This window comes from Heloderma suspectum, chromosome Z (assembly GCF_057233095.1).
Source record: "Heloderma suspectum isolate Gila_16-S chromosome Z, 16-S_ref, whole genome shotgun sequence".
In the NCBI taxonomy this organism is placed as follows: Eukaryota; Metazoa; Chordata; class Lepidosauria; order Squamata; family Helodermatidae; genus Heloderma; species Heloderma suspectum.
This window is the reverse complement of record NC_139476.1, coordinates 11,206,828-11,278,916: the sequence shown is the minus strand read 5'-3', so window position 1 is coordinate 11,278,916 and position 72,089 is coordinate 11,206,828.

Genomic DNA, 72,089 nt, shown 5'->3' with positions numbered 1-72,089 from the left:
CGTCCCTCCCCCTGAAATTCTGGACAGGGGGGAGGCGCTCCGTCCCTCCCCCCCCAAATCCTGGACGGCCTGGTGCGCAAAGGGCGGCGGCCGTAGCCACCGCCGCTTGCGTCCCTGCAGTCAGCAGTGACAGGCTACGTAAATGTTTACGTAGCCTATCACGGCTGAGTTAAAACAACAACAACAACAACGCGCATATGCAAATGATGCTACGTAGACGCTACGCTATTTGCGTTCCCCTTATTTTCACCGTCTTAGTCTACGTAAATGTTCACAACATGGGTGCCGCCATTTGCGTACGCACATTGTGTTTTTTTTTAACTCAGCCGTGATAGGCTACGTAAATATTTACGTGGCCTATCACAGTGTTTTTTTAAAATCTAGCCGTGATAGGCTACGTAAATCTTTACGTAGCCTATCACTTATTTTGTTTATTTGTTTTTTTTACCTCGAAATGGCGGCGGCGGAAGCCGGTCAGAAGACGGGCCGCTGTTGCACCGCCGCCGGATCCGCCCCCAGAGCCGCCGCTGCCAGGAAGATCCGCCAAAGGTAAGTCCCATCCCGGGGGGTGGGGGGCGGGGGCCGTTCCGCCACCGATTTTGGGGGGCCGAATGTGCTGGCATTCGGCCTCCCTGAGATCCGTGGCATTACTTTTGTACCCTAAGCTTTTAAAATTTTACTTTACACAGATAGCATTTTCTGTGTAACAATCATGTGAAGAGCGTATTTGAAAGCTCACAACAACCTTTTCTGTACTTTCTTTTTGTCAACTCATGTTGGCATCTCAGCCATGCTGCATGGCTTAAACTGGTCCTTGCATTGTGCAGAAAGGGTCTTCCTATTTGTATCTCTGGTGCTAAAGGAGTTGCACTGGCTACCAGTTGTTTTCCAGGCCAAATTCAAGGTGTTGTTTTTGACCTTTAAAACCCTATGCGGTTCTGGCCCAAGGAGCGCCTCCAGCAACACCAGACAGGCCACTCAGCAAGATGAGCCTCGGATGGCCTTCTCACAGCCCCATCAGCCAGGACAGCTAGACTGGTGGGGACGAGGGAGGCAGAGGGCCTTCTCAGTCATGGCCCCCACTCTGTGGAACTCCCTCCCTAAGGAACTCTGCCATGCCCCCTCTTTAATGAGCTTCCGCCACACACTGAAAACTTGGTTATTCAGGCAGGCATTTGGGGTGGGTTAGGGTATTTTTAAATAATGTTTTAATGTATAATTTTTACTGTTTTACAGTTGCACATCGCCCAGAGTGGCCGGGTGACCAGCCAGATGGGTGATTAAGAAATTTAATAAAATAAATAAATAAATAATACAGAGCATGTATGTAGGTGAAAAATTAATTCATGTCTTTGTTTTAAAATTCTATTCACCTGTTTATTGGGGGCAAAATGTGGCTAACTCTATGGGCTGCTCGACTTGACGCTAAAATCCTGCAACTTTACCAGGGCTTCTGCTTCCAGATTCCTTGTGGGATTATGATTGATGGCTCCCTTCCACATGTCCCCCGCCCCCGGTTGCATTATATTCAAGGCTTCTAGGGGTGAGGAACGCATTATGGGTCTCAGCAGTACTTTCATGGACTCCGTTTTATCTACTCAGAACGTGTCTGAGCAAAGAAAATGGCTGCCTCTATCAAATAAGGCCACACCTCTTCTGGCTGGCTGGTGGGCCTAAAACCCCCTATTTTCCTCTGGGGTGGGACATGACTGTACAGGGTCATGGTTCCCTGCTCAACCAACCTGGAGGGGGGCAGCTGGAAATGACCCCTGTGAGGTCATTTCAGGCACACATTTATGGCTGAAGCCTAAAACCTCTACCTGTTGACCCATGGTTTTCCTCTTGGGCCAAGCTGGGGAAGATGGTAGGAATTACCCCCTTATGGGGTCTTCCTGTCCAAGTTGGTCTGGGAGGGGGCTCTATAAACACATCCTATTGGTTTGTGGTAGCATGATGAATCCATAGAGGGGTCACACGTTACTGTCAGGCCAGTCTTGAGTGTGTGTGGGGTGTGTGTGTGTGTGTGTGTGTGTGTGCGCCCGAATGCTCCGTTGTTTTGATAACCTGAGATAGAGCAGTATTTTCCAATCTCCTCAAACTGTTTTGTCAGATATATCATAATGTGATTTGCATACAATGTGGCTTTTATGTCAGTGGTATTTATCCTGAGACAACACTGCCTTGACTGTTAACTGACATTCTAATGAGCGACGCTGAATGGCTTCATAGCTTTCCATAGCTTGAAACATTCCACCCGGTCAAATGCCTTTAATTGTCTTTTGAAGCAGAACGTAGATATGGTGGGCATGTCAGAAAACTGGAGAGAACCAGGGGGATATGGAAATAACTGGACATAAATTCGACACGGAAGTGTGTACTGGAGGAGGTATTTCTGTGGATGTCAAAGAGGGCATAGTGTCCAGCAGATTAGAAAAGCTAGAGAGGGCAGTCTCTTCAACAGAAGCACTTTGAATGACAATACTTGGCTCTGAAAGTAATTTAGTACTAGGCAAATCCTCCAGACCAGAGCGCTCAGGGTGATCTTGAGATGGAAAATGGAATAAGGGAGGCCACCAAACAAGGAAGCATTGTAATAATTGGTGACTTCAATTATCTGACATTGACTAGATAAAAGCATGTTCCAGTCATGACAAATAGGTCAAATTTCTTGGTGCCCTAAATGATTGTGCCACGGAACAGTTGGTCATGGAACTGACCAGAGGGGAGGTGACCCTGGATTTAATCCTAAGTGGTGCCGCCCAGGACCTAATGAGAAATATGAGGTTTAATAGCTAGGGAGGCAGTTGGATAAAAATGGACTTAAAGGAGTACTAAAGGAGAATAAAGGACTTATTTTTAGGGCCGTGCACCACTTCGGAGCTGAGTCCAAACCAAATCCTGAAGTGAATCGGGTCACTTCGTGCGGCCTCGGTCCACCTCTGAAGCGGGCCATGATCTTTCTGAAGCAGTCAGAAAGGAAGTGGGTCATTCTAAAGCATCTCGTACCACCTCGTCCTGAGTCTGAAACCCAGACAGCCAAATGTAGGTCTCAGGGTCTCTGCCTCTCCTCCTCCTCCTCCTCCTCCTCTACCATTACTGTTTTCACAAGTAATGTGTATTCCATTACTGTTTTCACAAGTAATGTGTATTCCATTCAGCTGAAGAGAGCCTGAGGTCATCCAGTGTGAAGCTGAATAGGAAAGTACTAGGGGACAGGGGTTATCTGCACTTCAAAAAAAACCCTACACCAGAGAGGAGGGATAATGACCTCCACCTAATCACCTCTAACACCCAACTTCTATCCCTGTGTTACCCTTGGTCTGAGTTTTTTGAAAAAAGCACATTTTACCTGTGCCGAGCACAAAAAATACTGGGCCAAACTCTCTGATATTTGGCAGGTTCAATCACTTCCACAGCATTTGCCAGTTCCCCACATTTCATCTATTTATCAGAAGAAATTTAAAAAGTTATGGTCATTTCTGTTTTCCAGTGCAAATCAATGGGAAAATGTAAAATCCAAATAATTCCGATTTCCGAATCTTGCTTCGGATTCAAATCCGAAGCTGGTCAGGTTGGTTCTGAATTGCTCTGAAGTGAAGCGGTCTTTGCAGTCAGAATCTTTAGGCTGCAAGAGCTCTCAGGAAAGTCCTTCAGATCAAACCATGACAAGATTGTAGTTTCCCATCACTTGAAACACACAAACAAACAGGACACAGTTCAACACCAGCAATATAAACATATGCAGCAATAATGGTCTCAATTGGATAGGTTTATTTAAAATAATAAAATTGGAATCCCAATGACTCCTGGAAATCCTGTAATGATAAATCTATAGTTCAGCATGGTGCATTTTGACAGGTGGACTAGAAAATGAGTTATCAGTGAATTTTCCAAGGTATCAAAATGAGAGATTCTTCCCCCTTACCAGATGATCTTTACAATTGAGATTGGGCCTCAGGAGAATAATGTAGCATTTGGGGAGGAAGATGCAACCCAGGAGACCAGCCCCAGAGGCCAAGATGGAGAAGATCTCTACGGCCACCATGGACTTCCCCTTGGTGCTCAGGTAGGTGGGCACAAAGGAGACCCACACACTGCAAAACACCAGCATGCTGAAGGTGATAAACTTGGCTTCGTTGAAGCTGTCAGGCAATTTCCTTGCTGGGAAAGCCACCATGAAGCTGAGGAGAGCCAGGAAACCCATGTAAGCCAGGACAGTGTAAAACAGGGTGACTGAGCCTTCCTTACATTCCACTATGATCTCTCCAGCCAGGGATTGGAAGTCCAAGTTTGGGAATGGGGGAGAGGTCAACAGCCAGACAGCACAGATAAATGCTTGGTTGAGGGGACAAGCCAGGACAATGGAGTTGGTCAGTTGTCTCCCCAAGAGTTTTCTTGCCATATTTCCTGGCTTGGTGGCCATGAAGGCCAGAACTACTGTGGCAGTCTTTGCCAAAATAGAAGAAATGGCAACAGAGAAGATAATGCCGAAAACAGCTTGTTGAAGAAGACAGGTGATTTTTGTTGGTCGACCAATGAACAGGAAGGAGCAGAGGAAACAGAGAATGAGGGAGATAAGGAGATAAGGAGGACGTAGGTGAGGTCTCGGTTGTTGGCTTTGACGATTGGTGTGTCACGATGTTTAATGAAAGTTGCCAGTACTAGAGATGTGATCAGAGAGAGGGAAAGAGCCAAAGAATCTAAAATGGACCCCAATGTCTCGTGATATGAAAGGAAGTGGATATATTTGGAGATACATTGGCCTTGGTTCCTGTTTGGGTGTTGATCTTCCGGACAAGAGGCACAGTGATCCGCATCTGGAATGAACAACAGCTACTGAACTATTTCAAACATGAAACAGAGGGTCATTGTGTTATGGCCATGTCATTGTATTCAGAATTAATTAATTAATTAATTAATTAATTAAATAAAGGCCATTTTCTTTGGACTCTCTCTTTAGGACATGTATCACTATGGATACATGTGGAGGCTGAGGAACTGGTTACAGAACTCTCTTTAGCAAAAAAAGACAGCATGATTAGGAATGGTCTGTATGTTAGAAGGAAGACTGATCTAGTAAAGCATCAGAAACATGGCACTGAAGTACTTTTTCTAAGGGGCCAGTTCAGCCCACAAAGACAGAGATGGAATTAACTGACCTCCATATTACTGTGCACCCCAGAGTGCAACTGCTTTTTGATTCCTCTCTCTTTCAGCTCTGGAAACCTATTTCTTAAGAACAGAGCCTGAAAAGGTAGAAACTGCTTTGAAAACAAACATGACATGGCCCTGTACCAAACCCATGTTCAGTATTCTACAAGCAGGGAAAAGTCCAAATGTTGTAGCTAGAGTGGACCAAGACCGCCAGTGCCCTCTGAATGAGCAAATAAATATCTGTCATTTTCTTTGTATTACGAACACTGCCCCCGCCCCCAGACAAGTGTCAGTGCAGAGGCTGAGGACCGGGTTACAGAGGACGTTATAGGAAGACTTGGAATATGTTTGGGACTGGGTTTGTGGCCTGAATGATACCCTGGATAGTGGCCTGATCAGTGTTCTGAACCTTCAGTCAAAACTGCCCCCAAAGCTGGATGGCAAACCAACTCACGTTGGAATCATGGGGTTGGATCCCGACTCAGTCATCCCCTTAGCACTGACCCACTGGAATCAGTGGGATTTGTTATTCATGACTAGCCTATGTTCCATTGATTTCAGAGGGTCCCAGACTTATATGTACTGGATCCAGTCTGGATCCTACTCATGGCCTTTAACTACAACAACAGAATGAAGACAAGTTGTGTCAACATGAACACTGAAGAAAACCAAACAGATATTGGAGTTTTCTTGCACGCAAGTGTTAATGACTTGCTTACTTGTTAATTCATCATAATAATATAGAACATTTCTTCAGAAAGCTATGGATACCTTGCAAATAAGTACACTTGCAGAGGTTTCCAAATGAAACCAGAATTTTATTCATAGAGCAAATGGCAGACCCTGCCTCTCATCTGTGAACTGCACCTTTCACTATCCCACTGTTGTATTGGTAGGATCTGCACTTTAATATGGCTCTGAAAGTTTCAGCTACCTGTCAGGTTAGAAAAGGTCCCTTCTGGACAACGGACACATTCATAGCAGCAAACCGGCTTCCCCTCTGGAAGTTTCCTTTGGTACCCTGGAGAGCACCTCTCCACACACCTTGCAGACGGCGGTCCCTGAAAGGGAAGGGAGAAACCATTGAGGTTTTCCATGTGATGGAACTTGCCCTAAAGAGGACTTGAAATTTGTCAACAGAGTTTCCTGTTGCATGCGGAATAGAATCACCACTTCAGAAGGCCAAATCACTTCTGGAAAATCTGCAGATATCATAATAGAGGCTCCTATAAAATGGAGGGATGTACGAAAGTCACTTACCTTTTCATGAAATGTGATTCGAGGTGGGGGGGAGGTGCTCCATCCCTCCCCCCAAAATTCTGGCCAGGGGGGAGGCGCTCCGTCCCTCCCCCTGAAATTCTGGACAGGGGGGAGGCGCTCCGTCCCTCCCCCCCAAATCCTGGACGGCCTGGTGCGCAAAGGGCGGCGGCCGTAGCCACCGCCGCTTGCGTCCCTGCAGTCAGCAGTGACAGGCTACGTAAATGTTTACGTAGCCTATCACGGCTGAGTTAAAACAACAACAACAACAACGCGCATATGCAAATGATGCTACGTAGACGCTACGCTATTTGCGTTCCCCTTATTTTCACCGTCTTAGTCTACGTAAATGTTCACGACATGGGTGCCGCCATTTGCGTACGCACATTGTGTTTTTTTTTAACTCAGCCGTGATAGGCTACGTAAATATTTACGTGGCCTATCACAGTGTTTTTTTAAAATCTAGCCGTGATAGGCTACGTAAATCTTTACGTAGCCTATCACTTATTTTGTTTATTTGTTTTTTTTACCTCGAAATGGCGGCGGCGGAAGCCGGTCGGAAGACGGGCCGCTGTTGCACCGCCGCCGGATCCGCCCCCAGAGCCGCCGCTGCCAGGAAGATCCGCCAAAGGTAAGTCCCATCCCGGGGGGTGGGGGGCGGGGGCCGTTCCGCCACCGATTTTGGGGGGCCGAATGTGCTGGCATTCGGCCTCCCTGAGATCCGTGGCATTACTTTTGTACCCTAAGCTTTTAAAATTTTACTTTACACAGATAGCATTTTCTGTGTAACAATCATGTGAAGAGCGTATTTGAAAGCTCACAACAACCTTTTCTGTACTTTCTTTTTGTCAACTCATGTTGGCATCTCAGCCATGCTGCATGGCTTAAACTGGTCCTTGCATTGTGCAGAAAGGGTCTTCCTATTTGTATCTCTGGTGCTAAAGGAGTTGCACTGGCTACCAGTTGTTTTCCAGGCCAAATTCAAGGTGTTGTTTTTGACCTTTAAAACCCTATGCGGTTCTGGCCCAAGGAGCGCCTCCAGCAACACCAGACAGGCCACTCAGCAAGATGAGCCTCGGATGGCCTTCTCACAGCCCCATCAGCCAGGACAGCTAGACTGGTGGGGACGAGGGAGGCAGAGGGCCTTCTCAGTCATGGCCCCCACTCTGTGGAACTCCCTCCCTAAGGAACTCTGCCATGCCCCCTCTTTAATGAGCTTCCGCCACACACTGAAAACTTGGTTATTCAGGCAGGCATTTGGGGTGGGTTAGGGTATTTTTAAATAATGTTTTAATGTATAATTTTTACTGTTTTACAGTTGCACATCGCCCAGAGTGGCCGGGTGACCAGCCAGATGGGTGATTAAGAAATTTAATAAAATAAATAAATAAATAATACAGAGCATGTATGTAGGTGAAAAATTAATTCATGTCTTTGTTTTAAAATTCTATTCACCTGTTTATTGGGGGCAAAATGTGGCTAACTCTATGGGCTGCTCGACTTGACGCTAAAATCCTGCAACTTTACCAGGGCTTCTGCTTCCAGATTCCTTGTGGGATTATGATTGATGGCTCCCTTCCACATGTCCCCCGCCCCCGGTTGCATTATATTCAAGGCTTCTAGGGGTGAGGAACGCATTATGGGTCTCAGCAGTACTTTCATGGACTCCGTTTTATCTACTCAGAACGTGTCTGAGCAAAGAAAATGGCTGCCTCTATCAAATAAGGCCACACCTCTTCTGGCTGGCTGGTGGGCCTAAAACCCCCTATTTTCCTCTGGGGTGGGACATGACTGTACAGGGTCATGGTTCCCTGCTCAACCAACCTGGAGGGGGGCAGCTGGAAATGACCCCTGTGAGGTCATTTCAGGCACACATTTATGGCTGAAGCCTAAAACCTCTACCTGTTGACCCATGGTTTTCCTCTTGGGCCAAGCTGGGGAAGATGGTAGGAATTACCCCCTTATGGGGTCTTCCTGTCCAAGTTGGTCTGGGAGGGGGCTCTATAAACACATCCTATTGGTTTGTGGTAGCATGATGAATCCATAGAGGGGTCACACGTTACTGTCAGGCCAGTCTTGAGTGTGTGTGGGGTGTGTGTGTGTGTGTGTGTGTGTGTGCGCCCGAATGCTCCGTTGTTTTGATAACCTGAGATAGAGCAGTATTTTCCAATCTCCTCAAACTGTTTTGTCAGATATATCATAATGTGATTTGCATACAATGTGGCTTTTATGTCAGTGGTATTTATCCTGAGACAACACTGCCTTGACTGTTAACTGACATTCTAATGAGCGACGCTGAATGGCTTCATAGCTTTCCATAGCTTGAAACATTCCACCCGGTCAAATGCCTTTAATTGTCTTTTGAAGCAGAACGTAGATATGGTGGGCATGTCAGAAAACTGGAGAGAACCAGGGGGATATGGAAATAACTGGACATAAATTCGACACGGAAGTGTGTACTGGAGGAGGTATTTCTGTGGATGTCAAAGAGGGCATAGTGTCCAGCAGATTAGAAAAGCTAGAGAGGGCAGTCTCTTCAACAGAAGCACTTTGAATGACAATACTTGGCTCTGAAAGTAATTTAGTACTAGGCAAATCCTCCAGACCAGAGCGCTCAGGGTGATCTTGAGATGGAAAATGGAATAAGGGAGGCCACCAAACAAGGAAGCATTGTAATAATTGGTGACTTCAATTATCTGACATTGACTAGATAAAAGCATGTTCCAGTCATGACAAATAGGTCAAATTTCTTGGTGCCCTAAATGATTGTGCCACGGAACAGTTGGTCATGGAACTGACCAGAGGGGAGGTGACCCTGGATTTAATCCTAAGTGGTGCCGCCCAGGACCTAATGAGAAATATGAGGTTTAATAGCTAGGGAGGCAGTTGGATAAAAATGGACTTAAAGGAGTACTAAAGGAGAATAAAGGACTTATTTTTAGGGCCGTGCACCACTTCGGAGCTGAGTCCAAACCAAATCCTGAAGTGAATCGGGTCACTTCGTGCGGCCTCGGTCCACCTCTGAAGCGGGCCATGATCTTTCTGAAGCAGTCAGAAAGGAAGTGGGTCATTCTAAAGCATCTCGTACCACCTCGTCCTGAGTCTGAAACCCAGACAGCCAAATGTAGGTCTCAGGGTCTCTGCCTCTCCTCCTCCTCCTCCTCCTCCTCTACCATTACTGTTTTCACAAGTAATGTGTATTCCATTACTGTTTTCACAAGTAATGTGTATTCCATTCAGCTGAAGAGAGCCTGAGGTCATCCAGTGTGAAGCTGAATAGGAAAGTACTAGGGGACAGGGGTTATCTGCACTTCAAAAAAAACCCTACACCAGAGAGGAGGGATAATGACCTCCACCTAATCACCTCTAACACCCAACTTCTATCCCTGTGTTACCCTTGGTCTGAGTTTTTTGAAAAAAGCACATTTTACCTGTGCCGAGCACAAAAAATACTGGGCCAAACTCTCTGATATTTGGCAGGTTCAATCACTTCCACAGCATTTGCCAGTTCCCCACATTTCATCTATTTATCAGAAGAAATTTAAAAAGTTATGGTCATTTCTGTTTTCCAGTGCAAATCAATGGGAAAATGTAAAATCCAAATAATTCCGATTTCCGAATCTTGCTTCGGATTCAAATCCGAAGCTGGTCAGGTTGGTTCTGAATTGCTCTGAAGTGAAGCGGTCTTTGCAGTCAGAATCTTTAGGCTGCAAGAGCTCTCAGGAAAGTCCTTCAGATCAAACCATGACAAGATTGTAGTTTCCCATCACTTGAAACACACAAACAAACAGGACACAGTTCAACACCAGCAATATAAACATATGCAGCAATAATGGTCTCAATTGGATAGGTTTATTTAAAATAATAAAATTGGAATCCCAATGACTCCTGGAAATCCTGTAATGATAAATCTATAGTTCAGCATGGTGCATTTTGACAGGTGGACTAGAAAATGAGTTATCAGTGAATTTTCCAAGGTATCAAAATGAGAGATTCTTCCCCCTTACCAGATGATCTTTACAATTGAGATTGGGCCTCAGGAGAATAATGTAGCATTTGGGGAGGAAGATGCAACCCAGGAGACCAGCCCCAGAGGCCAAGATGGAGAAGATCTCTACGGCCACCATGGACTTCCCCTTGGTGCTCAGGTAGGTGGGCACAAAGGAGACCCACACACTGCAAAACACCAGCATGCTGAAGGTGATAAACTTGGCTTCGTTGAAGCTGTCAGGCAATTTCCTTGCTGGGAAAGCCACCATGAAGCTGAGGAGAGCCAGGAAACCCATGTAAGCCAGGACAGTGTAAAACAGGGTGACTGAGCCTTCCTTACATTCCACTATGATCTCTCCAGCCAGGGATTGGAAGTCCAAGTTTGGGAATGGGGGAGAGGTCAACAGCCAGACAGCACAGATAAATGCTTGGTTGAGGGGACAAGCCAGGACAATGGAGTTGGTCAGTTGTCTCCCCAAGAGTTTTCTTGCCATATTTCCTGGCTTGGTGGCCATGAAGGCCAGAACTACTGTGGCAGTCTTTGCCAAAATAGAAGAAATGGCAACAGAGAAGATAATGCCGAAAACAGCTTGTTGAAGAAGACAGGTGATTTTTGTTGGTCGACCAATGAACAGGAAGGAGCAGAGGAAACAGAGAATGAGGGAGATAAGGAGATAAGGAGGACGTAGGTGAGGTCTCGGTTGTTGGCTTTGACGATTGGTGTGTCACGATGTTTAATGAAAGTTGCCAGTACTAGAGATGTGATCAGAGAGAGGGAAAGAGCCAAAGAATCTAAAATGGACCCCAATGTCTCGTGATATGAAAGGAAGTGGATATATTTGGAGATACATTGGCCTTGGTTCCTGTTTGGGTGTTGATCTTCCGGACAAGAGGCACAGTGATCCGCATCTGGAATGAACAACAGCTACTGAACTATTTCAAACATGAAACAGAGGGTCATTGTGTTATGGCCATGTCATTGTATTCAGAATTAATTAATTAATTAATTAATTAATTAAATAAAGGCCATTTTCTTTGGACTCTCTCTTTAGGACATGTATCACTATGGATACATGTGGAGGCTGAGGAACTGGTTACAGAACTCTCTTTAGCAAAAAAAGACAGCATGATTAGGAATGGTCTGTATGTTAGAAGGAAGACTGATCTAGTAAAGCATCAGAAACATGGCACTGAAGTACTTTTTCTAAGGGGCCAGTTCAGCCCACAAAGACAGAGATGGAATTAACTGACCTCCATATTACTGTGCACCCCAGAGTGCAACTGCTTTTTGATTCCTCTCTCTTTCAGCTCTGGAAACCTATTTCTTAAGAACAGAGCCTGAAAAGGTAGAAACTGCTTTGAAAACAAACATGACATGGCCCTGTACCAAACCCATGTTCAGTATTCTACAAGCAGGGAAAAGTCCAAATGTTGTAGCTAGAGTGGACCAAGACCGCCAGTGCCCTCTGAATGAGCAAATAAATATCTGTCATTTTCTTTGTATTACGAACACTGCCCCCGCCCCCAGACAAGTGTCAGTGCAGAGGCTGAGGACCGGGTTACAGAGGACGTTATAGGAAGACTTGGAATATGTTTGGGACTGGGTTTGTGGCCTGAATGATACCCTGGATAGTGGCCTGATCAGTGTTCTGAACCTTCAGTCAAAACTGCCCCCAAAGCTGGATGGCAAACCAACTCACGTTGGAATCATGGGGTTGGATCCCGACTCAGTCATCCCCTTAGCACTGACCCACTGGAATCAGTGGGATTTGTTATTCATGACTAGCCTATGTTCCATTGATTTCAGAGGGTCCCAGACTTATATGTACTGGATCCAGTCTGGATCCTACTCATGGCCTTTAACTACAACAACAGAATGAAGACAAGTTGTGTCAACATGAACACTGAAGAAAACCAAACAGATATTGGAGTTTTCTTGCACGCAAGTGTTAATGACTTGCTTACTTGTTAATTCATCATAATAATATAGAACATTTCTTCAGAAAGCTATGGATACCTTGCAAATAAGTACACTTGCAGAGGTTTCCAAATGAAACCAGAATTTTATTCATAGAGCAAATGGCAGACCCTGCCTCTCATCTGTGAACTGCACCTTTCACTATCCCACTGTTGTATTGGTAGGATCTGCACTTTAATATGGCTCTGAAAGTTTCAGCTACCTGTCAGGTTAGAAAAGGTCCCTTCTGGACAACGGACACATTCATAGCAGCAAACCGGCTTCCCCTCTGGAAGTTTCCTTTGGTACCCTGGAGAGCACCTCTCCACACACCTTGCAGACGGCGGTCCCTGAAAGGGAAGGGAGAAACCATTGAGGTTTTCCATGTGATGGAACTTGCCCTAAAGAGGACTTGAAATTTGTCAACAGAGTTTCCTGTTGCATGCGGAATAGAATCACCACTTCAGAAGGCCAAATCACTTCTGGAAAATCTGCAGATATCATAATAGAGGCTCCTATAAAATGGAGGGATGTACGAAAGTCACTTACCTTTTCATGAAATGTGATTCGAGGTGGGGGGGAGGTGCTCCATCCCTCCCCCCAAAATTCTGGCCAGGGGGGAGGCGCTCCGTCCCTCCCCCTGAAATTCTGGACAGGGGGGAGGCGCTCCGTCCCTCCCCCCCCAAATCCTGGACGGCCTGGTGCGCAAAGGGCGGCGGCCGTAGCCACCGCCGCTTGCGTCCCTGCAGTCAGCAGTGACAGGCTACGTAAATGTTTACGTAGCCTATCACGGCTGAGTTAAAACAACAACAACAACAACGCGCATATGCAAATGATGCTACGTAGACGCTACGCTATTTGCGTTCCCCTTATTTTCACCGTCTTAGTCTACGTAAATGTTCACAACATGGGTGCCGCCATTTGCGTACGCACATTGTGTTTTTTTTTAACTCAGCCGTGATAGGCTACGTAAATATTTACGTGGCCTATCACAGTGTTTTTTTAAAATCTAGCCGTGATAGGCTACGTAAATCTTTACGTAGCCTATCACTTATTTTGTTTATTTGTTTTTTTTACCTCGAAATGGCGGCGGCGGAAGCCGGTCGGAAGACGGGCCGCTGTTGCACCGCCGCCGGATCCGCCCCCAGAGCCGCCGCTGCCAGGAAGATCCGCCAAAGGTAAGTCCCATCCCGGGGGGTGGGGGGCGGGGGCCGTTCCGCCACCGATTTTGGGGGGCCGAATGTGCTGGCATTCGGCCTCCCTGAGATCCGTGGCATTACTTTTGTACCCTAAGCTTTTAAAATTTTACTTTACACAGATAGCATTTTCTGTGTAACAATCATGTGAAGAGCGTATTTGAAAGCTCACAACAACCTTTTCTGTACTTTCTTTTTGTCAACTCATGTTGGCATCTCAGCCATGCTGCATGGCTTAAACTGGTCCTTGCATTGTGCAGAAAGGGTCTTCCTATTTGTATCTCTGGTGCTAAAGGAGTTGCACTGGCTACCAGTTGTTTTCCAGGCCAAATTCAAGGTGTTGTTTTTGACCTTTAAAACCCTATGCGGTTCTGGCCCAAGGAGCGCCTCCAGCAACACCAGACAGGCCACTCAGCAAGATGAGCCTCGGATGGCCTTCTCACAGCCCCATCAGCCAGGACAGCTAGACTGGTGGGGACGAGGGAGGCAGAGGGCCTTCTCAGTCATGGCCCCCACTCTGTGGAACTCCCTCCCTAAGGAACTCTGCCATGCCCCCTCTTTAATGAGCTTCCGCCACACACTGAAAACTTGGTTATTCAGGCAGGCATTTGGGGTGGGTTAGGGTATTTTTAAATAATGTTTTAATGTATAATTTTTACTGTTTTACAGTTGCACATCGCCCAGAGTGGCCGGGTGACCAGCCAGATGGGTGATTAAGAAATTTAATAAAATAAATAAATAAATAATACAGAGCATGTATGTAGGTGAAAAATTAATTCATGTCTTTGTTTTAAAATTCTATTCACCTGTTTATTGGGGGCAAAATGTGGCTAACTCTATGGGCTGCTCGACTTGACGCTAAAATCCTGCAACTTTACCAGGGCTTCTGCTTCCAGATTCCTTGTGGGATTATGATTGATGGCTCCCTTCCACATGTCCCCCGCCCCCGGTTGCATTATATTCAAGGCTTCTAGGGGTGAGGAACGCATTATGGGTCTCAGCAGTACTTTCATGGACTCCGTTTTATCTACTCAGAACGTGTCTGAGCAAAGAAAATGGCTGCCTCTATCAAATAAGGCCACACCTCTTCTGGCTGGCTGGTGGGCCTAAAACCCCCTATTTTCCTCTGGGGTGGGACATGACTGTACAGGGTCATGGTTCCCTGCTCAACCAACCTGGAGGGGGGCAGCTGGAAATGACCCCTGTGAGGTCATTTCAGGCACACATTTATGGCTGAAGCCTAAAACCTCTACCTGTTGACCCATGGTTTTCCTCTTGGGCCAAGCTGGGGAAGATGGTAGGAATTACCCCCTTATGGGGTCTTCCTGTCCAAGTTGGTCTGGGAGGGGGCTCTATAAACACATCCTATTGGTTTGTGGTAGCATGATGAATCCATAGAGGGGTCACACGTTACTGTCAGGCCAGTCTTGAGTGTGTGTGGGGTGTGTGTGTGTGTGTGTGTGTGTGTGCGCCCGAATGCTCCGTTGTTTTGATAACCTGAGATAGAGCAGTATTTTCCAATCTCCTCAAACTGTTTTGTCAGATATATCATAATGTGATTTGCATACAATGTGGCTTTTATGTCAGTGGTATTTATCCTGAGACAACACTGCCTTGACTGTTAACTGACATTCTAATGAGCGACGCTGAATGGCTTCATAGCTTTCCATAGCTTGAAACATTCCACCCGGTCAAATGCCTTTAATTGTCTTTTGAAGCAGAACGTAGATATGGTGGGCATGTCAGAAAACTGGAGAGAACCAGGGGGATATGGAAATAACTGGACATAAATTCGACACGGAAGTGTGTACTGGAGGAGGTATTTCTGTGGATGTCAAAGAGGGCATAGTGTCCAGCAGATTAGAAAAGCTAGAGAGGGCAGTCTCTTCAACAGAAGCACTTTGAATGACAATACTTGGCTCTGAAAGTAATTTAGTACTAGGCAAATCCTCCAGACCAGAGCGCTCAGGGTGATCTTGAGATGGAAAATGGAATAAGGGAGGCCACCAAACAAGGAAGCATTGTAATAATTGGTGACTTCAATTATCTGACATTGACTAGATAAAAGCATGTTCCAGTCATGACAAATAGGTCAAATTTCTTGGTGCCCTAAATGATTGTGCCACGGAACAGTTGGTCATGGAACTGACCAGAGGGGAGGTGACCCTGGATTTAATCCTAAGTGGTGCCGCCCAGGACCTAATGAGAAATATGAGGTTTAATAGCTAGGGAGGCAGTTGGATAAAAATGGACTTAAAGGAGTACTAAAGGAGAATAAAGGACTTATTTTTAGGGCCGTGCACCACTTCGGAGCTGAGTCCAAACCAAATCCTGAAGTGAATCGGGTCACTTCGTGCGGCCTCGGTCCACCTCTGAAGCGGGCCATGATCTTTCTGAAGCAGTCAGAAAGGAAGTGGGTCATTCTAAAGCATCTCGTACCACCTCGTCCTGAGTCTGAAACCCAGACAGCCAAATGTAGGTCTCAGGGTCTCTGCCTCTCCTCCTCCTCCTCCTCCTCCTCTACCATTACTGTTTTCACAAGTAATGTGTATTCCATTACTGTTTTCACAAGTAATGTGTATTCCATTCAGCTGAAGAGAGCCTGAGGTCATCCAGTGTGAAGCTGAATAGGAAAGTACTAGGGGACAGGGGTTATCTGCACTTCAAAAAAAACCCTACACCAGAGAGGAGGGATAATGACCTCCACCTAATCACCTCTAACACCCAACTTCTATCCCTGTGTTACCCTTGGTCTGAGTTTTTTGAAAAAAGCACATTTTACCTGTGCCGAGCACAAAAAATACTGGGCCAAACTCTCTGATATTTGGCAGGTTCAATCACTTCCACAGCATTTGCCAGTTCCCCACATTTCATCTATTTATCAGAAGAAATTTAAAAAGTTATGGTCATTTCTGTTTTCCAGTGCAAATCAATGGGAAAATGTAAAATCCAAATAATTCCGATTTCCGAATCTTGCTTCGGATTCAAATCCGAAGCTGGTCAGGTTGGTTCTGAATTGCTCTGAAGTGAAGCGGTCTTTGCAGTCAGAATCTTTAGGCTGCAAGAGCTCTCAGGAAAGTCCTTCAGATCAAACCATGACAAGATTGTAGTTTCCCATCACTTGAAACACACAAACAAACAGGACACAGTTCAACACCAGCAATATAAACATATGCAGCAATAATGGTCTCAATTGGATAGGTTTATTTAAAATAATAAAATTGGAATCCCAATGACTCCTGGAAATCCTGTAATGATAAATCTATAGTTCAGCATGGTGCATTTTGACAGGTGGACTAGAAAATGAGTTATCAGTGAATTTTCCAAGGTATCAAAATGAGAGATTCTTCCCCCTTACCAGATGATCTTTACAATTGAGATTGGGCCTCAGGAGAATAATGTAGCATTTGGGGAGGAAGATGCAACCCAGGAGACCAGCCCCAGAGGCCAAGATGGAGAAGATCTCTACGGCCACCATGGACTTCCCCTTGGTGCTCAGGTAGGTGGGCACAAAGGAGACCCACACACTGCAAAACACCAGCATGCTGAAGGTGATAAACTTGGCTTCGTTGAAGCTGTCAGGCAATTTCCTTGCTGGGAAAGCCACCATGAAGCTGAGGAGAGCCAGGAAACCCATGTAAGCCAGGACAGTGTAAAACAGGGTGACTGAGCCTTCCTTACATTCCACTATGATCTCTCCAGCCAGGGATTGGAAGTCCAAGTTTGGGAATGGGGGAGAGGTCAACAGCCAGACAGCACAGATAAATGCTTGGTTGAGGGGACAAGCCAGGACAATGGAGTTGGTCAGTTGTCTCCCCAAGAGTTTTCTTGCCATATTTCCTGGCTTGGTGGCCATGAAGGCCAGAACTACTGTGGCAGTCTTTGCCAAAATAGAAGAAATGGCAACAGAGAAGATAATGCCGAAAACAGCTTGTTGAAGAAGACAGGTGATTTTTGTTGGTCGACCAATGAACAGGAAGGAGCAGAGGAAACAGAGAATGAGGGAGATAAGGAGATAAGGAGGACGTAGGTGAGGTCTCGGTTGTTGGCTTTGACGATTGGTGTGTCACGATGTTTAATGAAAGTTGCCAGTACTAGAGATGTGATCAGAGAGAGGGAAAGAGCCAAAGAATCTAAAATGGACCCCAATGTCTCGTGATATGAAAGGAAGTGGATATATTTGGAGATACATTGGCCTTGGTTCCTGTTTGGGTGTTGATCTTCCGGACAAGAGGCACAGTGATCCGCATCTGGAATGAACAACAGCTACTGAACTATTTCAAACATGAAACAGAGGGTCATTGTGTTATGGCCATGTCATTGTATTCAGAATTAATTAATTAATTAATTAATTAATTAAATAAAGGCCATTTTCTTTGGACTCTCTCTTTAGGACATGTATCACTATGGATACATGTGGAGGCTGAGGAACTGGTTACAGAACTCTCTTTAGCAAAAAAAGACAGCATGATTAGGAATGGTCTGTATGTTAGAAGGAAGACTGATCTAGTAAAGCATCAGAAACATGGCACTGAAGTACTTTTTCTAAGGGGCCAGTTCAGCCCACAAAGACAGAGATGGAATTAACTGACCTCCATATTACTGTGCACCCCAGAGTGCAACTGCTTTTTGATTCCTCTCTCTTTCAGCTCTGGAAACCTATTTCTTAAGAACAGAGCCTGAAAAGGTAGAAACTGCTTTGAAAACAAACATGACATGGCCCTGTACCAAACCCATGTTCAGTATTCTACAAGCAGGGAAAAGTCCAAATGTTGTAGCTAGAGTGGACCAAGACCGCCAGTGCCCTCTGAATGAGCAAATAAATATCTGTCATTTTCTTTGTATTACGAACACTGCCCCCGCCCCCAGACAAGTGTCAGTGCAGAGGCTGAGGACCGGGTTACAGAGGACGTTATAGGAAGACTTGGAATATGTTTGGGACTGGGTTTGTGGCCTGAATGATACCCTGGATAGTGGCCTGATCAGTGTTCTGAACCTTCAGTCAAAACTGCCCCCAAAGCTGGATGGCAAACCAACTCACGTTGGAATCATGGGGTTGGATCCCGACTCAGTCATCCCCTTAGCACTGACCCACTGGAATCAGTGGGATTTGTTATTCATGACTAGCCTATGTTCCATTGATTTCAGAGGGTCCCAGACTTATATGTACTGGATCCAGTCTGGATCCTACTCATGGCCTTTAACTACAACAACAGAATGAAGACAAGTTGTGTCAACATGAACACTGAAGAAAACCAAACAGATATTGGAGTTTTCTTGCACGCAAGTGTTAATGACTTGCTTACTTGTTAATTCATCATAATAATATAGAACATTTCTTCAGAAAGCTATGGATACCTTGCAAATAAGTACACTTGCAGAGGTTTCCAAATGAAACCAGAATTTTATTCATAGAGCAAATGGCAGACCCTGCCTCTCATCTGTGAACTGCACCTTTCACTATCCCACTGTTGTATTGGTAGGATCTGCACTTTAATATGGCTCTGAAAGTTTCAGCTACCTGTCAGGTTAGAAAAGGTCCCTTCTGGACAACGGACACATTCATAGCAGCAAACCGGCTTCCCCTCTGGAAGTTTCCTTTGGTACCCTGGAGAGCACCTCTCCACACACCTTGCAGACGGCGGTCCCTGAAAGGGAAGGGAGAAACCATTGAGGTTTTCCATGTGATGGAACTTGCCCTAAAGAGGACTTGAAATTTGTCAACAGAGTTTCCTGTTGCATGCGGAATAGAATCACCACTTCAGAAGGCCAAATCACTTCTGGAAAATCTGCAGATATCATAATAGAGGCTCCTATAAAATGGAGGGATGTACGAAAGTCACTTACCTTTTCATGAAATGTGATTCGAGGTGGGGGGGAGGTGCTCCATCCCTCCCCCCAAAATTCTGGCCAGGGGGGAGGCGCTCCGTCCCTCCCCCTGAAATTCTGGACAGGGGGGAGGCGCTCCGTCCCTCCCCCCCCAAATCCTGGACGGCCTGGTGCGCAAAGGGCGGCGGCCGTAGCCACCGCCGCTTGCGTCCCTGCAGTCAGCAGTGACAGGCTACGTAAATGTTTACGTAGCCTATCACGGCTGAGTTAAAACAACAACAACAACAACGCGCATATGCAAATGATGCTACGTAGACGCTACGCTATTTGCGTTCCCCTTATTTTCACCGTCTTAGTCTACGTAAATGTTCACAACATGGGTGCCGCCATTTGCGTACGCACATTGTGTTTTTTTTTAACTCAGCCGTGATAGGCTACGTAAATATTTACGTGGCCTATCACAGTGTTTTTTTAAAATCTAGCCGTGATAGGCTACGTAAATCTTTACGTAGCCTATCACTTATTTTGTTTATTTGTTTTTTTTACCTCGAAATGGCGGCGGCGGAAGCCGGTCGGAAGACGGGCCGCTGTTGCACCGCCGCCGGATCCGCCCCCAGAGCCGCCGCTGCCAGGAAGATCCGCCAAAGGTAAGTCCCATCCCGGGGGGTGGGGGGCGGGGGCCGTTCCGCCACCGATTTTGGGGGGCCGAATGTGCTGGCATTCGGCCTCCCTGAGATCCGTGGCATTACTTTTGTACCCTAAGCTTTTAAAATTTTACTTTACACAGATAGCATTTTCTGTGTAACAATCATGTGAAGAGCGTATTTGAAAGCTCACAACAACCTTTTCTGTACTTTCTTTTTGTCAACTCATGTTGGCATCTCAGCCATGCTGCATGGCTTAAACTGGTCCTTGCATTGTGCAGAAAGGGTCTTCCTATTTGTATCTCTGGTGCTAAAGGAGTTGCACTGGCTACCAGTTGTTTTCCAGGCCAAATTCAAGGTGTTGTTTTTGACCTTTAAAACCCTATGCGGTTCTGGCCCAAGGAGCGCCTCCAGCAACACCAGACAGGCCACTCAGCAAGATGAGCCTCGGATGGCCTTCTCACAGCCCCATCAGCCAGGACAGCTAGACTGGTGGGGATGAGGGAGGCAGAGGGCCTTCTCAGTCATGGCCCCCACTCTGTGGAACTCCCTCCCTAAGGAACTCTGCCATGCCCCCTCTTTAATGAGCTTCCGCCACACACTGAAAACTTGGTTATTCAGGCAGGCATTTGGGGTGGGTTAGGGTATTTTTAAATAATGTTTTAATGTATAATTTTTACTGTTTTACAGTTGCACATCGCCCAGAGTGGCCGGGTGACCAGCCAGATGGGTGATTAAGAAATTTAATAAAATAAATAAATAAATAATACAGAGCATGTATGTAGGTGAAAAATTAATTCATGTCTTTGTTTTAAAATTCTATTCACCTGTTTATTGGGGGCAAAATGTGGCTAACTCTATGGGCTGCTCGACTTGACGCTAAAATCCTGCAACTTTACCAGGGCTTCTGCTTCCAGATTCCTTGTGGGATTATGATTGATGGCTCCCTTCCACATGTCCCCCGCCCCCGGTTGCATTATATTCAAGGCTTCTAGGGGTGAGGAACGCATTATGGGTCTCAGCAGTACTTTCATGGACTCCGTTTTATCTACTCAGAACGTGTCTGAGCAAAGAAAATGGCTGCCTCTATCAAATAAGGCCACACCTCTTCTGGCTGGCTGGTGGGCCTAAAACCCCCTATTTTCCTCTGGGGTGGGACATGACTGTACAGGGTCATGGTTCCCTGCTCAACCAACCTGGAGGGGGGCAGCTGGAAATGACCCCTGTGAGGTCATTTCAGGCACACATTTATGGCTGAAGCCTAAAACCTCTACCTGTTGACCCATGGTTTTCCTCTTGGGCCAAGCTGGGGAAGATGGTAGGAATTACCCCCTTATGGGGTCTTCCTGTCCAAGTTGGTCTGGGAGGGGGCTCTATAAACACATCCTATTGGTTTGTGGTAGCATGATGAATCCATAGAGGGGTCACACGTTACTGTCAGGCCAGTCTTGAGTGTGTGTGGGGTGTGTGTGTGTGTGTGTGTGTGTGTGCGCCCGAATGCTCCGTTGTTTTGATAACCTGAGATAGAGCAGTATTTTCCAATCTCCTCAAACTGTTTTGTCAGATATATCATAATGTGATTTGCATACAATGTGGCTTTTATGTCAGTGGTATTTATCCTGAGACAACACTGCCTTGACTGTTAACTGACATTCTAATGAGCGACGCTGAATGGCTTCATAGCTTTCCATAGCTTGAAACATTCCACCCGGTCAAATGCCTTTAATTGTCTTTTGAAGCAGAACGTAGATATGGTGGGCATGTCAGAAAACTGGAGAGAACCAGGGGGATATGGAAATAACTGGACATAAATTCGACACGGAAGTGTGTACTGGAGGAGGTATTTCTGTGGATGTCAAAGAGGGCATAGTGTCCAGCAGATTAGAAAAGCTAGAGAGGGCAGTCTCTTCAACAGAAGCACTTTGAATGACAATACTTGGCTCTGAAAGTAATTTAGTACTAGGCAAATCCTCCAGACCAGAGCGCTCAGGGTGATCTTGAGATGGAAAATGGAATAAGGGAGGCCACCAAACAAGGAAGCATTGTAATAATTGGTGACTTCAATTATCTGACATTGACTAGATAAAAGCATGTTCCAGTCATGACAAATAGGTCAAATTTCTTGGTGCCCTAAATGATTGTGCCACGGAACAGTTGGTCATGGAACTGACCAGAGGGGAGGTGACCCTGGATTTAATCCTAAGTGGTGCCGCCCAGGACCTAATGAGAAATATGAGGTTTAATAGCTAGGGAGGCAGTTGGATAAAAATGGACTTAAAGGAGTACTAAAGGAGAATAAAGGACTTATTTTTAGGGCCGTGCACCACTTCGGAGCTGAGTCCAAACCAAATCCTGAAGTGAATCGGGTCACTTCGTGCGGCCTCGGTCCACCTCTGAAGCGGGCCATGATCTTTCTGAAGCAGTCAGAAAGGAAGTGGGTCATTCTAAAGCATCTCGTACCACCTCGTCCTGAGTCTGAAACCCAGACAGCCAAATGTAGGTCTCAGGGTCTCTGCCTCTCCTCCTCCTCCTCCTCCTCCTCTACCATTACTGTTTTCACAAGTAATGTGTATTCCATTACTGTTTTCACAAGTAATGTGTATTCCATTCAGCTGAAGAGAGCCTGAGGTCATCCAGTGTGAAGCTGAATAGGAAAGTACTAGGGGACAGGGGTTATCTGCACTTCAAAAAAAACCCTACACCAGAGAGGAGGGATAATGACCTCCACCTAATCACCTCTAACACCCAACTTCTATCCCTGTGTTACCCTTGGTCTGAGTTTTTTGAAAAAAGCACATTTTACCTGTGCCGAGCACAAAAAATACTGGGCCAAACTCTCTGATATTTGGCAGGTTCAATCACTTCCACAGCATTTGCCAGTTCCCCACATTTCATCTATTTATCAGAAGAAATTTAAAAAGTTATGGTCATTTCTGTTTTCCAGTGCAAATCAATGGGAAAATGTAAAATCCAAATAATTCCGATTTCCGAATCTTGCTTCGGATTCAAATCCGAAGCTGGTCAGGTTGGTTCTGAATTGCTCTGAAGTGAAGCGGTCTTTGCAGTCAGAATCTTTAGGCTGCAAGAGCTCTCAGGAAAGTCCTTCAGATCAAACCATGACAAGATTGTAGTTTCCCATCACTTGAAACACACAAACAAACAGGACACAGTTCAACACCAGCAATATAAACATATGCAGCAATAATGGTCTCAATTGGATAGGTTTATTTAAAATAATAAAATTGGAATCCCAATGACTCCTGGAAATCCTGTAATGATAAATCTATAGTTCAGCATGGTGCATTTTGACAGGTGGACTAGAAAATGAGTTATCAGTGAATTTTCCAAGGTATCAAAATGAGAGATTCTTCCCCCTTACCAGATGATCTTTACAATTGAGATTGGGCCTCAGGAGAATAATGTAGCATTTGGGGAGGAAGATGCAACCCAGGAGACCAGCCCCAGAGGCCAAGATGGAGAAGATCTCTACGGCCACCATGGACTTCCCCTTGGTGCTCAGGTAGGTGGGCACAAAGGAGACCCACACACTGCAAAACACCAGCATGCTGAAGGTGATAAACTTGGCTTCGTTGAAGCTGTCAGGCAATTTCCTTGCTGGGAAAGCCACCATGAAGCTGAGGAGAGCCAGGAAACCCATGTAAGCCAGGACAGTGTAAAACAGGGTGACTGAGCCTTCCTTACATTCCACTATGATCTCTCCAGCCAGGGATTGGAAGTCCAAGTTTGGGAATGGGGGAGAGGTCAACAGCCAGACAGCACAGATAAATGCTTGGTTGAGGGGACAAGCCAGGACAATGGAGTTGGTCAGTTGTCTCCCCAAGAGTTTTCTTGCCATATTTCCTGGCTTGGTGGCCATGAAGGCCAGAACTACTGTGGCAGTCTTTGCCAAAATAGAAGAAATGGCAACAGAGAAGATAATGCCGAAAACAGCTTGTTGAAGAAGACAGGTGATTTTTGTTGGTCGACCAATGAACAGGAAGGAGCAGAGGAAACAGAGAATGAGGGAGATAAGGAGATAAGGAGGACGTAGGTGAGGTCTCGGTTGTTGGCTTTGACGATTGGTGTGTCACGATGTTTAATGAAAGTTGCCAGTACTAGAGATGTGATCAGAGAGAGGGAAAGAGCCAAAGAATCTAAAATGGACCCCAATGTCTCGTGATATGAAAGGAAGTGGATATATTTGGAGATACATTGGCCTTGGTTCCTGTTTGGGTGTTGATCTTCCGGACAAGAGGCACAGTGATCCGCATCTGGAATGAACAACAGCTACTGAACTATTTCAAACATGAAACAGAGGGTCATTGTGTTATGGCCATGTCATTGTATTCAGAATTAATTAATTAATTAATTAATTAAATAAAGGCCATTTTCTTTGGACTCTCTCTTTAGGACATGTATCACTATGGATACATGTGGAGGCTGAGGAACTGGTTACAGAACTCTCTTTAGCAAAAAAAGACAGCATGATTAGGAATGGTCTGTATGTTAGAAGGAAGACTGATCTAGTAAAGCATCAGAAACATGGCACTGAAGTACTTTTTCTAAGGGGCCAGTTCAGCCCACAAAGACAGAGATGGAATTAACTGACCTCCATATTACTGTGCACCCCAGAGTGCAACTGCTTTTTGATTCCTCTCTCTTTCAGCTCTGGAAACCTATTTCTTAAGAACAGAGCCTGAAAAGGTAGAAACTGCTTTGAAAACAAACATGACATGGCCCTGTACCAAACCCATGTTCAGTATTCTACAAGCAGGGAAAAGTCCAAATGTTGTAGCTAGAGTGGACCAAGACCGCCAGTGCCCTCTGAATGAGCAAATAAATATCTGTCATTTTCTTTGTATTACGAACACTGCCCCCGCCCCCAGACAAGTGTCAGTGCAGAGGCTGAGGACCGGGTTACAGAGGACGTTATAGGAAGACTTGGAATATGTTTGGGACTGGGTTTGTGGCCTGAATGATACCCTGGATAGTGGCCTGATCAGTGTTCTGAACCTTCAGTCAAAACTGCCCCCAAAGCTGGATGGCAAACCAACTCACGTTGGAATCATGGGGTTGGATCCCGACTCAGTCATCCCCTTAGCACTGACCCACTGGAATCAGTGGGATTTGTTATTCATGACTAGCCTATGTTCCATTGATTTCAGAGGGTCCCAGACTTATATGTACTGGATCCAGTCTGGATCCTACTCATGGCCTTTAACTACAACAACAGAATGAAGACAAGTTGTGTCAACATGAACACTGAAGAAAACCAAACAGATATTGGAGTTTTCTTGCACGCAAGTGTTAATGACTTGCTTACTTGTTAATTCATCATAATAATATAGAACATTTCTTCAGAAAGCTATGGATACCTTGCAAATAAGTACACTTGCAGAGGTTTCCAAATGAAACCAGAATTTTATTCATAGAGCAAATGGCAGACCCTGCCTCTCATCTGTGAACTGCACCTTTCACTATCCCACTGTTGTATTGGTAGGATCTGCACTTTAATATGGCTCTGAAAGTTTCAGCTACCTGTCAGGTTAGAAAAGGTCCCTTCTGGACAACGGACACATTCATAGCAGCAAACCGGCTTCCCCTCTGGAAGTTTCCTTTGGTACCCTGGAGAGCACCTCTCCACACACCTTGCAGACGGCGGTCCCTGAAAGGGAAGGGAGAAACCATTGAGGTTTTCCATGTGATGGAACTTGCCCTAAAGAGGACTTGAAATTTGTCAACAGAGTTTCCTGTTGCATGCGGAATAGAATCACCACTTCAGAAGGCCAAATCACTTCTGGAAAATCTGCAGATATCATAATAGAGGCTCCTATAAAATGGAGGGATGTACGAAAGTCACTTACCTTTTCATGAAATGTGATTCGAGGTGGGGGGGAGGTGCTCCATCCCTCCCCCCAAAATTCTGGCCAGGGGGGAGGCGCTCCGTCCCTCCCCCTGAAATTCTGGACAGGGGGGAGGCGCTCCGTCCCTCCCCCCCCAAATCCTGGACGGCCTGGTGCGCAAAGGGCGGCGGCCGTAGCCACCGCCGCTTGCGTCCCTGCAGTCAGCAGTGACAGGCTACGTAAATGTTTACGTAGCCTATCACGGCTGAGTTAAAACAACAACAACAACAACGCGCATATGCAAATGATGCTACGTAGACGCTACGCTATTTGCGTTCCCCTTATTTTCACCGTCTTAGTCTACGTAAATGTTCACAACATGGGTGCCGCCATTTGCGTACGCACATTGTGTTTTTTTTTAACTCAGCCGTGATAGGCTACGTAAATATTTACGTGGCCTATCACAGTGTTTTTTTAAAATCTAGCCGTGATAGGCTACGTAAATCTTTACGTAGCCTATCACTTATTTTGTTTATTTGTTTTTTTTACCTCGAAATGGCGGCGGCGGAAGCCGGTCGGAAGACGGGCCGCTGTTGCACCGCCGCCGGATCCGCCCCCAGAGCCGCCGCTGCCAGGAAGATCCGCCAAAGGTAAGTCCCATCCCGGGGGGTGGGGGGCGGGGGCCGTTCCGCCACCGATTTTGGGGGGCCGAATGTGCTGGCATTCGGCCTCCCTGAGATCCGTGGCATTACTTTTGTACCCTAAGCTTTTAAAATTTTACTTTACACAGATAGCATTTTCTGTGTAACAATCATGTGAAGAGCGTATTTGAAAGCTCACAACAACCTTTTCTGTACTTTCTTTTTGTCAACTCATGTTGGCATCTCAGCCATGCTGCATGGCTTAAACTGGTCCTTGCATTGTGCAGAAAGGGTCTTCCTATTTGTATCTCTGGTGCTAAAGGAGTTGCACTGGCTACCAGTTGTTTTCCAGGCCAAATTCAAGGTGTTGTTTTTGACCTTTAAAACCCTATGCGGTTCTGGCCCAAGGAGCGCCTCCAGCAACACCAGACAGGCCACTCAGCAAGATGAGCCTCGGATGGCCTTCTCACAGCCCCATCAGCCAGGACAGCTAGACTGGTGGGGATGAGGGAGGCAGAGGGCCTTCTCAGTCATGGCCCCCACTCTGTGGAACTCCCTCCCTAAGGAACTCTGCCATGCCCCCTCTTTAATGAGCTTCCGCCACACACTGAAAACTTGGTTATTCAGGCAGGCATTTGGGGTGGGTTAGGGTATTTTTAAATAATGTTTTAATGTATAATTTTTACTGTTTTACAGTTGCACATCGCCCAGAGTGGCCGGGTGACCAGCCAGATGGGTGATTAAGAAATTTAATAAAATAAATAAATAAATAATACAGAGCATGTATGTAGGTGAAAAATTAATTCATGTCTTTGTTTTAAAATTCTATTCACCTGTTTATTGGGGGCAAAATGTGGCTAACTCTATGGGCTGCTCGACTTGACGCTAAAATCCTGCAACTTTACCAGGGCTTCTGCTTCCAGATTCCTTGTGGGATTATGATTGATGGCTCCCTTCCACATGTCCCCCGCCCCCGGTTGCATTATATTCAAGGCTTCTAGGGGTGAGGAACGCATTATGGGTCTCAGCAGTACTTTCATGGACTCCGTTTTATCTACTCAGAACGTGTCTGAGCAAAGAAAATGGCTGCCTCTATCAAATAAGGCCACACCTCTTCTGGCTGGCTGGTGGGCCTAAAACCCCCTATTTTCCTCTGGGGTGGGACATGACTGTACAGGGTCATGGTTCCCTGCTCAACCAACCTGGAGGGGGGCAGCTGGAAATGACCCCTGTGAGGTCATTTCAGGCACACATTTATGGCTGAAGCCTAAAACCTCTACCTGTTGACCCATGGTTTTCCTCTTGGGCCAAGCTGGGGAAGATGGTAGGAATTACCCCCTTATGGGGTCTTCCTGTCCAAGTTGGTCTGGGAGGGGGCTCTATAAACACATCCTATTGGTTTGTGGTAGCATGATGAATCCATAGAGGGGTCACACGTTACTGTCAGGCCAGTCTTGAGTGTGTGTGGGGTGTGTGTGTGTGTGTGTGTGTGTGTGCGCCCGAATGCTCCGTTGTTTTGATAACCTGAGATAGAGCAGTATTTTCCAATCTCCTCAAACTGTTTTGTCAGATATATCATAATGTGATTTGCATACAATGTGGCTTTTATGTCAGTGGTATTTATCCTGAGACAACACTGCCTTGACTGTTAACTGACATTCTAATGAGCGACGCTGAATGGCTTCATAGCTTTCCATAGCTTGAAACATTCCACCCGGTCAAATGCCTTTAATTGTCTTTTGAAGCAGAACGTAGATATGGTGGGCATGTCAGAAAACTGGAGAGAACCAGGGGGATATGGAAATAACTGGACATAAATTCGACACGGAAGTGTGTACTGGAGGAGGTATTTCTGTGGATGTCAAAGAGGGCATAGTGTCCAGCAGATTAGAAAAGCTAGAGAGGGCAGTCTCTTCAACAGAAGCACTTTGAATGACAATACTTGGCTCTGAAAGTAATTTAGTACTAGGCAAATCCTCCAGACCAGAGCGCTCAGGGTGATCTTGAGATGGAAAATGGAATAAGGGAGGCCACCAAACAAGGAAGCATTGTAATAATTGGTGACTTCAATTATCTGACATTGACTAGATAAAAGCATGTTCCAGTCATGACAAATAGGTCAAATTTCTTGGTGCCCTAAATGATTGTGCCACGGAACAGTTGGTCATGGAACTGACCAGAGGGGAGGTGACCCTGGATTTAATCCTAAGTGGTGCCGCCCAGGACCTAATGAGAAATATGAGGTTTAATAGCTAGGGAGGCAGTTGGATAAAAATGGACTTAAAGGAGTACTAAAGGAGAATAAAGGACTTATTTTTAGGGCCGTGCACCACTTCGGAGCTGAGTCCAAACCAAATCCTGAAGTGAATCGGGTCACTTCGTGCGGCCTCGGTCCACCTCTGAAGCGGGCCATGATCTTTCTGAAGCAGTCAGAAAGGAAGTGGGTCATTCTAAAGCATCTCGTACCACCTCGTCCTGAGTCTGAAACCCAGACAGCCAAATGTAGGTCTCAGGGTCTCTGCCTCTCCTCCTCCTCCTCCTCCTCCTCTACCATTACTGTTTTCACAAGTAATGTGTATTCCATTACTGTTTTCACAAGTAATGTGTATTCCATTCAGCTGAAGAGAGCCTGAGGTCATCCAGTGTGAAGCTGAATAGGAAAGTACTAGGGGACAGGGGTTATCTGCACTTCAAAAAAAACCCTACACCAGAGAGGAGGGATAATGACCTCCACCTAATCACCTCTAACACCCAACTTCTATCCCTGTGTTACCCTTGGTCTGAGTTTTTTGAAAAAAGCACATTTTACCTGTGCCGAGCACAAAAAATACTGGGCCAAACTCTCTGATATTTGGCAGGTTCAATCACTTCCACAGCATTTGCCAGTTCCCCACATTTCATCTATTTATCAGAAGAAATTTAAAAAGTTATGGTCATTTCTGTTTTCCAGTGCAAATCAATGGGAAAATGTAAAATCCAAATAATTCCGATTTCCGAATCTTGCTTCGGATTCAAATCCGAAGCTGGTCAGGTTGGTTCTGAATTGCTCTGAAGTGAAGCGGTCTTTGCAGTCAGAATCTTTAGGCTGCAAGAGCTCTCAGGAAAGTCCTTCAGATCAAACCATGACAAGATTGTAGTTTCCCATCACTTGAAACACACAAACAAACAGGACACAGTTCAACACCAGCAATATAAACATATGCAGCAATAATGGTCTCAATTGGATAGGTTTATTTAAAATAATAAAATTGGAATCCCAATGACTCCTGGAAATCCTGTAATGATAAATCTATAGTTCAGCATGGTGCATTTTGACAGGTGGACTAGAAAATGAGTTATCAGTGAATTTTCCAAGGTATCAAAATGAGAGATTCTTCCCCCTTACCAGATGATCTTTACAATTGAGATTGGGCCTCAGGAGAATAATGTAGCATTTGGGGAGGAAGATGCAACCCAGGAGACCAGCCCCAGAGGCCAAGATGGAGAAGATCTCTACGGCCACCATGGACTTCCCCTTGGTGCTCAGGTAGGTGGGCACAAAGGAGACCCACACACTGCAAAACACCAGCATGCTGAAGGTGATAAACTTGGCTTCGTTGAAGCTGTCAGGCAATTTCCTTGCTGGGAAAGCCACCATGAAGCTGAGGAGAGCCAGGAAACCCATGTAAGCCAGGACAGTGTAAAACAGGGTGACTGAGCCTTCCTTACATTCCACTATGATCTCTCCAGCCAGGGATTGGAAGTCCAAGTTTGGGAATGGGGGAGAGGTCAACAGCCAGACAGCACAGATAAATGCTTGGTTGAGGGGACAAGCCAGGACAATGGAGTTGGTCAGTTGTCTCCCCAAGAGTTTTCTTGCCATATTTCCTGGCTTGGTGGCCATGAAGGCCAGAACTACTGTGGCAGTCTTTGCCAAAATAGAAGAAATGGCAACAGAGAAGATAATGCCGAAAACAGCTTGTTGAAGAAGACAGGTGATTTTTGTTGGTCGACCAATGAACAGGAAGGAGCAGAGGAAACAGAGAATGAGGGAGATAAGGAGATAAGGAGGACGTAGGTGAGGTCTCGGTTGTTGGCTTTGACGATTGGTGTGTCACGATGTTTAATGAAAGTTGCCAGTACTAGAGATGTGATCAGAGAGAGGGAAAGAGCCAAAGAATCTAAAATGGACCCCAATGTCTCGTGATATGAAAGGAAGTGGATATATTTGGAGATACATTGGCCTTGGTTCCTGTTTGGGTGTTGATCTTCCGGACAAGAGGCACAGTGATCCGCATCTGGAATGAACAACAGCTACTGAACTATTTCAAACATGAAACAGAGGGTCATTGTGTTATGGCCATGTCATTGTATTCAGAATTAATTAATTAATTAATTAATTAAATAAAGGCCATTTTCTTTGGACTCTCTCTTTAGGACATGTATCACTATGGATACATGTGGAGGCTGAGGAACTGGTTACAGAACTCTCTTTAGCAAAAAAAGACAGCATGATTAGGAATGGTCTGTATGTTAGAAGGAAGACTGATCTAGTAAAGCATCAGAAACATGGCACTGAAGTACTTTTTCTAAGGGGCCAGTTCAGCCCACAAAGACAGAGATGGAATTAACTGACCTCCATATTACTGTGCACCCCAGAGTGCAACTGCTTTTTGATTCCTCTCTCTTTCAGCTCTGGAAACCTATTTCTTAAGAACAGAGCCTGAAAAGGTAGAAACTGCTTTGAAAACAAACATGACATGGCCCTGTACCAAACCCATGTTCAGTATTCTACAAGCAGGGAAAAGTCCAAATGTTGTAGCTAGAGTGGACCAAGACCGCCAGTGCCCTCTGAATGAGCAAATAAATATCTGTCATTTTCTTTGTATTACGAACACTGCCCCCGCCCCCAGACAAGTGTCAGTGCAGAGGCTGAGGACCGGGTTACAGAGGACGTTATAGGAAGACTTGGAATATGTTTGGGACTGGGTTTGTGGCCTGAATGATACCCTGGATAGTGGCCTGATCAGTGTTCTGAACCTTCAGTCAAAACTGCCCCCAAAGCTGGATGGCAAACCAACTCACGTTGGAATCATGGGGTTGGATCCCGACTCAGTCATCCCCTTAGCACTGACCCACTGGAATCAGTGGGATTTGTTATTCATGACTAGCCTATGTTCCATTGATTTCAGAGGGTCCCAGACTTATATGTACTGGATCCAGTCTGGATCCTACTCATGGCCTTTAACTACAACAACAGAATGAAGACAAGTTGTGTCAACATGAACACTGAAGAAAACCAAACAGATATTGGAGTTTTCTTGCACGCAAGTGTTAATGACTTGCTTACTTGTTAATTCATCATAATAATATAGAACATTTCTTCAGAAAGCTATGGATACCTTGCAAATAAGTACACTTGCAGAGGTTTCCAAATGAAACCAGAATTTTATTCATAGAGCAAATGGCAGACCCTGCCTCCCATCTGTGAACTGCACCTTTCACTATCCCACTGTTGTATTGGTAGGATCTGCACTTTAATATGGCTCTGAAAGTTTCAGCTACCTGTCAGGTTAGAAAAGGTCCCTTCTGGACAACGGACACATTCATAGCAGCAAACCGGCTTCCCCTCTGGAAGTTTCCTTTGGTACCCTGGAGAGCACCTCTCCACACACCTTGCAGACGGCGGTCCCTGAAAGGGAAGGGAGAAACCATTGAGGTTTTCCATGTGATGGAACTTGCCCTAAAGAGGACTTGAAATTTGTCAACAGAGTTTCCTGTTGCATGCGGAATAGAATCACCACTTCAGAAGGCCAAATCACTTCTGGAAAATCTGCAGATATCATAATAGAGGCTCCTATAAAATGGAGGGATGTACGAAAGTCACTTACCTTTTCATGAAATGTGATTCGAGGTGGGGGGGAGGTGCTCCATCCCTCCCCCCAAAATTCTGGCCAGGGGGGAGGCGCTCCGTCCCTCCCCCTGAAATTCTGGACAGGGGGGAGGCGCTCCGTCCCTCCCCCCCCAAATCCTGGACGGCCTGGTGCGCAAAGGGCGGCGGCCGTAGCCACCGCCGCTTGCGTCCCTGCAGTCAGCAGTGACAGGCTACGTAAATGTTTACGTAGCCTATCACGGCTGAGTTAAAACAACAACAACAACAACGCGCATATGCAAATGATGCTACGTAGACGCTACGCTATTTGCGTTCCCCTTATTTTCACCGTCTTAGTCTACGTAAATGTTCACAACATGGGTGCCGCCATTTGCGTACGCACATTGTGTTTTTTTTTAACTCAGCCGTGATAGGCTACGTAAATATTTACGTGGCCTATCACAGTGTTTTTTTAAAATCTAGCCGTGATAGGCTACGTAAATCTTTACGTAGCCTATCACTTATTTTGTTTATTTGTTTTTTTTACCTCGAAATGGCGGCGGCGGAAGCCGGTCGGAAGACGGGCCGCTGTTGCACCGCCGCCGGATCCGCCCCCAGAGCCGCCGCTGCCAGGAAGATCCGCCAAAGGTAAGTCCCATCCCGGGGGGTGGGGGGCGGGGGCCGTTCCGCCACCGATTTTGGGGGGCCGAATGTGCTGGCATTCGGCCTCCCTGAGATCCGTGGCATTACTTTTGTACCCTAAGCTTTTAAAATTTTACTTTACACAGATAGCATTTTCTGTGTAACAATCATGTGAAGAGCGTATTTGAAAGCTCACAACAACCTTTTCTGTACTTTCTTTTTGTCAACTCATGTTGGCATCTCAGCCATGCTGCATGGCTTAAACTGGTCCTTGCATTGTGCAGAAAGGGTCTTCCTATTTGTATCTCTGGTGCTAAAGGAGTTGCACTGGCTACCAGTTGTTTTCCAGGCCAAATTCAAGGTGTTGTTTTTGACCTTTAAAACCCTATGCGGTTCTGGCCCAAGGAGCGCCTCCAGCAACACCAGACAGGCCACTCAGCAAGATGAGCCTCGGATGGCCTTCTCACAGCCCCATCAGCCAGGACAGCTAGACTGGTGGGGACGAGGGAGGCAGAGGGCCTTCTCAGTCATGGCCCCCACTCTGTGGAACTCCCTCCCTAAGGAACTCTGCCATGCCCCCTCTTTAATGAGCTTCCGCCACACACTGAAAACTTGGTTATTCAGGCAGGCATTTGGGGTGGGTTAGGGTATTTTTAAATAATGTTTTAATGTATAATTTTTACTGTTTTACAGTTGCACATCGCCCAGAGTGGCCGGGTGACCAGCCAGATGGGTGATTAAGAAATTTAATAAAATAAATAAATAAATAATACAGAGCATGTATGTAGGTGAAAAATTAATTCATGTCTTTGTTTTAAAATTCTATTCACCTGTTTATTGGGGGCAAAATGTGGCTAACTCTATGGGCTGCTCGACTTGACGCTAAAATCCTGCAACTTTACCAGGGCTTCTGCTTCCAGATTCCTTGTGGGATTATGATTGATGGCTCCCTTCCACATGTCCCCCGCCCCCGGTTGCATTATATTCAAGGCTTCTAGGGGTGAGGAACGCATTATGGGTCTCAGCAGTACTTTCATGGACTCCGTTTTATCTACTCAGAACGTGTCTGAGCAAAGAAAATGGCTGCCTCTATCAAATAAGGCCACACCTCTTCTGGCTGGCTGGTGGGCCTAAAACCCCCTATTTTCCTCTGGGGTGGGACATGACTGTACAGGGTCATGGTTCCCTGCTCAACCAACCTGGAGGGGGGCAGCTGGAAATGACCCCTGTGAGGTCATTTCAGGCACACATTTATGGCTGAAGCCTAAAACCTCTACCTGTTGACCCATGGTTTTCCTCTTGGGCCAAGCTGGGGAAGATGGTAGGAATTACCCCCTTATGGGGTCTTCCTGTCCAAGTTGGTCTGGGAGGGGGCTCTATAAACACATCCTATTGGTTTGTGGTAGCATGATGAATCCATAGAGGGGTCACACGTTACTGTCAGGCCAGTCTTGAGTGTGTGTGGGGTGTGTGTGTGTGTGTGTGTGTGTGTGCGCCCGAATGCTCCGTTGTTTTGATAACCTGAGATAGAGCAGTATTTTCCAATCTCCTCAAACTGTTTTGTCAGATATATCATAATGTGATTTGCATACAATGTGGCTTTTATGTCAGTGGTATTTATCCTGAGACAACACTGCCTTGACTGTTAACTGACATTCTAATGAGCGACGCTGAATGGCTTCATAGCTTTCCATAGCTTGAAACATTCCACCCGGTCAAATGCCTTTAATTGTCTTTTGAAGCAGAACGTAGATATGGTGGGCATGTCAGAAAACTGGAGAGAACCAGGGGGATATGGAAATAACTGGACATAAATTCGACACGGAAGTGTGTACTGGAGGAGGTATTTCTGTGGATGTCAAAGAGGGCATAGTGTCCAGCAGATTAGAAAAGCTAGAGAGGGCAGTCTCTTCAACAGAAGCACTTTGAATGACAATACTTGGCTCTGAAAGTAATTTAGTACTAGGCAAATCCTCCAGACCAGAGCGCTCAGGGTGATCTTGAGATGGAAAATGGAATAAGGGAGGCCACCAAACAAGGAAGCATTGTAATAATTGGTGACTTCAATTATCTGACATTGACTAGATAAAAGCATGTTCCAGTCATGACAAATAGGTCAAATTTCTTGGTGCCCTAAATGATTGTGCCACGGAACAGTTGGTCATGGAACTGACCAGAGGGGAGGTGACCCTGGATTTAATCCTAAGTGGTGCCGCCCAGGACCTAATGAGAAATATGAGGTTTAATAGCTAGGGAGGCAGTTGGATAAAAATGGACTTAAAGGAGTACTAAAGGAGAATAAAGGACTTATTTTTAGGGCCGTGCACCACTTCGGAGCTGAGTCCAAACCAAATCCTGAAGTGAATCGGGTCACTTCGTGCGGCCTCGGTCCACCTCTGAAGCGGGCCATGATCTTTCTGAAGCAGTCAGAAAGGAAGTGGGTCATTCTAAAGCATCTCGTACCACCTCGTCCTGAGTCTGAAACCCAGACAGCCAAATGTAGGTCTCAGGGTCTCTGCCTCTCCTCCTCCTCCTCCTCCTCCTCTACCATTACTGTTTTCACAAGTAATGTGTATTCCATTACTGTTTTCACAAGTAATGTGTATTCCATTCAGCTGAAGAGAGCCTGAGGTCATCCAGTGTGAAGCTGAATAGGAAAGTACTAGGGGACAGGGGTTATCTGCACTTCAAAAAAAACCCTACACCAGAGAGGAGGGATAATGACCTCCACCTAATCACCTCTAACACCCAACTTCTATCCCTGTGTTACCCTTGGTCTGAGTTTTTTGAAAAAAGCACATTTTACCTGTGCCGAGCACAAAAAATACTGGGCCAAACTCTCTGATATTTGGCAGGTTCAATCACTTCCACAGCATTTGCCAGTTCCCCACATTTCATCTATTTATCAGAAGAAATTTAAAAAGTTATGGTCATTTCTGTTTTCCAGTGCAAATCAATGGGAAAATGTAAAATCCAAATAATTCCGATTTCCGAATCTTGCTTCGGATTCAAATCCGAAGCTGGTCAGGTTGGTTCTGAATTGCTCTGAAGTGAAGCGGTCTTTGCAGTCAGAATCTTTAGGCTGCAAGAGCTCTCAGGAAAGTCCTTCAGATCAAACCATGACAAGATTGTAGTTTCCCATCACTTGAAACACACAAACAAACAGGACACAGTTCAACACCAGCAATATAAACATATGCAGCAATAATGGTCTCAATTGGATAGGTTTATTTAAAATAATAAAATTGGAATCCCAATGACTCCTGGAAATCCTGTAATGATAAATCTATAGTTCAGCATGGTGCATTTTGACAGGTGGACTAGAAAATGAGTTATCAGTGAATTTTCCAAGGTATCAAAATGAGAGATTCTTCCCCCTTACCAGATGATCTTTACAATTGAGATTGGGCCTCAGGAGAATAATGTAGCATTTGGGGAGGAAGATGCAACCCAGGAGACCAGCCCCAGAGGCCAAGATGGAGAAGATCTCTACGGCCACCATGGACTTCCCCTTGGTGCTCAGGTAGGTGGGCACAAAGGAGACCCACACACTGCAAAACACCAGCATGCTGAAGGTGATAAACTTGGCTTCGTTGAAGCTGTCAGGCAATTTCCTTGCTGGGAAAGCCACCATGAAGCTGAGGAGAGCCAGGAAACCCATGTAAGCCAGGACAGTGTAAAACAGGGTGACTGAGCCTTCCTTACATTCCACTATGATCTCTCCAGCCAGGGATTGGAAGTCCAAGTTTGGGAATGGGGGAGAGGTCAACAGCCAGACAGCACAGATAAATGCTTGGTTGAGGGGACAAGCCAGGACAATGGAGTTGGTCAGTTGTCTCCCCAAGAGTTTTCTTGCCATATTTCCTGGCTTGGTGGCCATGAAGGCCAGAACTACTGTGACAGTCTTTGCCAAAATAGAAGAAATGGCAACAGAGAAGATAATGCCGAAAACAGCTTGTTGAAGAAGACAGGTGATTTTTGTTGGTCGACCAATGAACAGGAAGGAGCAGAGGAAACAGAGAATGAGGGAGATAAGGAGATAAGGAGGACGTAGGTGAGGTCTCGGTTGGCTTTGACGATTGGTGTGTCACGATGTTTAATGAAAGTTGCCAGTACTAGAGATGTGATCAGAGAGAGGGAAAGAGCCAAAGAATCTAAAATGGACCCCAATGTCTCGTGATATGAAAGGAAGTGGATATATTTGGAGATACATTGGCCTTGGTTCCTGTTTGGGTGTTGATCTTCCGGACAAGAGGCACAGTGATCCGCATCTGGAATGAACAACAGCTACTGAACTATTTCAAACATGAAACAGAGGGTCATTGTGTTATGGCCATGTCATTGTATTCAGAATTAATTAATTAATTAATTAATTAATTAAATAAAGGCCATTTTCTTTGGACTCTCTCTTTAGGACATGTATCACTATGGATACATGTGGAGGCTGAGGAACTGGTTACAGAACTCTCTTTAGCAAAAAAAGACAGCATGATTAGGAATGGTCTGTATGTTAGAAGGAAGACTGATCTAGTAAAGCATCAGAAACATGGCACTGAAGTACTTTTTCTAAGGGGCCAGTTCAGCCCACAAAGACAGAGATGGAATTAACTGACCTCCATATTACTGTGCACCCCAGAGTGCAACTGCTTTTTGATTCCTCTCTCTTTCAGCTCTGGAAACCTATTTCTTAAGAACAGAGCCTGAAAAGGTAGAAACTGCTTTGAAAACAAACATGACATGGCCCTGTACCAAACCCATGTTCAGTATTCTACAAGCAGGGAAAAGTCCAAATGTTGTAGCTAGAGTGGACCAAGACCGCCAGTGCCCTCTGAATGAGCAAATAAATATCTGTCATTTTCTTTGTATTACGAACACTGCCCCCGCCCCCAGACAAGTGTCAGTGCAGAGGCTGAGGACCGGGTTACAGAGGACGTTATAGGAAGACTAGGAATATGTTTGGGACTGGGTTTGTGGCCTGAATGATACCCTGGATAGTGGCCTGATCAGTGTTCTGAACCTTCAGTCAAAACTGCCCCCAAAGCTGGATGGCAAACCAACTCACGTTGGAATCATGGGGTTGGATCCCGACTCAGTCATCCCCTTAGCACTGACCCACTGGAATCAGTGGGATTTGTTATTCATGACTAGCCTATGTTCCATTGATTTCAGAGGGTCCCAGACTTATATGTACTGGATCCAGTCTGGATCCTACTCATGGCCTTTAACTACAACAACAGAATGAAGACAAGTTGTGTCAACATGAACACTGAAGAAAACCAAACAGATATTGGAGTTTTCTTGCACGCAAGTGTTAATGACTTGCTTACTTGTTAATTCATCATAATAATATAGAACATTTCTTCAGAAAGCTATGGATACCTTGCAAATAAGTACACTTGCAGAGGTTTCCAAATGAAACCAGAATTTTATTCATAGAGCAAATGGCAGACCCTGCCTCCCATCTGTGAACTGCACCTTTCACTATCCCACTGTTGTATTGGTAGGATCTGCACTTTAATATGGCTCTGAAAGTTTCAGCTACCTGTCAGGTTAGAAAAGGTCCCTTCTGGACAACGGACACATTCATAGCAGCAAACCGGCTTCCCCTCTGGAAGTTTCCTTTGGTACCCTGGAGAGCACCTCTCCACACACCTTGCAGACGGCGGTCCCTGAAAGGGAAGGGAGAAACCATTGAGGTTTTCCATGTGATGGAACTTGCCCTAAAGAGGACTTGAAATTTGTCAACAGAGTTTCCTGTTGCATGCGGAATAGAATCACCACTTCAGAAGGCCAAATCACTTCTGGAAAATCTGCAGATATCATAATAGAGGCTCCTATAAAATGGAGGGATGTACGAAAGTCACTTACCTTTTCATGAAATGTGATTCGAGGTGGGGGGGAGGTGCTCCATCCCTCCCCCCAAAATTCTGGCCAGGGGGGAGGCGCTCCATCCCTCCCCCTGAAATTCTGGACAGGGGGGAGGCGCTCCGTCCCTCCCCCCCCAAATCCTGGACGGCCTGGTGCGCAAAGGGCGGCGGCCGTAGCCACCGCCGCTTGCGTCCCTGCAGTCAGCAGTGACAGGCTACGTAAATGTTTACGTACCTATCACGGCTGAGTAAAAAAAAACAAAAAAAATGCGCATACATAAATGGCGGCGACCATGGGCGCTGCCATTTGTGTTCCTTATTTTGGCACGTCTAGTCTATTTTGGCACGTCTAGTCTAAGGGGCTATTTGCGTGCCCCTTATTTTTGCCGTAGCCTATCACAGTGTTTTTTTAAAATCTAGCCGTGATAGGCTACGTAAATCTTTACGTAGCCTATCATGTTTTTTGGTTTTGTTTTTTTCTTTACTGGAAATAGCGCCGGTGGCAGCCGGTTGGAAGATTGGCCGCCACAGCCACCGCCGTCAAACCGCCGCCGCCAGGAAGATTCGCCGAACGTAAGTCCCATCCCGAGGGGGGAGGCAGACTGTTTCGCCACCGATTTCGGGGGGCTGAATGCGCTGGCATCCAGCCTCCCCGAGATTCGTGGCGAAATTCTCTGACATCCCTAATAAAATGTTGAAAGGCAGAAAGAGGAACAGAAGAAGTTGCTTTATAGTAAGTACATCTAGCTGAGGTTTGTCTCCGCTGACTGGCAGAAGCTTCCTGGGTTTCAGAAAAGGGTCTTTTCCATCCTTAGCTGGAGGTGCCAGGAATTGAGCCTGGGAAGTTTGACATGCAAAGCACGTGCTTTGTCATGGAGCTAAGGCCCCGTAAAGTTAAAATAAGATTCCAGTCATCTTATTAACTTAGGTATGTAATTACATGTTTATTTTGTTCCATTTCTGAGTTGCCTGATGAACTAAGCACTCAGACCGACATACATAATAGAAACAAATACAATAAAAGCTATTATAAAGCACATTAAAATGAGTTTTTTATGTTTAAAAGTAGAAACAATTACTTAAAATAATTGTAAAAGGACAGACAAGTATCCAAGCCGTGAAAACAAGAAAAAGACCTTTTAAAAACAGAGCTTTAAACATATCATTAAAAATAAAACAAGCAGCAGTGAAAAATAATTTTAAAGTGCCTAGAAGAATAAAAAGGACTGTGTGTGGCACCAAAGAGACCTACACCATGAATGAGGCCCAGAAATGAACTAGGAGCCAATGAAGAGTCCAATACCATATGTTCATAAATCCAGTTCCAGTCAGTCTCTCTTTTATTTTTAAAAATGTTATTATATTTATTTATTTAATTTCCATACTGCCCAATGCCCAAAGCTCTCTGGGCGGTTCACAACAGTTAAAACCATAAAATACCAGACAATAAGATACAATATAAACATGGAAAGGTTTAAAAATGATAATCAAATGGAAGCTAGCAGCAGTGCAAAGATTTAAAATATAATTCCAGATTTAAAATAGAAACTGGAAAACTAGAAGACCTGGGAAAATAAGAAAAAAGTCTTCACTTGACACTAAAAAGAGCATAATGGGATGCTCATTCCACAACCGCAGTGCCACAGCAGAAAAGGCCCTCTTCTTAGTAGCCCCCCACCTCACGTCCTTTGGGAGGGGCTCCCAGAGAAGGATTGCTGAGCATGAACTTAGGATCCAGGCAGGTGTATATGGGAAGAGACGATCCTTCAGGTAACCTGGCTCCAAGTCGTTCAGACCGTTGAATGTTAATAGCTGTACTTTGAATTGGGCGTGGAAATGTACCCAGGCTGCCCTATTTTGTCCTAACTGAAGTTCCCGGACCATCTGAAAGGGCAGCCCCACGTTGAAGAAATTGTAACAAAAAGTTACCAGGGCATGGCTCACTGATGCCAGGCTGTCTCTATCCACATAGGGTCACGGCTGTTGTACCAGCCTGATCTGGTAAAGGGGGCTCCATGCCACCTAAGGTGCTTGTGCCTCTAGTAATGACATTGGATCTACATGCACCCACAAGCTATGAACTTGATCCATAGTCAGTTCAGACTATGTTCAGACTTGGGGGTCAGACTAAGTAGCCTCATGCAGTCTCATGCTTCATGTTCTTGCTGAGCTCTTTCTCCCTTGAATATATTTTTGTAAGCTGACGAGACACAGGAATTCCTTATCTTGTCAAAGGTCATACAATTGTATATCTTGTTCTCTGCTGTTCTCTTCTGTTCTCTCCTTATCATGGCTACCCTATAACCCAGTTCTTGTATTATAAACAACAGTGCTAAGAGAAGAAATGTTGAGGACTGCAACCCCATGCGGGAGGGGGAGGAGGAGCCGTTTCCTATGTGTCACAATGTCTATAAAACCAATGTGCTAATGTATTTCAGGGCTTCTGGCTCTTTGGAAATGATTCCAGCCTTAAGCCCGCGCGTTAAATAAAGAATCTCTTTTTCCTTCACTCCGTGGTCTCTCTGACTCTGGGTTCTGCAACATAAATGGTGCCGTGACTCGGATGTGGCAGGCTCTGAGCCAGACAGGTGGCAGTTGCCTGCTCTTGATCGCCGCACCGGGAAGACGAGCTCGGCGCATGCCTCCCTTTCTTGGCGCCACCGACCTTTTTGTCGAGTGAATGGGAGAAAGCCTGCACCGGGATCGCCCAAACGGCAGCGAGCAGCAAGAGAACCTTGGGAAGCGGAGGAAGGAACTTGAGCCCTGCCTGTATCGCAGCTGCAATTGAGTTGAAACCCACATTGGAAGCCTTCAGGAGAAAGGCAAGTATATGGGGAAAAGAGGGCCCGCCTTTAGGGAGAAAGGCCACTGGGCAGAAAAAAAGAGGGCCCCGCCTTATGAAGAAGGTCAGTGTTGGTGGTATACGTATACAAAAAGAACCTACTCCTTGCGGGTAGAAGGGGGGCCTGATCACACCCCCGAGTGGGCGCCAGTACCCAGCACGCCAGTACTCAGTAGAAAGCTGAGGAAGCTGGGGAAGCCGTTTTCCGCTCTGGTAAAAAGTGGGAAAAGTGGGTGGCAGGGACATATGGATGCAGTGGAGAGAATGATGATTGTGTGAGTGGCTACTGCGGTTTCTGAAGCATACCGTTGAACGTCCGGGTGCCCAGGCCAGTAGCAAAGTGCGTGGTGTGAAAAATCCTCTTGTGTCGGCCAGTGAGACCCCTTACTCACTGACCAATTCCCATTCCCTAATTATGTCTGTCTTCAATTTAGGAGGGAGGCTATGGGTGGTGGGGGAAGCAAACCTTGCACCCCCTTGAGATGTATGTCAAACAAAGAAGGAAAAAGGTTTTTTTTTAAAGATTCAGAATAGAAAGAGAAAACAGCAAAAAGCTCAAGGTCGAGCTGAGAGGAAAAAAAACAAGATCTGAGGCTGTTAATTAGAAAAATGTTGCAGGACAGTCTGGCTTTTAACAAAGCGTGGGAGCGTGAGAGTGTAAGGCCGAAGAAGTAGCTGTTAGCCTAGCGCGCCGAGAGAGGGGGGGCAGGAAAATTGCCCACAACGTTCTGAGTTGTGCAACATCATCACCTCGCCTAATTGAGATAAAATCCCTAAGAAATGGAAACTGAAAATGAAGACCCAGAAGATGAAGGCAAAATAGAAAATAAAGGTGAAGAATCAGCTCCCAGAGCACAGGCTAGACCCCTCTTCAAGTGAAAAGAGTGCCATAAGACTGTCCCAAAGCAGAATGAAGCGAAAAGACCATGTTGAAGATCTCTGTCAAGGTAACCGTGTTTAGCTTTGAACTGTGTTAAAATTGCATAGAGCCTGTAGCTACTGACCATCAGCTATATGATTTCTGAAGAGCGTAACCATTAAGCTTTTGCCGTGGGATTCCCTGCAATAAAGAAATCTCACTGATTTGAGTGTCCAGTGTTACACTGCCTAAGTGTGTGTGCTAAAGAGACCGAGAAACCAGACAGCATGTTCCTGGCCAAGCCAAAATCACGCTACTACCATGCTCCTGAAAGCTGCAATAAACTGTGTAAGCTGGGAGACCCAACCTGATTGAGAAAAAAAAAAGATATTGGAGCAACTGTCTTAAAAAACAATGAGATCTGTGTAGCTGGCTGGCTGATGCTGTCAGTGATGTTACAACTTTAAATTAAGACTGTTTTCCTGTTTGAGACCCCAACGAAGAAAGCTGACCTGAGTTATTTGTTGCCCGTGCCAAAGCAAGAATTTGGCTGCCCTGTACCTCATCATGTCCTGTTTTAAGCTTGGGATTTACAAATACAGACAAACTGAGAAGCTTGCCTTTGAAGTCCTGCAAATCACCCCACCGCCTCCCCGAAAATTAATGGCTGCTTGAAAAATGCAAGTATAAGGCGATGCCCATCACCCCCCAGCGTCCTGAGTTTCAGCACTCAGTGTTTCAGTGCTTTCGTGTACCAGGTTAAAAGAAAAAAAAAGAGTAAGTTTTTAAAATGTCTGTAAGAGAACCTGACAGAAGTAAAATAAAATTTACAAAGGAGTTGCCCAGGTTAAAGTGTCACGGCTAGAGAGCTGAGCTGTGCCGCTCTGTTTAGACAGAGGCCTTGCTAAAAAGTTAAAGGCCCTTGTCTGTCAGAAGGGGTGTAGGGCCACACTTTCCCTTTTTAAACTGATGCAAAAGTGGAGAGCCTTTGCTGGAAACATCTCATCTTCATTGCCCAGAGCCTTCTCTGTTTGCCTCCATCATCATCTGGGCTTTTTAGAGACACTCTGCACATGAACTAAAATTTTAAATTGTCAAAGACTTGCCATGGACAGTGCTGTGAAGCTTTTGATAAACTTGAACTCTCATCGCTGTAGACCGTGTGTCTGTGTTTGTAGTTAGCTCAGTGTACAGCAGGCTGAGTTTGATCTATAACTTTTAGATTTCCTTCTGCTAGAACTCATGCAGCATAGAGTTGCCGATGCAAAAATGGTGACCTAGAACTCTTTGCGTGTGTGGGTATGCCCGTCCCTTGATTTTAATGGGCCCTGAGCTTTCAGCCAGAAGAGCAGTATGATTGCTGGATCTGCTCTATCATGCCTTACCATGCAAAAAGTGTTTTCCATTCATTGTGTTAAATTGCAGAAAAAGTTTGTTGTGTATATTTTATGATTTCTTAAATATCATAAAATATATGTGATATTTGCAGATTAGCGTTAGTTGCAACTCCAAATAATACTAAGTGTGGTTCCCAATGGATGACAAGGAGAAAAGACAAAGTCAAGTAGAGAAAGTAGAAGACAGATAGAGAGGGAGAAAAAAAAAAAGAAAGAAAAGGCAAGAGGCAAAGAAAAAACATTTGTAGAAAAGAAGCGTGGCCATAGTTGCCCCCAGGGTAAATTAAAAGCAGCTGATTGTGCCTAGAGCTTATTACCTGGGATAAAGTAGCCACAATAATGTAATAGTTCTTTAAGATGAAAAAATTGTAACTAGAAGGAAAAAAGACCCTATCCCAAATGTGTGTCATTGGGACTAGTGTAAGGCAGAAAGGTTTAAGTAAGTGAGTTTAACTTGAAAAAGATAAATAAAGAAACAAGGCTGGTGCATGGATCAGAAAGTTTTATATAAAAAGTTTGAAACATGTTCTGCAATACAGGCAGATCAGCAAAGAAAAAGAAAGCAAAAGAAAGAGAAAAAAATTGTCTTCCCATACTAATGAATAAAAGTGTTATCAAGCACTTTGGGAAGCGAAGTTGTTTACAGGAAGCTGTGCCTGAGAACCAGACACTTCTAGCCTATGCTGAAAATGCTTGCTAGTGTTGTGCTGCCTCATGGGTAACATGTATGGTATAAAAACCCATTTAGCCCAATAGCTCGTGGTTCAGAGAAGCTGTCTGATCCAGCCATTAAGTACGCCTGTGTGCTGTAAGTTACCCAATAAAGTCTCCTTGTAAGTAAATCCCCCCCTTGCTGGAATCCCAAAACACAAGTGGGGCTAGAGCGCCTCACCCAGTATCAAACCCTGCTGTTAGAAGCCATGAAAGCAGGTATGAAGAAGTCAATTAATATGACCAAAGTGTTTAAAGTGCTGCAAGGTGCCACCGAGGCCCCAGAGCGTACTTGGAGCGTCTTTCAAATGCCTATCGCCAGTATACCTCCCTCAACCCAGAGGCCCAAGAAGACGTGGACGAAAGAAAAAAGAAGAAGACCCGGCGGAGGCAGAAGATTCTTAAAAAAAGAACCAGTGTGCCCAGTGTGGACAAGATAGACATTAATGGCATGAATGCCCAAATAAAATAAATCAAATACACAAAGGAGAAAACCAAAGGGGCCAGAATGGGCGAAGAGGGAGACAGCTTGAGAGGGGCTGTGACATTGACTGGCCGTGACATTGACTGTGAGGGGCCGTGACATTGACTTCATAATTGACACTGGAGCAGCATCAAAAGCAAGCAAACGTTAGCCTTAAACAAGAAGTTCAAACACTGAGCAAAGTTCTTCAAGCCCAGCATCGCTTTGTCTTAAAAAAATAAGCCATTCCCATCACAGAAGCTCATCCTTTCCAACCAAGAGTTAAAGTATGAGTTAAAGAGGGAAAAATAACCCTTTGACTCCCAGATGGAGAGGACTGAAAACTGTCATACTTTCCACCCCCACAGCTATGAAAACAGCTGGAGTTAAACCCTGGATACATTGGACACGAGTCAAGAGAGCGAGAGGGGGAGAGTAGACTGTAAACAGAAATCCTGAAAATCCTTTAAAAATCATTCTGAAAAAGCAGTAAGAAGACTCAGGCTAGACCTTACTGTGGACACACCGGGAGACTGTCCCCCAGCGTACGGTCAGACCTGCAACTGGAGAATTGAAGAAGGGGACTAGACCCTACTGCAGCTTGCCAGGTGAATAGCTGCCCAGCGTATGGTCAGATCCCAAAGAAGATCAAACATGCATGTTGTAGTGTTAGTAGTGTTGCATTGTGTCTCCTTAATGAGGTGCAAAAAGGGGGGTCTGCCCCTGGAAAGAAAAGTTTGTCCCAGTGATTTGCTGATAATTACTGGCTTCACCTGGCTAACATCACGAGAGTAAAACATTTTTGTTTGCCAAGAGATATACCTGCAAACAGGCTTATTAGCTCTTGCCTAATACCTGTCTGTAGACATCCTGGAAAAATTCAAAAAGATACCATATTAAGAGTTTATGGTGTAAGTTTAACTTATACCCAAAATGCTAATTGGGGCATGGTTGCAAAGATCCTACCCCCTACAGAGTTCATTTTACGCACCCCCATCGTTGCTGAAACAAATGCTACGTGTGCATGAATGCTTAATTGTCAAAAAATTTTCCAGAAAATATAAAGCTATCCCTGGCCCCCTTCCACTGTAATAAAATTCAAAACGTATCTTTTAATGATGCCCACATGCTTTTGCCTCATAAATAGTTTTAGACATGTAGTTCCCGCACTTGGTCATTCATTCCTGCCAACTTGTCTAATAACCACCCATGTGGCTGGCCTCAGCCGCCAATTAAACTGGTGCCAATTCTTCCCCTGTAGCCCAAGAAAATCCGTCAACAGCAGCCTCGAGCACTCCAACTAACTAAAATTGTAATAGTCATGTGCAGTTATATTCTGACTCAGAAAAATTGGCCTTAGCAATGTCACTACTTGGGGTTCCAGGTTTAGCCTTGGATCACTGCCTTTGTTGTGGCGAAGGGGCTTGCGTAACTCAGTGAAGCCATAAGCTATGCCGTGCAGGGCCACCCAAGACGGACAGGTCATGGCAGAGAGTTCTGACAAAATGTGGTCCACTGGAGAAGGAAATGGCAACCCACTCCAGTATTCTTGCCAAGAAAACCCCATGGAACGTATCACAAGGCTAAAAGAGATGACGCCAGAAGATGACGCCAGAGATGACGCTTCCTCAGGTCGGAAGGTGTCCAATATGCTACTGGGGAAGAGCAGAGGGTATTTCCAAGTAGCACCAGAAAGAGTGAAGCGGCTGGGCCAAACCCGAAAGGACATTCAGCTGTGGATGTGTCTGGTGGTGAAAAGAAAATCCGATGCTGTAAAGAACAATATTGTTTAGGAAGCTGGAATGTCAGATCAATGAATCAAGGTAAGCTGGAGGTGGTCAAACATGAGATGGCAAGATTGAACATCGACATCTTGGGAATCAGCGAACTAAAATGGACAGGCATGGGCGAATTTAATTCAAGTGACCATCATATCTACTACTGTGGACAAGAATCCCTTAGAAGAAATGGAGTAGCACTCATAGTCAACAAAAGGGTGGGAAAAGCAGTACTGGGGTACAATCTTAAAAATGATAGAATGATCTCAGTACGAATCCAAGGCAAACCATTCAACATCACAGTAATTCAAGTCTATGCCCCAACCACTGAGGCCGAAGAAGCTGAGGCTGATCGGTTCTATGAAGACCTACAACACCTTCTAGAACTAACACCAAAAAAAGATGTCCTCTTCATCATAGGGGATTGGAATGCTAAAGTAGGAAGTCAAGAAATCACCGGGATAACAGGCAGGCATGGCCTTGGTGTACAAAATGAAGCAGGACAAAAGCTAATAGAATTTTGCCAAGAGAACATGCTGATCATAGCAAACACTCTTTTCCAACAGCACAAGAGGCGACTCTACACATGGACGTCACCAGATGGTCAATATCGAAATCAGATTGATTATGTCCTTTGCAGCCAAAGATGGAGAAGCTCCATACAGTCAGTAAAAACAAGACCTGGAGCTGACTGTGGCTCAGATCATGAGCTGCTTCTTGCAAAATTTCAGCTTAAATTGAAGAACGTCGGGAAAACCACTAAACCGTTCAGGTATGACCTAAATCATATCCCTGATGAATATACAGTGGAGGTGAGGAATAGATTTCAGGGATTAGACCTGATAGACAGAGTGCCTGAGGAACTATGGACAGAGGTCCGTAACATTGTTCAGGAGGCAGCAACGAAATCCATCCCAAAGAAAAAGAAATGTAAGAAAGCCAAGTGGCTGTCTGATGAGGCTTTACAAGTAGCTCACAAAAGAAGGGCAGCGAAAAGCAAGGGAGAAAGGGGAAGATATACCCAACTGAATGCAGAGTTCCAGAGAATAGCAAGGAGAGACAAGAAGGCCTTCTTAAATGAACAATGCAAAGAAATCGAGGAAAACAACAGAATGGGAAAGACTAGAGATCTCTTCAAGAAAATTGGAGATCTCAAGGGAACGTTTTGTGCGAAGACGGGCATGATAAAGGACAAAGAAGGCAGGGACCTAACAGAAGCAGATGAGATTAAGAAGAGGTGGCAAGAATACACAGAAGAACTATACAGGAAAGATCTGAATGTCCCTGATAGCCATGATAGTGCGGTCACTGAACTTGAGCCGGACATCCTAGAGAGTGAAGTCAAGTGGGCCTTAGGAAGCATTAGTAACAATAAAGCTAGCGGAGATGACAGTATTCCAGCCGAGCTATTTAAAATCCTAAAAGATGATGCTGTTAAAGTGCTGCATTCAATATGCCAACAAATCTGGAACACTCAACAGTGGCCACAAGACTGGAAAAGGTCAGTTTACATTCCAATTCCAAAGAAGGGCAACGCCAAAGAGTGTTCAAACTACCGCACAATTACGCTCATTTCACATGCCAGCAAGGTGATGCTCAAAATCCTACAAGCTAGGCTTCAGCAGTATGCGAACCGAGAACTACCGGAAGTACAAGCTGGGTTTAGAAGAGGCAGAGGAACTAGAGATCAAATCGCCAACATTCGCTGCATCGTGGAGAAAGCAAGAGAATTCCAGAAAAACGTCTATTTCTGCTTCATTGACTATGCTAAAGCCTTTGATTGTGTGGATCACAACAAACTGTGGCAAATTCTTAAAGTGATGGGAGTACCAGACCACCTTACCTGTCTCCTGAGAAACCTGTACGAGGGTCAAGAAGCAACAGTAAGAACCAGACATGGAACAACCGATTGGTTCCAAATTGGGAAAGGAGTACGACAAGGCTGCATATTGTCACCCTGCTTATTTAACTTATATGCAGAGTACATCATGAGAAATGCCGGGTTGGATGAATCACAGGTCGGAATTAAGATTGCTGGGAGAATTATCAACAACCTCCGATATGCAGACGATACCACCCTAATGGCAGAAAGCGAAGAGGATCTAAAGAGCCTCTTGTTGAGGGTGAAAGAGGAGAGTGCAAAAGCTGGTTTGAAACTCAACATTAAAAAAACTAAGATCATGGCATCTGGGCCCATCACTTCCTGGCATATAGAAGGGGAAGAAATGGAAGCAGTGACAGATTTTACTTTCTTGGGCTCCAAGATCACCGCAGACGGTGACTGTAGCCATGAAATTAAAAGACGCTTGCTCCTTGGGAGGAAAGCTATGGCCAACCTAGACAGCATAGTAAGAAGCAGAGACATCACCTTGCCGACAAAGGTCCGTCTAATCAAAGCTATGGTTTTCCCAGTAGTAATGTATGGCTGTGAGAGCTGGACTATAAGGAAGGCTGAGCGCCGAAGAATTGATGCTTTCGAACTGTGGTGCTGGAGAAGACTCTTACGAGTCCCCTGGACTGCAAGGAGGTCAAATCAGTCCATCCTAAAGGAAATCAACCCTGACTGCTCATTGGAAGGACAGATAATGAAGCTGAAGCTCCAATATTTTGGCCACCTAATGCGAAGAGAAAACTCCCTGGAAAAGACCCTGATGCTGGGAAAGACTGAAGGCAAAAGGAGAAGGGGACGGCAGAGGATGAGATGGCTAGATAGCATCACGGATGCAATGAATATGAACTTGAGCATGCTCCGGGAGAGAGCGCAGGACAGGAAGGCCTGGCGTGCTATGGTCCATGGGGTCACGAAGAGTCGGACACGACTGAACGACTGAACAACAACAACAATAGTCTGGAGATCAACCGGTTAGCTTGCAGCTTAGCCAAAAGCATAAATGCCACCTCACGAGCATTGTCATTGTTAAATAAAGAGTTGCGTGATCTAAGAGGTGCAGTTCTAGAAAATAAAGCTAGTATAGATTACCTCTTCCTTCTTCATCATTTAAGTTGTGAGACCCACCAAAAGCTCTGTTGTTTTAACTTAACTGATAATGGCAATGCTGTAGATGAACAAATCAACAAGCTGCACAATATAGTAGCTAACAAAACAATAAGACAAAACAATTAGCTAAATTAGTTAACCCCTTAGCTTCTAGATCTTAGCTGGCTTGAAAGCATTGTTCATCCTAATTCTACCAGTGTTGTTCATAAAGATACTGTTATGTCTCTGCGTTCCTTGTCTTATGTGCTGTTTAACCAATCTGTTTTATGTCTCAGCTAGTAAAACTGCTGCCCTCTACGCTCTAATAGCCCAACAAGAGGCTAAGTAATATGTATGTCACAAAAAGCTTTGTATGGTTATCAAAAATGCTATAATTGTAATGAAATTATGCATTTAAGGGGGGAATGTAGCAGCCATATCGGGGGTCAGACTAAGTAGCCTCATGCAGTCTCATGCTTCATGTTCTTGCTGAGCTCTTTCTCCCTTAAATATATTGTTGTAAGCTGATGAGACACAGGAATTCCTTATCTTGTCAAAGGTCATACAATTGTATATCTTGTTCTCTGCTGTTCTCTTCTGTTCTCTCCTTATCATGGCTACCCTATCACCCAGTTCTTGTATTATAAACAATGGTGCTAGGAGAAGAAATGTTGAGGACTGCAACCCCACGCGGGAGGGGGAGGAGGAGCCATTTCATATGTGTCACAATGTCTATAAAACCAATGTGCTAATGTATTTCAGGGCTTCTGGCTCTTTGGAAATGATTCCAGCCTTAAGCCCGCGCGTTAAATAAAGAATCTCTTTTTCCTTCACTCCGTGGTCTCTCTGACTCTGGGTTCTGCAACACTTTGGGCAAGAGTTAAACCTTCCAGAACCAGTTGAACAGCACTCACCTGGACAGAGAATCCACCTACCAGCAGAACATCTATCATTTCTGGATTGAGTTTCCATGTATTGGTCCTCATCCAGTCTGTTACCTTGGCCAGGGCACACTTTTGAATAAAGGGCTGATTGAATGGGAACACAGGAAGGCCCCTTACACTGAACCAAATCATTTTCGAGCTCTACCTGGAGATGCCAGAGATAGAACTTGGGACCCTTTGCTGGCAAAACATGTGCATTACCATAGGGCAGCTGGGTCCCTGGATTCAACAGGCCTTTGGTCTCTTCTGGAAAGATATATCTTCTGTTATCAACTGCAACATGCCTTAGTTTCCCCATGACCCTAGAACATTCACTTCAATCCCACCTCTGTAGCCCACACCACTGCATCAGAGTGGATGGTGAAGTCTTGGCCTGGGAGAGCCCCTGAATCTACCCATCCAACTTGCACAGCACTGTTGTTAAACCGGACATTCCTCAAAGAGGCAAGAATCTGAAATGAAAGAGACGGTGAGTTCACACGGGGACTGGTGAGGTGGACCGAGTGTCCTCAAAAGTATTGTGATGGCCATCAAGTAAGGAGATGGTATTCATCCATTGGTTAGTTCAGGGGTGGGCAAAACATGGTCCCCACCCAAATTCACTAAACATTTTCTTTGAGCTCTTTGTAGTGTCCATGGAGCACCAAAAGAATCAAAATTAGCTTGAAAACAAACTTATTTTGCCCATTATATCACTCCGTAGCCACTACGGATGCCATTTTCATTTTCCCCTAGCACCCAGAGGGGGTGGCACTTGAAGGGGACCCAAGAAAAATGTCCCCTGGACCTCCCAAGGTTGCCCACCTTCAGTTGGAAGCCTAAGACAACTTCTTTGTTCACAAAAACCACTAAAAGAGCTTTTCCCACTGAATTTGGGGTTGTTTTTTAGCTGGTACCTTCTTGCCAAAAGACATGCTCACATCTAGGGATGGTGGAGAATTCTGCCATGGACTCCAATGAGGCCGGATTCTAAAGAATCCGGAGTCCGTGGCGGAATGGAACACTCCCCTCTGCCACCCCACAAAATTCTTCCCGGACGGACCCTACCTGCCGCCGGCCAGGTCCAGGTCCATCCACTGCTGTCCGCTGCCCCAGTCTGTGGATGTAGATGGCATCTGGTATAGCAGACGCCATTTGCATCCCTGCTTTTGCCATGATAGGCTAGGTAAATCTTTACTTGGCCTATCATGACAAAAGGCAGGGACACAAATGTTGTCCGCTACGCCACACAACATCACCGTGGAGCGGAGCTGACCAGGGAGGATTCTGGGGGCAGGGATGGATTGCTTCCCCAACAAGGGCCCCGCAGCAGACCAGTGAGTGGATTTCGTACACCCTTATGTCACATCTTTGGGTGGGGGCTGGAGAAGCTTGGCTCATCCCAGTAAAGAGACAGAGATCTGAGGTTCTGCTACTGGCAAGAAAGAAGGAGGAGAAGCTGCCTGCTCTTTTCTTCTGCAGGTTGAGAGGGACAAATCATACAATCATAGAATAGCCGGGTTGGAAGGATCCTATACGACCATCTAGTCCACCCCTGCTCAATGCAGGAATCCAAGTCAGAGCATCCCTGACAGATGGCTGCCCAGCCTCATCTTGAAGACCTCCAGTGTGGGAGAGCCCACCACCTCCCGAGGTAATTGGTTCCACTATTGTATTTCTCTAACAGTTAGGAAGATTTTCCTGATGTTCAGCTGGAATCTGGTATGCTGTAATTTGAACCCATTGTTCCATGTCCTGCACTCTGGGATGATCAAGAAGAGATCCTGGCCTTTCTCTCTGGGACAACCTTTCAGGTACATGTCCAGTTCTTTCAGTCTCTCCTCATAGGGCTTTGTTTCTAGTCCCCTGATAATCTTTGTTGCCCTCCTCTGAACCCTCTCCACCTTGTCTGCATCCTTCTTAAAGTGTGGTGCCCAGAACTGGACACAGTACTCCAGGTGAGGCCTAAACAGTGCTGAGTAGAGGGGAACTAGTTCTTCCTGGGATTTGGAAGCTATTGGAAACAATATTGTTTCATAGACAAGGACTTGTGAGGCCGTGCTTGTTTCCCATCTCCCCATTAGCCATATTTGTTAATACATAAATATTACAGAAGTAATCTACACTACTCTTTACTCACTTCCTAATGGTCTTTAAGGAAACAGATGACCATGGAAGAAGATCCATGGGGAATGTCTGTTTAAGAGCTTCAAAATGGACTAAGAGCCCTTCTCCTAGGCTCACCCGTTGCTTCCATGATTGGCCCTTTAAGAAAATCACCAAGGCACTATGATAACATTGCCAAACCTTAATGAGACCTTTACCTGCCATGGCTGGAAATCCAGAAACCTCTTGCCTCCTCTCATCATTCTATGTTCAGATCCAGATGAGGACACAGCATGCAACGCATGTGCCACGGAACAGACGGCATTGTAGATGCTGTAGCTTTGAATGGTCATAGTCAGTTCAAATTGGGCAGCTGGCAAGTCCTCTAACTTCTCCTCCCCAGTGCAGTTGACCTTTCCCCTTTGGGGGACTTGGCCTGATTTCAGAAACTGACAGCCAAATGCTTTTTCCCACCAACCAGGGAGAAAGATGTCTCCTTGTGGTCAGAGTGGATCTAAGGCCAAGAGAAAGTGCTTGAACTCTGGCACATCTCCTCTCTGGACTCGGAAGTGCAAAGCACCATGGAAGGGCTTCCAAGTTTGCCAGCTGAACTGGGATCTCGTTGAAGCAATTTCAAAATGGGATGTCAAAATCCAAAATCCAAACATTTCTTAACGAAGAGTTAGTCATTTGGAGTACACAAAAGACTGCTATAACTCTTAAGTTTCCAAAGAGAATCACAACTAAGGATTTAAGCCAAGATCTAGATGTATAAGGAGATATTTTTCGAGCCATAACAACCACATTAGTTGTTTCCAGCATTTCAGTGAAAGCCACACAGATGTCATTCCGTTTGAGCATTGGTGCCAGTGTCTGGATGAAATTGTCACCACTGTCATCAGCTGGAGCAGCCAGCCCAATCCAGTTCCAGTGGAAATGCAGGAGCAGCCGGACTAAGCCCACATATTGAGAAATTTAATTGGGATCAATGGGATAGAAGGAAGGAAATACACCTTTCTCTTGCTGATTCAGCTCGAAGAAGCTGTAACCAAGCTGAAGGAAGGGATTTCCACAGGGTTAGGCCTGTTAGCCTGTTGCAGCAAAAACGACGAGTTTTAGGGGATTTTAAGAACACATTTTTTAAGGGGTGAGGTTTCATGGACCCCTACAGCCCAATGCACCAGATGCATGAACTGTTATCCTGAAGGAAGACCTTCACTTTAGAACAGGATTTCTGAAGGTAAGCTGAAGCTATATGGTGACTTCAAGGCTGTGACACCAAAAGTCAGGGTTGCCATAGAGACATCAGCAACACAACTGGCCAAACCAAGTCTATTTTCAATAGAAATGTGTCTTAATACATAAGACACTGGCAGATTTTATATGGGGGGGGGGCTCCACACAATTCTCAAAAGGGTAGCTTGTAAGGTTGTGAGTCATTAGACTCTTTGTTGTTTCCCTCAATCAAAAACATTGCCTTCCATTAAGAAAAAAATGGTCTTGCTTGGCTTTGTCAGAAAAGAGCCTCCTGAGATTCCTCTTTCTGACTGTCACCAAGGTTATTGGTGAAACTGAAAGACCATGAACTCCTGCCATCCAGAACTGCTACACCACACATCCACTGCCTTGTTCTCAGAGAACGTCTCCGTGTTCCTGAGTTCTGAAGAAGCCACACCACTATCCCTACATGAATCCCCTTACCTGTGGGATGTTGAAGATGCCCAAGATGGATGCCATCTGACTTGAGGATTCGGAGTCCACATCCCCAACAACACAGAGCAGTTTATCCTTCCTGTCACATTTATAATTGGGAAGCATTTGCCTCCGTGTGGAAAGCAGAGACAAGGTGTTGACATAGATGTTTTTTATGATGTTCCTGTGGCCATAGATGCGGAAGCCAAGGGTCATGTTGGGAAGGAGTGCTGGATCCTTGTTGAGCTCAGTGACAGCAAACACCATGGCCAGGATGAGCTGGTAGTTTTTGAGTGTCCTCCTGCAATGAGAGCAGCATTGGGAGATGGGTGGAGATCCCAAGAGAACTGCTGAGAATTGGAGAGTAATGAAGTTCTTCTGGTTCAATCCACTTCGTACAGAGACAATAGCTTCCTTTCAGACCACAGTCATCTCCAACCAATAACCCAAGAACTATCAGAGAAATTAAGACTGTTTTGTGAAACTCTTCCTCTCTCAGACACACCCAGATAGTATTGCTTAGCTGCATTTCTTAAGAACATCAGAAGGGCCCTGCTGGAATAGGCTAGAAGATCTGCATCTGCCTAGAACAGCATGTTTCTTATTATTTAGAATCTAATGATTTCTGTTGCAGAAATCCATAATTTATTCTGCAAATCCTTCCTACGTAGCTGTCAAGCGTTGAAGTATTGAGGTTCAGGGCTGGAGTTCAGTGCTGGAGCTCCGGCTTTGCATTGAGAAGGTCCCAAATTCAAGACACCTCCAGGTCGGGCTGGGTAAGTCCATGGTCCAAAACCCTGGACAGCCCGTCACTGCAGGCAATACAGAGTTAGGTGGGCCAAGAATCTGGCTGAGTAGAATGCAGCTTCCAAGGCTGATCATTTGATTTCGTTTTGCTCCGTTCAGAGACCAGCTAGAGAGGAACTGCTGGTTTTTTTAATGTATATATAAGATAAGATATGTATTAAAAATGCAGATAGATACATAATTTTATAAAGTCACCCAGTTTGCTGTTTGATGGGCAAAGGGACTTTCTACAAAGGAATGGAGAAGACTGTAATAGAGAATATGTTGTATTTTGTATATATATTTTTTGCAATGAATATACTTCTGACTACTAACCATTTGAACATTTTATTATCCTTACTTTTAGTGCTACAAAACCACACAACTCTTTTATTATATAGAATCTCTACTGAAGCGTATGGCAGTTGTGCTTGTGACATATCCTCCCAACCTTTCATCTGTGTCCCCCAACCTCAGCTTCCCAGTACCTATTCTCTGCCTTGCACATACTCTTTCTCTCTCTCTGTCTCTCTCTCTCTCTCTCTCTCTCTGTCTCTCTGTCTCTGTCTCTCTGTCTCTGTCTCTCTCTCTGTCTCTCTCTCTCTCTCTCTCACACACACACACACACACACACACACTCCTGTCTGTTTATCTCATCTGAGAGTAACAGATGCAACAGCAGCACTTGTCACCCCCTCTGGAAAGTGTAGTTCCCACATTCCTTCAACACTGCCGTAGCATCATTGATCCTGGCAGAGAGGGAAGGGCGAGTTCTCCTCCAGTTCAGACTTAAGCCTCTTCCCACTGAGGCCAGTCACGACAAGCCTCTGTGATTCATATACCAAACCAGGAAATTATGAACTTCAGCCATGCCACTGATGCACATCCCTGGAAGTAGCTCTCTAGTCTGAAAGGAAAGCAGGCAACCCTCTGTCCCAGCTCCCTCATGGAGAAACCTACGTTGGAGTATGGAAGAATGGTGCTTGGACTAATCTTGTAAAGTCCTGTGTCATTATGGAATCAAAATAGCTGAATCGCAAATTTCCACCGACAATGAGGTCTCCCCTCCAGTGATAGTCTTCTTCAAGTTCATAGGTCCTGGTGTGGTGGTACTTGGTCCTCAGCATCCTCTGGGTGGCCTGAGGCAGGACCCAAAAGAGCAGCAGCAGCAGCCAAGTCATCAGCCTGACAGGGAGACCGTCCCTCCTCTGCCACTGACCAAACCGAGCTCGAAGGAGAGCCAGCTACACAGGCTGCAGCAGGGGAATCATGCAGGAAATAATCTTTACCCAGAAATGGGCTAAAGTTCACCACCCCAGCCCCACATGGAAGGACTCAGGGTGTATTTCTATGCAGCACCTTTGTCCTGGTTTCTTTGTTACTGAATTGCTGGGTGGAAATCCACAGGGAGGTCCTCAAGAATTACTGTCATTTGGATAATTCCAAGCTGAGGAAATAATCTCAGCCCCACTGCGCTGGGCTCCCTTGGCGCCTCGGAGGGAAAAGAAACAGGTTTGCGTCGTCCTTGGGCCTTACGGGCTATGTCATATCAGGTACCACTGGTGCAGCTAGGGCTGGACTCCCTGGGCTGAAATCCAGGGCCCCACACCTCTGGTGATCCCCAATGACCAGCCAGGGAGCAACAGGTGATTAAGGCCGTGGCAGTAGGCATGCGAGGGCTGGCTGGGCTGACCATGATCCTTGCAGCATCCATTTCCCCCTTTTTTGCCAAAATATTTACAGTCTGGAGGTGGACAGCTGGCATATTATTATTTTTCTCTTTCTTTCTTTCTTTCTTCCTTCCTTCCTTCCTTCCTTCCTTCCTTCCTTTCACAATAAGGCACCATTCATTTACAAGGAAATGTGTTTCAGGGCAGCAGAAACAGGCTTTGTTTTATTCCTCTAGTCATGGTTGTGCTATAATGAAACTACCTGGTGGGGTTTCGACTAGGGATGTATGAATGTTCCGCCACGGATCTCAGGAAGGCCGAGTTCCAGCGCATTCGGCCCCCCGAAATCAGTGGTGGAACGGCCCGCCACACCCCCCCGGGATGAGACTTCCTGGCGCCGGCGGCTCCGGGGGTGGTGCGGCGGCGGCAGCGGTGGAAGAAATTCTTCCGACTAGGGTTGGCGGAGAATTTCTCCACGAATCTTCGGGAGGCCGAGTGCTGATACATTCGGCCCCCCGAAAGTGTTGGGGAAATTCTCCGCCGGCCCCCTGCCCCCCCCGGGATGGGACTTACCTTCGGTGAATGTCCCTTTCGGCGGCGGGTTTCGGTGGCGTTTCGGCAGCGTTTAGTTGGGGGCGGGGGGGCGGTAGGGATGTACGAAAGGGACTTACCTTGTGCCGCAGCTTTTTTCGTGGTGGGCAGGAGGCACTTCGCTTCTCCCTCTGAAGTTCAGTCCATTTGCATACGCGCGTTTTTGTTTTAAAATCATCCGTGATAGGCTACGTAAACATTTATGTAGCCTATCACGGATGACTGCAGGGACGCAAACAGCAGTGGCTACGGCCACCGCCATTTGCGTCCCTGCTAGCCAGCGGCCGGATGTCCAGCTGCTGGTGGAGCCGGCCGGCGGCTCCGCAGAATCACTGCGGAGCACAGCCGGTCGGCGAGGATTCCGGGGGGAGGAATGGAACCCTAACCCTCACCCTCACCCTAACCCTTAACGTAATCTGCGGAAAGGTAAGTCACTTTCGTACATCCCTAGAGGTAGCACAGAGCCATCAAGATTAGTCACCACTGATAACCTTCTTGTTCTCTAGGAATTTGTCTAACTGCCTTTTAAAGCCATCCAAATTGGTGGCCATCCCATCACTACAGCTTGTGTGGATATTATATATACATGAGTCTTGGGTGATATTGTGTAGGCATTCTGCAGAACTCAGGAACATGGAGATGAAAAGACCAGTCCCTGTGCATAGTCTTTTGCCCATGCAGTGTATTCATGGTGCTACTCTGTGGCTTTGATTCTTCATGGCAGTAGTAGGAGTCCTTCTGACTTCACCTAGCCTGCCATGTGATTCCTTGTTCGTGGCCAGGAATTTTGTGATAGTCTCATGGTTTCCTTCTTCCCCATGGCCATACAAGGGACTCAACCACTTTTGCTTCTCCTCAGCAACACAGGTGTGGAGAAGTATCACTAGGCAGGAAGTTGCAAGTATCACAAGTTGCAAGTATCACTAGGTAGGAAGTTGCAAGATACCCACTCGTCAAAGTTAGAATTGGATACACAATAAATAAAAGATGGCTCAACATGAGTAGTTAGGTTATAATTGGGTATTCTTCATTTAGAAAATAAAGCAGATAGAATATATACAAAATACATAATATTTTAAGACATAAACGCTATCATTATACAAAATCCATTTGTTAGAGCTCAGTTCCACAGTCGAATGCCATTACAAGAATATGTCTTACTCTCAGCCTGGAAGGTGATTTTTTTCTGGCACAGCAGAGTTGGGTGAAAGCTATTTTCCTAATATAGCTTTCTGAATCTAACCATTTCTCTGGAACAATAATGTACAAAATCCATTGCTCCAGGGCTTTTCTGGTAGCCATTTTTACATGCAGGTTTAGATATGAACCAAGAACTTTTAAATCTAAGAATTCCTGGAGAAAAATTTGGCACACAGACAGTTTTGAACAGAGAACAGGTGTAAGATGCAGAACACCTGGATTGTTTTTTTTAAATATATTGCGAGCGGAGATGGGTCAAAGAAGACGCAGACAACAAGCTTGGATTGAAAACTGGGCCACATTTTATTGAAATATTTGCAAAGGGGTAACTAGGACGGGCATCTGTGTCAGCGGCTAGCTGACACTTCATGGGCGAAAACACACCCAGCCTGAGGGGTGGCGGTGATCTCGCCATCCCTCCGGACTGCCCCTTGTGGGGGAGGTAGACCTTCCGGTGTCACCCCCAACCCGGTGCCAAAAAACACCTGGGTGAGTGAGTAGGGTTGGTCTCCCAGGGAACCCTTATCCCCCCGCTGAGCCGCACAACCTGTTCGGGGGGGCCTCAGGTGTCACCTGTCACCATAAGGTGCCTCTGCGTGCACACCATCCCTAGTCCCTTTCCAGTTTTGCCCGTCCTAGCCGCCACAGGGGTCACAGGCCTATTGCCTGTGAAACTCCCCCCACCTGCGCAGAAGAACTTCCCGCAGGCCCCTTTGCAGATTGGCCAAAAATAAATCATTGCCTATGTCTGACAGGTGGGCACCGTCCTGCCTGTAAAGCTCCCTCCTAGTCCAATGAATTCCTTGGTGGTTGATGCAACCGTCACCATGCTCTGGCAACCCACGTGCCAGTTCTCTATTCACCTTGTGCCGGGCCCTTTCCATGACCGCATTGCTCTGCGCCCTCCACATGATTCTCGGGAGCATTGAAGACCATAATATGGTCACCCCCGGCCAGCGATGTCGGATCGTCCGCAGATCGGCCAATGCCTGCTCAACCACGTCCTTTCCAGGCTTGTAGCCCAGGTCGTTCCCTCCAAGGTGTAACACCAGGACCTGTGGAGGGAAACTGACCAAACCTCGTTGAAAGAGTATGGGGAGCAGACCATCCCATCGCATACCCCGTCGGCCGAGCCATTGTATCGCCACCTGCTGGGGAAACTGCAGCCGTGATCTGAAGGCCGATGTAGAAGCTCTGCGGGCAGCCCAAAAAACCATACTGTGCCCACAAATGAGCACCCGTACCGACGTTGGTCGAACCCCATCTAAATAAAACATTGGGGAAGGCAAGAAAATCATCAAGAAGTATCAAGAAGCATCAGGCAACTTGCGAATGTAAGAGCGGAAGGCCCTGGAGTGCCATCTCCCTACCGCTTTCACTTGCTTGGATGAAAAACCTATGGCAGCTGCCTTAGAGGCCGCCCCAATACGAAATGAGTGAGTCCCGAAATGGTAATGCCCCAGACCCAGTGTGGTCAAGGCTAACTTAGTGACTGCCCAAAATTGGAACTTTGTCAGTGGTGAACCATCTGCATGGCAAAATAGGGGACCCTCACTTGCCCCGCGGTGCTCAATAAAAGCCCGCAAGGCCCTGACCGGGCATAACCCGTCGGCCTGAGCCTGGTTAAGGGTAACCAATGCTCCCTTGCCTGCCTGATCGGTTTTTGAATGTTGAATATGGAGGTGAATCAGGCTAAGCTGGATCTGGATATCTGAATACCTCAAGGCCCTCCCGGTGGTGTCGGATTTGGAAGCCCAGACCAGTTCTGAAATCCTGAGGGCCCCCAAAAAAGGCTGTTAAAGCTGCAGCGTGAAAGAGGGAGGCTTCGTATGGAGAAGAGCAAAGGGAGGGCCACAATACCTGAAGCCCTGTGAGAATAACTGGCGACAAAGGGTGCCTGGAGTCTGGCGGGGCAGGAAACATCCGTGCCCAGCCTTGCACAGCTCTCCTAATTCGGAAATCTGAGGTGGAGTCCTCTACCCCTCGCACCTTGGCCCAGAAGGCCAATGAGGCGAGCTTCCCCGAAATGGCCTAGCCGATAGTCCCTTGTTATGCAGATGTACGCAAAATTGTAACAAGTGGTCCACAGGTAAGGGCCACACATCCTGCAACTGAAGCCCGCACCTGAAGGCGCCAAACTCCCTACCTGCTCTCTCGTAGGCAGCTCTAGTGCTGGGGGCTATAGAATTCAAGATCGCGTGTTCGACTTGAGATAGCCAATCTCCCACAGTTCGTCTGGTATGGGGTCTGGCAGCGGACGGGCCCACGGAGCCAACGCACGGAACCTGTCGATCTGGTTTCGTGACAAAGTATCGGCTACAGGGTTCCCCAGACCCGGCACATGGTGGGCGCGGAACCATATGTTGTGGCATAGGCATTGGAGGGTAAATGCCCTAACTAATTCCATGACCCTTTGGTTTCTATATGATAATGTATTAATGACGTGCACTACAGCCAAGTTGTCGCACCAAAAAAGGGTGACAGAGTTGGCCATCAAGTCTGCCCAAATATGTACAGCCACGTAAATGGGGAAGAATTCCAGAAAGGTGAGGTCCCGACAGATACCGCCAGCAGCCCAGGTCTCCGGCCACTGGCCCAGGCACCACCGGTCTCGCCAAATTAGCCCAAAACCAAAGGTGCCAGCCACGTCCGAATGGATCTGCATGTTGCCTCGCAGAAGTAATTCATGTCTCCAAAAGGAGATGCCATTAAAGTCCCTCAGGAATTTAAGCCATACCCACAGGTCCATGCGCATAGCAGAGGTGACTCTGGTGTGATGATGCGGGAGTTGAATACCCCGCATTGCCCAGCAGAGCCATCGCAGGAATGCGCGAAGTTCAGATGGCCAACTACAAGTCCTGTAGTTCTCTAAGGGAGACTTTACGAAGGTGCAAGATGGACTGGAGCTTATTTTTAAGTATCATCAATTTATCATGAGGGAGACAAGAACACTGTGCGCGGGTATCAAGCTCGATCCCCAAGAACGTCAAAGTAACAGCAGGGCCCTCTGTCTTCTTGTGTGCCAAAGGGACACCCAAGTCTGAGGAAAGGGATATGAATGCCCTAATCAGGTCAGAGCATTGACTGCCATCACCGGGTCCAGCAAACAGGAAGTCATCCAAATAATGGACCACATTGCCGCAGCCCGTCTTGTCCCGTATGGCCCATTCCAGAAAGGTACTAAATGTTTCAAACATGGTGCAAGAGATGGAGCATCCCATAGGGAGGGCGCAGTCGATGTAAATTTTGTTCTGGAAGGAAAATCCCAGCAAATCAAAATCCAGAGGATTGATAGGCAAAATGCGAAAAGCGGATTTGATATCACACTTGCCCATCAATGCCCCGCGGCCCAGAGCTCTTATCATGGCTACTGCAGCGTCAAAGGATGTATAACACACAGAACATAGGTAATCTGGAATTTCATCATTAACCGACTGGCCCTTAGGGAAAGAGAGGTCATGAATTAACCTGAATTCACCAGGCGATTTCTTGAGTATAATTCCCAAAGGGGAAATCCTCAGGTTGGGTAGCGGGGGCGAGGAAAAGGGGCCGATGACCCGACCTGACTGAACTTCTTTGTTAATCTTATCTTGCACCAGGCGCCGCATGCTAAGAACAGACCAGTGGTTACCGGACAAATATGGCCTGCGCAGGCCCGTAAAGGGGATCCTGAAACCCAATGTAAAGCTGCGTTCCAAGTAGATCGCTGCCCGCTGATTTGGGTAACGACCTAGAAGTTGAAGGAGTGGAACAATCTTAATTGGGCTGGGGCCCTTTGGGAGGGGGAGGATGCCCACCGCCCTGTTTTCTGCCACCCCGGCCATCCTTTGGGGGACCTCTCCAACCTCTGGCTCTCGGGCAAGAGGGGCAGGAGTGTTGACCGCCACAAAGGAAGCACTCATGCCGGAAGCGGCATGGGTTATGGGAGCAGGAACCTTTGGAGTTGAACTCCCAGCACAGCCAGCAGTGTTGAACCCCTGGACCCGCAATAGTCTTGGTGGCTATTGCGGGCGACAGCTTGGCCAGAATATGGCCGCTGTCAGACCTGTCGCCAAAGCCTGGCCTAGAAGGGGTCATGAATTGGAGCCAAAGGTCCTGGTCCTTCAGATCCCAGTGCATGGAGGGGTCGATGGCGGCCCTCCTTCGGCAGGCCTCGTCGTAAGCCAGCCATGCGCTCCCCTCATAATTGGAGTAAGCCCTGAACATTATGTCGAGGTACTTGGTGAGAACCCAAGCCCTCTCAGGGAACCTCTGCTGGAGGATGCCAGCATAAATTAAAAAGCCTGGCAACCAGTTCGCCCAGGTGCGAGGCACCTTGCGAGCTTTGCTCCGCTCAGGATCTCGGTCACGGGTCCTATCTTTGTCGCTGGGTTCGGGCTCACGAAAGAGTAGGGCAAAGACATCGATAAATTCACCCCGCAATATCTTTTCTCTAGTAGCAATGGTTAAGTGAAAACCAATAGGTGAGGATGTAGCACCAGTGGGCATAGATCCACGACTCAGGTTGGCGCATAGGTCAATCAAGGACAACTGTGGGGCTAGCAGGGAAGGAGGTAGGGAAGCTAGTGGGTCACTAACCGAACTGGCGGGCCCCTGCCAAACACTGGTGGAGGCGACATTAAGCGAATGAGGCTGGACTAATGGCAGGGCAGGCGCAGTGGCATCTCTTGCCGGTAGTAGCAAGGGGAATGAAGCGCCAGGCCCCAAAGAACTGGGAGGGCTGGCTGATGAAGCAGCTGAACTAGGAGTTGAGGCCGAGGCAACGGGCTGAGGAGTACTAGCTGTGGGGCCTGAAATAACTGAAGGAAGTGGACGAGGGGGGACTGGGCCACCTTGAAAGGTAACCCACGGCACCCAACCCAAGGGGTTGATTTGCCCCATACCCGGCCAGGCGAATTGAGGTGCCAAAGCGGTCTCATCTGTACCAATCGTGGGCACGCTCTGATCCCCAGCTGGAAAAACCAAGGTTGTTGCTTGTGCTCCCAGGGAATATGAGGCAGCAGAAGGGAGGAGCTCCACTGAAGGCGGTGAGCCTTCTGGAAGAGCAGATGAAGAGGAGGTGGATGCCTCAATAGCGTCCAGGCGATCTGAAATCGAAAGGAGCAATGAGCGTTGGGTCTGCTGTCGCGTTTGCTTGTGCTGGACCACTGAGGATTTTTTGTGCCTGGCCCGGGGAGGAGGAAGGATCCCTGAGGAACGCTCAGCAGCTTCCAAACGAGAAAGAATTGATGCCAGTACCGGGTCTGCGTCCTCATCAGAGTCAGAATCGGGCCTAGGCAGCGGTCTTTTGGGGAGGGGGGGCGGCGCCCTCCCCTTCCCTTTCTTACCACCCTGGCCCTTCTTAGGAGGCATGATGCAGGAGGTGAATTAAGCTAGCTATCAAAGAGTTAAGAAAGCCACTGGGCACCCCAGACAATAGGCAGCTACCCCACAGTCTTAAGATCTGCGGGTACGAGTTCCAGATACGACAGAGAGGCCTGGGGATGAAGATGGGAGCGCTGCACTACCGATTAGATAGAAAATCAGATTTTCAAGAGGCGCAGCCAGGGGCCAAAGGTGATGGAACTGCATTTGAGCGCGGGTGCCCTCAGCCGAGGGCACCCTGTCTCGGGAGGCGCCAAACAGGCAGCCGCTGCTGTTACGCAATTTTATTAATTAAATATTTAATAATCGTGATTTAATTTTGGGGGGGTGGGGGGGAGACGTCCCAAGCCCCTGGGAGGCGACCAATCAGGGCTGTGATATACACGCCCCGACTCGACACAGCAACCAGGCGCCCCTCCCAACAGGCAGACTCAGCTGACGAGTGGGGGGGCAATCAGACCGCTGCTTGGAGCGCTGCCGCCGGCAAACAATGGCGCCGCGCTCACCTGCCCGCCGACGCCCCACGCCAGGAGCAACACCTAAGGGAGGCCGGCAAGGCGACCTGGCATGCTATGGTCTATGGGGTCACGAAGAGTCGGACACGACTGAACAACTGAACAACAACAACAAAAGGTAGCAGAGTCCAATAGTGCTCCTGCAATAATTATGTATTTAGAAATGTGGATATTGAGAAATCGTTTATGCGCCCACCCCAACCAAATAAAGCAGTATTAGCCCACCCCGCCCCACAGAAGCAAACAGCAGGCAACTCCCCCACCCCATATTCCTTCTTGCTAGACAGCTGAAGACTCCCCGATGTTGGTCTCTTCGCTGTTTTGAGCAAACTCCCACTAACTCGCACTTAAAGATATGAGGCTGAGTTGCAGCAAGTAGACAACAGCCAAACAAGTCCAACCTACTGAGCAAGCATAGCAGTGCATAGTACTGCATCTTAAGTATTATATTAAGCAATGATGAACAGGAAAAGAAGTCTCCTAAATTGATGGTAGTCACAGTATGTTAGGAGATGCCAGAACTTACTCAGTTCTCCCATTTTCTAAACGTCTTTTCCATTTCAGATGCTTGCCTCTTTGAGGGATGTTCATTTTAACAACAACGCTGGAGATGAAGTCTCTTTCTATAAAAAGGCCGAGAGATATGATATTGTGAACTGGCTTTTCTTCCCAAATAAATCTTTTGCTCCTATAAAAGTTGGACAGGTGGATCTGGGGGCTCCCATAGGCCAAGACTTCACCATTCACTCTGATGCGATTGTGTGGGCTACAGAGGTGGGCTTGAAGTGAATGTTCTAAGATCATGGATGCACTAAAGAATGTTTCAGTTCTATCCTTTGAGAACAGAAGATGTCTTTCTAGATGAGTCCAAATGCCTATTGTGTCCAGGGAAGGGTTGTTGTCCAGTGGTAAAGAACAATATTTGCATGCAAAAAGCCCCAGATGTAGTCCAGAGAGGGATAAAAAGAGCTCTTGTCTGAAACCCTGGAGTGCTGCTGCCATTCAGTGCAGACAATGCTAGGTTAAATGGACCCATGGTTTGACTTGGGGGAAGGCAGCTTCCAATGGTATTGTTTCTTTCTCAGAATCATTACCACCACAGCAGTGAGAGTAGTGTTAAGGCCCATCAGTAAATAGAGCATACCACCCTGTTAAATGTTGAACAGTGGTTAAGTTGTTCTAGCCTGTATAAAGTTGAAATGGTTTGACCCATCTTTATTCTTATTTCAGGTGCCAGAAATAACTTGATTGTACAGACTCTGAAAATGTCTGGATGTTGGTCAAATTTTGAGATAAAGTTTGTCTTTAAACAGCAGTTTAAAGACAAAAGGCAAATAAACCCTCCCTCAGTCAAACATAATTTTGAAAAAAAATGTTGGCGACCATTCTGTGGTCACACTTTCTGCGGCAGCCTTGAGGTTCTAACCAGAAACAATTAATGCTTTCTATTCTTCTTGTATGGGAGTTGGTGGATTTTTTTTTAAAAAAAAGTTCTATTTCATTGAGCCTTTAAAATAAGCTTTTTTAAAAAAAACATGTAATGGGACTAACCATAAGCAAGGGTATACTCAGTAGTGCCCCCACCCCTCAGCTGACTAAGAATGCTGAAAGGAGGGGAAAAGCTGCCTTTTATCTCATTATATTAACTGTGGCTGAGAAGAAGAAAGCGAAGACGTGTTGTTTGGCAGGTTGGTGGTGGGGGGTCTGAATCTGCTGAGTCCTGCTGCTTAGTGCCATTTCTCTCACCTGGAAATCTGCAACTGCTCGTCTTTTCCTGTTTGTCTTTTACTTTTTAGAAGAGTCCATTTGCCAGGTGCGTGGAGAGGTGCTCTCCAGGGCACCAGAGAAAGTTCCAGAGGGGAAGCCAGTGTGCTGCTATAGATGTGATCATTGCACAGAAGGGACAATTTCTAACAGGACAGGTAGCTTAAACTTTGAGGCTATATGTTACCTTCAGTACTGGAGGCAGTATGCCTACATACACCAGTTGCTAGGGAACATGGGCAGGAGGGTGCTGTTGTGCTCATGCCCTGCTTGTGGGTTTCCCAGAAGGAGCTGCTTTCCCACTGTGTGAACAGAATGCTGGACTAGATGAAACTTTGGTCTGATCCAGCATGGCTCCTCTTATGTTCTTGTGTTCTTACAAGAGCCATAAAAAGTGAAGAATGTATTGGGGCAAGAGTGGAGTGGGGACAAGGGGACAATCATCGAAAAGGAGAAGAGTCCACCATTTCCCCTACACATCCTTTTTCTGGAAATTCCATTTTGGATTGCATACCTCTGTGGTTAACTTGTTGGCAAAGTATTCACAATTTCCTGAAGAAATCTCCTTTTTAAATAATAAAATAAAGACCCTCAGTAAATGAGTAATACTCACAAGTACAGAATCTTTTAGGGTTTTTTAGATATTCACATTACCTCAACTTTTCATGCATCATCATTTAAAACCATGTTTCCAACCTCAGTTGTTTTGGCACCTGACCTGAAGCTGTTTGGGCTAGGGATGTACGGAAGTCACTTACCTGTTCGCGAATTATGTTTATGGTGGGGGGGGAGGCGCTCCATTCCTCCCCCTCGGAATCCTCCGTGGCCGGCTGTGCTCCGCGGCAGCTCTGCGGAGCAGCTGGCCAGTCCCAGCCAGGCCAGAGCCGTCTGCAGCTGGATTTCCAGCCACGGAGGGCTCTGGGTAAAAAAGCAAACAAAAAAACCGCATACGCAAATGGCGGCGGCTACAGCCACTGCCATTTGCATTCCTTATTTTTGCCCTCTTAATCTACGTAAATATTTACGTAGACTATGACGGTGAAAATAAAGGGGAACGCAAATAGCGTAGCGGGCACTATTTGCGTCCCTTTTTGATTCCCCGTTTTAGCCTATGTAAATCTTTACGTAGCCTATCACATCTTTTTTTTTTTTTATAAGAGTGGAAATGGCGGCGGCGGTGGCAGCCAGTCGGAAGACCAGCCACCGCCACCGCCGAAGCTGCCGCCAGAGCCGCTACTGCCCAGAAGATCCGTCCCAGGTGCGTCTCATCCCGGGGGGGATCCGTGGGGGGGCGGGGGGGCAGGCCGTTCCGCCACAGATTTTGGGGGGCCGAATGCACTGGCATTCGGCCTCACTGAGATCCATGGCGGAACTCTCTGCCATCCCTAGTTTGGGCAGAACTCTAATAAGTGCAGGAGACAGATCATCCTTGAAACACTTAGATCATATTACCCCAATGTCATACTGTTTCTCTCTCGCTTCCCCCCCATACTGATTTCTGTAATGACAGCCTCCGTCTGTACCAACACATTTCCTCAGAGGATAGTCCACAATATGAAGAAAATGACAGATAGTAATTAATTTGATTGTTTGACCATTCAGTAGGTACTGCCCGTGACAGATTGTGGGTCAGTCCTTACAGTTATGAGGTTTTCAGAGCTTGGGTTTTTCTTCTTTGCAGAATATTGAACATGAGCCTGGTACAGAGGGCCATCATATGAAGGTGGGGGGGGGGGTAAATAATTTTAAAACTGTTTGGGCTTTGGTCTTAAGAAAGAGAAAATAATAAAACTGAAGTCGTACACATCAATGTACAATAAGCTACAGAACGGTTATTTCAATCTCCTTCCTTGTGGGCTGAACAGGCCACCACAACATTTGAGTCATGTTTGAGAAACGTAATAGTTATTTCTCATTCCAGATGCAGATTGCTGTACCCCATGCCCAGATGATCAACACTCAAACAAGAACCAAGACGAATGTATCTCCAAGAAGATCCACTTCCTTTCATATTAAGAGACAATGGCGTTCAGTTTAGCTTCTCTAGCTCTTTTCCTCTCTCCAATTACATCTCTTGTGCTGGCAATCTTAATTAAACACAATGACACACCAATTGTTAAAGCCAACAACTGAGACCTCACCTACGTCCTCCTCCTCTCCCTCCTGCTCTGCTTCCTCTGCTCCTATCTGTTCATTGGTCAACCAACAAAAATCACCTGCCTTCTCCGACAAGCTGCTTTTGGCATCATCTTCTCTGTTGCTGTTTCTTCTGTGTTGGGCAAAATTATCATGGTGGTTGTGGACTTCATGGCCACTAAGCCAGGAAACATGGCCAGAAAACTCTTGGGGAGACAACTGACAAACTTCATTGTCCTGGCTTGTCCCCTCATCCAAGCATTTATCTGTGCTGTCCGGCTGTTGACCTCTCCCCCATTCCCAAACTTGGACTTCCAATCCCTGGCTGGAGAGATCATAGTGGAATGTAAGGAAGGCTCAGTCACCCTGTTTTACACTGTCCTGGCTTACATGGGGTTCCTGGCTCTCCTCAGCTTCATGGTGGCTTTCCTAGCAAGGAAATTGCCTGACAGCTTCAACGAAGCCAAGTTTATCACCTTCAGCATGCTGGTGTTTTGCAGTGTGTGGGTCTCCTTTGTGCCCACCTACCTGAGCACCAAGGGGAAGTCCATGGTGGCTGTGGAGATCTTTTCTATCTTAGCTTCCAGTGCTGGTCTCCTGGGTTTCATCTTTCTCCCCAAATGTTACATTATCCTCCTGAGGCCCAATCTCAATTGTAAAGATCATCTCCTAAGGAACAAGAATCAGGGAATCTAATGTTTTGGGGATTCTCTGCTAATTCAGTTTCCAGAACCACAATTTCTGATCATATTTATATATACAGGAGTTGATGCGATCCAATTTTAAAATTAAACTAACCCCTCCAGTCTCTCATAACTATATTTTAATATTTTGAATTGACTTTAGTCAAAGGAGTTCTAAAAATCCAGAGAGGGACATCTTGTGGACTGTGTTCATGTGTATATTGAAGGCCATTACGCAATAACAACTTCTCTCAGATTTTAGATGAATGCTGGAGCATAGATATTTGGTCAATTATGCTGCTTGACAATATAGATTACAAGCCTGTGGTAGCTCCTTCGTCTGTTTTATTAAGCACCTAAAAGTGTTACCTGCAAAAATCACATGCAGTTTTGGCCAGCGACATTCAAGAATGCAATCATGTAAACTAGGGAAATGTACTGAATTCTACTGAAGCTCTACATGAATCAGGCCTCTTGGGACCATTATTAGTGCTTCCTGTGGTACAGTCGGCTTCCCTCCAAAACTGAACAGTACCAAAGTATGAGGCTTTGTTCTAATTTGGCTTTGGAAAGGCAGATAGTATCTCTCTAAAAATACTGTTGTTTGCTTTTGTTCCTCTAAATCAGGGGTGAGCAACTTCAAGAAGACTGAAGATTTTTGCCCCCCCGATCCCTGCTTGCCCCCCAATTTGGTGATTATATATATATATATATATATATATATATATATATATGGCATTTGAAGTGACTACAGAACACCAAAAGCTAAAAAAAATGCTATTTTTCAAGCTCATTTTGACTTGCAATGCTCCATGAGCATTAAAGGGTCCAAAATGGCCACTCCAGACACCATTTTGTTTTTTCTGTTTTGTTTGTTTTTAAATGGTGCTCCTTTTACCATTTGGGGATGTAGCTGGAGGCAATGGGTCCCACATGAAGCACATTGCCCACCCCTGCTTTAAATGCTGATTCACAGTGGGGAAGGGGAGTGAGTGAGTAGGGTTGAGTGACTGGAAGGGCATAATTCATTTTAAAACACAGGGCACATTTTACCAGGGTCTCTCCAGTCACTGTGCTTTGGGGAAGCCAAGGATGAGATCATGAAATGGACATCCATAAAATGCTATCAGACTATGAAAAAAGGTCTTAAACTGATTTTCACCATAACTCCCTTGCTCTTTCACCTGACCTACTGAAACCTGGCAGTTTTCTTGCCTGGAGAAATGTCTATGATGTCTGCCATTTTCATACAAAAACAAAAAGAACAATACCCATGGGCAGAGGGAAGGCGAGGCACATCGGTCACACACTCCCCAATTTGAGGACTTTCACATAAAGCACTGCTCCTAACTTTATGAAACGTTGCAGTTTCTTGTTTAGGGCCAGCAATATGCTGCCTGTCATTTTCAGAAGAATTGTCCAGAAGCGTTCAGTACCCAAGTCAAAGCAAATGGCCTCTGAATCAGTCTGAGTAGAATCAGGCCATTTTCAAAAGCGCTGAATCAATGTCTGAACTGAATCTTGTGGTAGGTTCAGACTTCAGACCTTTAATATAAGCAGTTGCTACACAAGATGAAAGCTAGAGTTCGCAAACAGTTATGGGAGGTTGGCATGTAGGGGAAACTTACAATAAGAATCCAGCATCTCTTAGCATATAGTGCTAACAGGATATTTCAAGAACTCAAATAATAACAGAAAGGTGGGAAGATCATTTAAAATAAGCCTTTGAGAAGAAATGAGTCCCATAATATTTCCACAGAAAAAAAGCCTAAGCTAGATGAAACTGAAACTTGGGCAGTTGCTCTCTCAGAGGTAAAAAGACTGTGGAGACTCCGAGTCCGTAAGGATGAGGGCCTTTACTCTAGGGCAAGCCCACCACTATTACAAAATGTGAAGGATCACCCCCCCCCCGGGTAATCCCTCCCTTCACTTCCATTGTCACCATCAAACTACATTCCTTTATTTAACATACAACTTTTATCCTAAGGTAGCTGGTCATTCCCGTTCATGGATCACTGCCTTGTTGTGGCGAAGAGGCTTGCGTAACTCAGTGAAGCCATAAGCTATGCCGTGCAGGGCCACCCAAGATGGACAGGTCATGGCAGAGGGTTCTGACAAAATGTGGTCTGCTGAAGAAGGAAATGGCAACCCACTCCAGTATTCTTGCCAAGAAAACCCCATGGAACGTATCACAAGGCTAAAAGATATGACGCCAGAAGATGAGCCCCTCAGGTCGGAAGGTGTCCAATATACTACTGGGGAAGAGCAGAGGGAATTTCCAAGTAGCGCCAGAAAGAGTGAAGCGGCTGGGCCAAAGCCGAAAGGACACTCAACTGTGGATGTGTCTGGTGGTGAAAAGAAAATCCGATGCTGTAAAGAACAATATTGTTTAGGAACCTGGAATGTACGATCAATGAATCAAGGTAAGCTGGAGGTGGTCAAGCATGAGATGGCAAGACTGAACATCGACATCTTGGGAATCAGCGAACTAAAATGGACAGGCATGGGCGAATTTAATTCAGGTGACCATCATATCTACTACTGTGGGCAAGAATCCCTGAAAAGAAATGGAGTAGCACTCATAGTCAACAAAAGGGTGGGAAAAGCAGTATTGGGGTACAATCTTAAAAATGATAGAATGATCTCAGTATGAATCCAAGGCAAACCATTCAACATCACAGTAATTCAAGTCTATGCCCCAACCACTGAGGCCGAAGAAGCTGAGGTTGATCGGTTCTATGAAGACCTACAACACCTTCTA